The 60,948-nt window shown below is 39.1% G+C and overlaps 1 protein-coding gene across 1 annotated transcript; it reads right to left on the bottom strand.

Annotated features, from left to right (window-relative positions):
* Window positions 1-341: 341 nt before the first annotated feature.
* On the bottom strand, window positions 342-31,326 carry TSPAN13 (tetraspanin 13). The gene is made up of 6 exons (XM_002917402.4): window positions 31,073-31,326; window positions 9,150-9,317; window positions 8,402-8,482; window positions 7,647-7,760; window positions 6,245-6,358; window positions 342-1,419 (listed from the first exon to the last, which is right to left on the bottom strand). The coding sequence occupies exons 1-6, from the start codon at window positions 31,133-31,135 to the stop codon at window positions 1,345-1,347; spliced, it is 615 nt and encodes a 204-aa protein (XP_002917448.1). The 5' UTR covers window positions 31,136-31,326; the 3' UTR covers window positions 342-1,344.
* Window positions 31,327-60,948: the final 29,622 nt, after the last annotated feature.

Genomic DNA, 60,948 nt, shown 5'->3' with positions numbered 1-60,948 from the left:
TATTCTACATAGAATGCAAGACAAGAACTTAATAATTGTCAGTAACATGAAAGAACTTACATATTTTCCCCCAAATAAATACAAATGACTTCTCTTCTGAAAAATAGTTCTCACTATGGAGAAAATATTAAACACTGAAACATTTCAAGAATGAATTCGCAGAGGATGACCAGTAGACATTAGTGCTGGAAGCGCATCTCCGTGGCCGCATTATACACAGCAAGGGCAGCACTCAGCTCTAGGTCAAAGAAAAAGCAATAAAGGAAAAAATTCCACTTCACGTAATCCATTTAGCAATTCTTCCATTACTTTCTATTAATTGAAACATTCATACACAAGGAAAGGTTTCCATTCTTTAATTTTTTAACATAATATACAGAACCACAATACTATTTCAATTTCAAATTATGGGAGCTCACATTCAAATATGCTTGGATTTGACAAGTTGCTGTTACGATACTGAGAAAATTCATGAAAAAGGTATTTAACAATTTGTAAGATAATCAAATATCTTTTTGCTATGTGGGCCAATGCATTAACAGTAACTTGTTTAAAAATGCAGTCTTTTGGACTTCAAATTATTATAAAAGAATATGAATATTATATAGCTATACTTTCTGAATTTCTCAGACCCATTCCATTTCAAAAGCTGAAGGCAAATATTACAGATCAGAACATTCATGAGATCATATCTCCTCTGTACTTACCTATAAAAATAAAAAACTAGACCACACATTCCTAAAGGCATAGCTATTTCTATGCTACATTAGTGTAATCAGAAAGGACTACGAGAACTAAATTATCACTTTTATGTTAACAATTTTCACCACAATACACCTTTCCTAAAAAGACAAAAAAAAAAAAATGCAGGATTTTGGATTTCCCTAACTGAATTTAACATAATACAATCTCATACTTTCTGGCTTTAATAAACTTCAACTCTTTTTTCCAGTAGGAACTATCTACACAGCACAGTGCTACATACAATTAATTATTCCGGTGAGATGTAGATTTAGATTTACAATATGATCAACACAATAGTGCCATACAAAGTTTTCTGCAGGTAAAAATGCTAAGAAAGGCCACAGTGGACAGTGCCAGACACTGTGAATACAGTAGATTACAGGTACCACTGAGGGTCAGAGGAGATCACAAGTTTCTAATTTTTTCAGCAATGGGAAAAGAAAAACATTTAGAGAAACGTAAGAGTAAAAATATATAATTCCACGGTCAATAATAATGTAATTTCTCAGATACTGCTTCCTTAAACAGGCAAATTAGTTGAACTTTAAGTTAGAGAAAGTGAACAAGATCCAAATATGAAAGATGTTCCTTGTTTTCTCATCAAAGGAATGCACTAGGATTAGCACGAGGGTCTTTCTGGTTCCTGTATCTGTAGGTCAGCCAAACACCCAGGATCTGGAATGAAAGAAAAAAAAAGAAGAAGAAAGAGAAAGTAACAGTTGTATCTGTTTCTTCGGTTTATCAATAAATACTTTGGAAACCTCGGAAGTTCTTGGCATTATTTGTCCAAAGAGGAAGAGATTTCTTTTTCCCTTTCAAGTCTTGGAAGTAGCCCAAATTAGAAGCCCTAACTACAAGTAATAGGAACACTGGCCCTCCAGAGATGTCTGCATCATGAGCCCCGGCACCTGAGAACAGGTGACCTTACATGGTAACAGGGACTTGGCAGAAGTGATGGGGTGAAAGCTGCTGAGACAGGGAGATTATGTGCGCGGGCTCGCTGATGTAGTCACAAGGGTCCTTATGAAAGAGAGGCAGGCAACACAAAATCAGAGACATCGAGAAAAGGCGCTGTGATGTCAGAAGCAGCAGGAAGCAGAGTCAGAGAGAAGATGCTGTGTGGCTGCCTTGAAGATGGAGGACAAGGCTGCGAGCCAGAGCGCAGGCAGCCTCTAGAAGCTGCGAAAGGAAGGACACAGCTTCTCCCACAGAGCCTCTGGGAGGAGCCTGCATTTCAGGCTTCTGACCTCTAGCAGTAGGAGATAATATATTTGGGCTGCTTTAGGCAACTCCATTTGTGATTATTTGTTAGAGCAGCAATAGGAGCTTAATACAAGCACTGAATTGTCTGCGTAGCTAAAATATCACATTATCTTGATAATTGAGAAATAAACTGGGTTGAGGAAAAATTCAGCAATAACAAAAACCCCACAATAACAAATTTTCCTAACACATATCTTTAAAAAATATAATTCCTGTCTCTCTCAAGGCACAGGGATCTCTAATTTTAGAAAAGTACTAAGCTATTACTATGTCGTTTCCCACAACAGGTTCACCAAAGCATTAACCAATATAATTTTTTTTTAATTAAGAAATGTGCTCATTCTGTTTCTGCTACCTCAAAGTTGATTTACTTAACAATCAAAAAATTCTTAGACTGAAAAAGGTACAAAATTTTAATGGAACAAAATGAATTTCAAATTATATTTTCCACTTTAGATCTGTGCCAACCTTTCATCTAAATTTTATTTGACTTCATAACTACTCATTAGCCCTTTAAACTGCTTCTAGAGAACTATGACCAATCCAAAATTTTCTCCATTACAACAGTAAGAATCCCTGTGTTACTGTAAAATTCACGACTGGCAGTGATTTCAATTATAACATGTAAGAGGTGATGGAACTGTAATTTGTGAGTTGAATCAAGGAAAGTTAAGTCTAATTTAAGGAAGTGGGAAGTTTGGGTTGCCATATATATAACAGGGGGAAAAGGGAATTTACTTAATAAACACAAGAGGAGTACTTTGTGACAGGCTCTGTTCTTCACACTTCACAAATTCAAACAATCCTCCCAGACACCCTACCTGATGGAATATTATCCTCATTTTACCAGCAAGGGAACTGAGGCAAAGAGGTTAAATGACAGGGTAGCAGTCACACAGGTCATGAGGCCTAGAACCGTGGTTCAAACCTGGAATCCATGCCCTCAATCACATTCGGGGTTGTATGGGAAATCTGATGTACCAAAGGCCATTCTCAGGCTAACATTCTACCTACCGTCTCAGTCAGGCTGGTTTTTACAGTGTGGAAATACTTACACACCTGTTGTGGACAGCAACTCCTCTGACACCCCCCAACCTGCCCAAGCATCATTTCCTTTCCCCTGTCTCAGAAACACTGACACATAGGGAGAGAGCTTTGGGTGAGAATTTTTGAGGTTTTAAATAGTTTGGTTACCAGCCTTGGATATAGGCCGATAGTGTAAGTTACAGGGAAAACAAAGCAAATGGGTACATTAGACACTCATAATTGGAAGCCACATTTTCCCAAAAGTTCATACCTCCGTTTCAGTGGTAAATGACAAAATGGGAGGATCTTTTCCTTTGCCCCATTGTTGAACCATGATCTCATCCCTCCCTCCCTGGGAGAGTCTGGAAGGGACACCACACCCGAAATGCAAAAAGATCAAAGTTAGATAACTAATGGATTTTAAGTTTACAAAGCTGCTTAAAATGATTTAAAGATTCTCAAGGGTAATTTTGACTAGAACTGATCATGAACTCCACTGACCCTAGAACCTAGGCCTAGTACGCAGGACACTAAATTATATAGCTCATTACATAGAAATATGTGCCTACACATTATTTTTATGTTTATTTATTAAATATAGAAAGGCAGGAGGTAATATGCCAAAATATGAACATTGATTATTTGCCATTTTAGTTAGTAAATACATGTAATTTTTCACGTTCGAAGTTTTCTGTATTTTCTAAAGTTTCTACAAAGAACAAGTGCTAATTTTAACATGTTAAAAGTTAACATGTCTCAGCTATTTTTCAGATTCTAAATCAAAGTTTCTTTTGTGGTTTAAATTTATTTTCGGCTATTGTAAATAGCTCAAAATCAAGTCTGTCTCACCAATGAAAGGAAATCATTAGTTAGCTTCATTCCTTTGATTCTGTAAAATATTGAATAAAAAATTAAAAAGTTAGTATACCTATAAAATAATCACTATCCAGAAAATATCAGGTTGGATAAATTATTATTAAAATCTCTAGACAGGTTTCAAAGGATATGGTATATAAAATATTAAAATATAGAGCAGGATTCCATGAAAGAACACCAAGTCTTCTTAGCTCTTAAGATACCTAAGACTCATGATTTTATATTCTTTGTTTTTAAAGATTTTATTTATTAGAGAGAAAGAGAAAGAGAGAGAGTGCATGAGTGGGGGAGGGCAGAGGGAGAGAATCTTCAAGCAAACTCCTCACTAAGCGCAGAGCCAGACATGGGGCTCGATCCCACGACCCATGAGATCACAACCTAAGCTCCAACCAAGAGTCAGACGTTCAACTGACTGAACCACCCAGGAGTGTCCCCATGAGTTTATATTCTCAAAAGAATTAATACTTTAAAAAAACAGTAGGGGGAGGGATGAATAGGCAGAACAGAGAAGATTTTTAGGGCAGTGAAAATATTCTATATTATATTTTAATGATGGATACATATACACATGTCCAAATCCATAAAATGTACAAAAGTAAATCCTAATGTAAACTGCGGACCTTGAGTGATTATGATATGTCAATGGAGGTTCATCAGTTGTAAAAAACATCCCACTCTGGTGAGTAATGGTGATAATGGGGGAAACTATGCCTACGTAAGGACAAAGGATATATGGGAAATCTCTGTACCTTTCTTTCAATTTTGCTATGGACCAAAAACTGCTCTTAAAAAAGAAAAGTCCTTAAAAAAAAAAAAATAAAAGCCATAACTGAAGGTAATGTAACCTGATGAGAAGAAAATGGAGCTGCTCAAAAGAATTAAATTCTCAAAATAAATTCAAAATATAAAAAGGAAACCATGTGGCAAAAATCTGACTAATGGGCTATATGGAGATTGCTCATCCTGGTTTTTCTCCTATCTATATTTTTAAGTTTTCATGGAAAAAATCTTACTTTTAAAAGGAAACAAAGGAATAATGCACAGAATTGTTTTTAAACAGTGCATCAATTTTCTTGAATCAATGTCACAACCAACCCACAAGTAAGACAGCTCTTTCATGAGAAAGAGTGAAGTGAAAAAAAATGCTCAGAATAGGAAAAGATGTCAGGGGAGACTTCTTTTAAAAAATGAATATTAACCTTGGTCTTTATCTCCATTTTTTTAATAACAGCCAGGTGTAAATTTTTCATTCTCAAGAAAAGGAAACTGAATAGAATAAAAAATATATCCACATACACACATATATATAATGTGCTATATATTGACCCTCCATCATATACATATAGTGTATGCATTATATACACAAATGCAGTATATGCATTATATATACAATATTAAATTTAATTTTCTCCTGTTAATCTGTCTCTTGTCAGTCTGACTCTTAGTCTAGCTAAAGGAACTTGAAGGGCAGAGAAAACTGTCCCTTCCCACCCACTCTAATTTAACAAGCTCATTATCAAAGAACAAAAGCTGGCCAAAGGTTTGTGTTATAAACAATGAACATTCTTTTCTATTCATTTTATATACTCATATGATTATCTCCATGAAGTAAAGTGCTGTAAGTAGAATGTATGAATTAAAAAAAAATTAATTTAGATACATATTGTCAACTCAGCCATATCAAAAAATGTCCACAGATATTGAGAGTTTAATAAAGACACTGCAAAAGGAATCAGCATTCCTCCAAAATTATCCAACAATACGAGTATGGTTTTACTTACAGACACATATATTATACATAAGTGTATTAATCAATATGATAAATATTGATTGGTAAATTAATAAGAAATTAATAATAGTGTTTACCTGTAGGTTTTGGAAGGCTAGAAATAATGGGGGATGGGCTTGGAGGCAATTTTTCAAAGCATATCTTCATATGTATGTATATGTGTGTGTTATATACTATACATATTAAACAGTGTGAATACCCTACCTATGCCAAAATTAAATTTAAAATTATCATTTATCATACAACTCTACAAATAGAAGAGACTCTAGAAATAACCCAGCCTAAACTCATTTCATTTGTTCATTAAATTTTACATAATTTAATAATCAAGCATCTCACTCTGTATAAAATTAATACTAGGTCTGTGAGGTCTTCTGATTTCAAGCCAGAGCTCCTCTGATTACAATACTGGTTCTCAGTGAGGATACTTATAGATACATTCCATAAGTTAGAGGCCATGCTAAGGTAAAATGCCATGCCCTCTTGTCATATAAAACAGAGATCCTTATGACAAAAGTCGAAAGAGAGTGAGTTATTTGTACATACCTCTGTAAAGCTGAAGAAGAGGCCAATGCCACCAACAAATCTCAAAACTTCTCCGGCATATTTTCCTATTATTGGAGCACACAGTGAGCATGGGTGGCTGCTTTTGACACAGCTCTGTATCAATTAAAAAAAAAAAAGAATTTTTATATCAAAGTACAATTATAAAAAGCAGATAAACACTAAACCCTCCTAAAAATGAGTGGATGGAGTATTATACCCAATTTGGGCCTTGGCTGTTTAGTAGTGTCCTAAATTCTTAAATGGCTCCCAAGGATCCCGAGCCCACTATACACACCTTGAGTAATTGCCTCCCCACTTTGAGTGTGGATGGGATTTGTGGATACCATAAACAGTCACTCCCATGCTTACAGTGTGGTTACATAAGACATCATCTTAACAGAATGGAGAGATTAGCATGCTGACTCGGATGCCACCATGTTGTGAGATGGCTGTATAGTTAGAACCTGAGAGCAGCCCCTAGGAACTGAGGAACCCCCAGCAAGAAAATGGGACTTCAGCACTACAACCACCAGAAGCCAAATTTTGCCCACACCCACTGAGCTTGGCAGAACATCCCAGGCCTCAGATGAGACGGCAGCCCTGGCCAACACTTTGATTTCACCCAGGTGAGCTCCTCAGTGGAGGACCCAACTAAGCCATTCTCACACTCCTGATCCACGGAAACTGAGATAATACACGAGTGGCGTTCGTGAGTCACATAGCACTAGAAAACTAATACAAGAGGCCTCATTGAAGGAAAATTCAGCTCAGGGCTTAGAGAGGTGGTAATAGGAGTTTCCCTGGATAAACACACATGAACTTCCTAGCAGAGTCAAGCTCCAAGTCTATCCTCACAGCGGGGTCTGGCCTGGGGCAACGGTATGGCTCTAATTTGTCTATCGCAAGCTCAGCTCCCACAGAAAGAGCACGAAGCTGTAACGGGGAAGAAGGGAGGGAGGAAAGAAGGTTAGTTCCATGGATCCTCCTCTCTGGGGATGTTTTACTGGTTAAAGAGCCCCCCAGTTTAGGATAGACCACTGCCCTCCTACTACCCTGATATGCTTCAAAACCAAGATTCTTCTCCAGCTCTTCTGTACCTCTAAGGCTGATCTGCTCTTATTTTTCTTTCACAACTGTTCTAAGAGGAATTGAATGGGAAGAAATTAGGGGCAAAGAACCACAAGCATCTGGGTCTGGCAGGGCTCTGGGATATTTAGTACCCTCAGGAGTGGATACTTGAGAAGAGACAAATGATACAACACTGTACAGGGAATATAATATGGGTATATGTAAAGCATTTTAAAAATACAATTCAGCATTAGAAATTCCATTTCCTTCATGTTAATCATTATTCATCTGTATGTAATACATCTCCAAAAAATATTTTATACTTTGCACTTACAGCCAGACAGGTGTCATTTGGGTTAAAACTTCGAAACCCACAGCAGTTTAAATTTCTCTGGATATCATTTCGAGCACTTGCTGTATTGTTCCAACCAACTTCCAGAAGCTGGCCCTAGAAAACGCATTTAATATATACATTGAAATGTGTTATCCCTGCACAAAATGTATAAAGCTAGAGCCTGCAACTTTTAATACTGAGTGTACATAAAATAAATATTTTTTGTAAGACAATTAAAAGTTTTCAAAGGGCAATACCTAAATCTGCAACAAAAATTAAAGCACTGCTTCTATCCCAAGAATGAAAAGTCTTAATTTTCATATGCACTTTAAAAGAAACACTTAGTTCAAAAGATTCTTAGACTGAAGCAAGACAAATTTTCCATTGCCCTAAACAGAGATGCATATTGTTTTACAAATTAAGAGTGTAGAAACTGTAATTGCTAGAATGGTATCACAAATGTTTCACTGCATAACGGTGGGAAAAGACTGGGTGACCATCTTTCAGTAGCAGCACTTTTTACCCAGGGAAGGGAAAATTCCACTTCAAGGATGGGAAAAATAGCAACACCTGATGGCGCTTCCGGGGTCCAGTCAGCCCCACTAATGCAATCAGGAACAAAATATTTTAGCTGCCTACAGTGAAATGCCATTCTGAGCAAAGAGCAGTAATCTTATATTCCAATCATTTCTCCCCCTTTTTTCCTACACATACTATGAGGTGTAATAAAGTAAAAGAAAAAAGTCTTTGCTTACCTGTTGCTCCTGGTTCAGGGCTAAGCAAGCACATGATACAGAAAACTGAACAATAAATACAAGTAAGAGAATGATCATGTACTGAGAATTCAAGTTAAGGTATTTCTCGATACTCTTAAAATAACATAAAATAGAGGTATTGACAACTTCAGAATGTACTAGAAGGAATTCAACCAGAAAACAGAATGGCCTAGAGAAAGTTTACAAAGAATATATACAATTTTTATTTTTATTAATGCACTGTAGATATTTCATAAAAAATACTAATATTTAACTAAAAGCTGATCTATTAGATTTTCATTTAGATTAAAATAAAAACTCTTGCATATATAAAACAAGAAATAAGTACAGATAAATGTATTTAAGGTTTCTTAGCATTAAAATCTAAAAAACAATCACTGAAATGCTCAACTACATATTAACCTTTGGGAAGGGGTCTAGAGGTCACTGAATCAGTTCAATGTAACTGAATTTGCAAGATATAAATAGGACTGTAATTTGTAGAATACATTCTTCATGATGTGAAAAGGAGAAAGTGGGAACATACAAATATACAATAATTTTACCCTAAGAAACATGCCTAATGTTGGTGGAACAAATACACATAGGGAGGGCATGCTAGGAGTTGCCCCCTGGTAATTCATTTCCTAATGATAATTTCCAATCAGTTGTAGTTATCAAAACAGTAATCAATAAAGGTAAGAGCAAACTCAATTGGGGTAAAAATTCTGCTTTTAAAAAAGGATACAAAAAAAAGCAACACCTGATGGTGTTTTACGGCTCCAATCAGCCCTACCAATGCAATCAGGAACAGGAAGATGCCCACTGCAATGACCACACCGACCACCCGGAGGCTGGAAATCAGCCCGAAACCAATGCCCCACGCAGCGATTCCAATGAGCAACAGACTAACCAACTGCAAAAACAACCAAAAGGGCCAGGGATGGGGCAGGGGGGCAGCGGGAAGAGAGGGGGGAAGGAATACATCAATTTATATAATAATGTCAAGAACAGTTTTCAGTATCTTACAAATGACTGCTCAAACTCAATACTAGTATATACACAAGATCTTAGGAGATAGTAATGTTTTAACAAATCAAATTCATCCTCAGGTATGCTTTAAAAAAGCCCTAATAATAATCTATGAAATTATTATGAAGCCTCCGAGGTCATCTGGTTTACCAAGCCTAAATGATTTCTACCTAAAATTTTGAAATCATGGCATGTGTGAGACTCCTAGATGCCAGTACATCTCAGTCCAACGTATTGATTTCTTCATGTGGAAATCACTTTTCCATGTTTCCTTTAAAGCCAGTTGGACTGTAATCTCTGTGATGCCTTCCTCATCCTCTATAAACTGTTCTTGGAAGATGGTTCTACTGTTCCCCTCATCACATCCTCATTCTGTTGCCAAGCCTGTCTCTCCTAGGACACTGGGAGCACCTAGAGAGGGAAGGCCCATCTTCTCATCTGTCTATATCCCCAGAGCCTATCACAGAACTCAGGTCTTGCGAACAATCAAAAATTTCTCAAAGAATTATTGAAAAAAATTGCTCTAGATGCCATCATGTATCCTATTAGAATTCAGAGAGAAAGGTCATTAAAACTCCTAGGACAAAAACAACGCAGGAGACTTTAGCTATTTTAAGTGAAGTGGTATTCTGAGCAGGACGAAATTACTTTATACTCCATCTACTTATATACTTATAAAATAAAACCCAGTGAAGAGGTAGAATGCATGCCTCAAAATCAGTCAATACTTGTAAGACACAAAGTTACAATTATTTCTTTAAAATAGCAAATAAAGAGCGTGCCATGTAAATACGATGTTGAACTGATAGAAGATAAAGCTGAAACAGGTATGTGGGAGGGTTGGGGGCTGGGGTTGTGGGGCAGGAAAGAGGCAGTATCTTCACTGAGTGTCAGCCATTTCCTGGAGCAGGTGACTGTATAATACATAGTTGGGAGGAATCAAAATACATAAAATATACTTTCTAGCACCATTTCAAGACCCAATAAACTTTGTTTTGAAATATAAAATAAATCACCACTCACTCAAAAGGATTTTTACTCAAATATTTTATTTTTTATACGTGTAATCATAGTTTAGTAACACAAATTTTAAATATCTTGGTACCTAAAACCTCCTATGTGTACAGATACAAGTAAAACCGCTAAATATTGACAAAGAACACCTATTTGTATCCTTTAAAAGATTTTATTTATTTTAGACAGAGAGAGAGAGAGCATGAGAGAGCACAAGCAGGGGGAGTGGGAGAGGGAGAAGCAGACTCCCCACTGAGCAGGGAGCCCGACCTGGGGCTCGATCCCAGGACCTTGGGATCATGACCTGAGCCGAAGGCAGACGCTTAACTGACGGAGCCACCCAGGTGCCCTCCTATTTTACTTTTGTCTATTTACTACAAAGCAGATCTTGAGAAGGAAAGAAACTGCTTGTAGCATGATAGAACCAAGTTAAGGAGTTACACGGACTTGCTGTTATCCACGGTGGTTAGTACACAGAAAGATTTTGTTTTCAGAGGCAGAAGGAGAGGGAAGAAATTCTCACAACCTTTGCCACCCAGAAATTGTTTGGCCACTCTCATTTTCTCAAGTGCTCCTTATCAGCAGGTCCATTTGCTTCTGTCTTGTTTTTATCTTCTCACTCACCATCTTCTCATGACTTCCAGCTACCTGTGATGGAGAAAAAGTCCTCTGCTCCGCCACCAGCGAGCTTACTCCTGACTCTGTGGTATCCAAATAAAGCATGTTTCCTTCCACAACGGGTGAAAGAAGAAGGTGAGAGGATGCGGGGACAGGCTTTCGCCTGGGCTGTGCTCAGCATCTGCCACTGTGTCGTGGGACCAAAGGCTGAAGGGGCTCCGCGTTTGCAACACATCAGAGGGACTCGCTCTATCAGTCAGGTTCTCCAGAGAAAGAGAACTAACAGGATATATATTTAGAAATAGAGATTTATTTTAAGGAATTGGCTCATGCAATTGTGGGGCCAGCACGTCCAAAATTTGTAGGAGGACAGCAGCTTGACAATTCAGGCAGGTTTTCTATGATACAGTCTTGAGGCAGAATTCTGTCTTCCTTAAGTAATCTCCAGTCTTAGGATGCCTGGGTGGCTCAGATAGTTAAGCGTCTGCCATCGGCTCAGGTCATGATCTCAGCGTCCTAGGATCGAGCCCCACACAGGGCTCCTTGCTCAGCGGGGAGCCTGCTTCTCCCTCTCCTTCTGCCCCTCCCCCTGCTCATGTGCATGGTCTAATAAATAAAATCTTTTTTAAGAAAAGAAAAAAAAAGGAAACCTCAGTCTTTGTTCTTAAGGTTTTCAACGGATCGGATGAGGCCTACCACAACGGGAGTAATCTGCTTTACTTAAAGTCAATTGAGTGTAAATGCTAAGTCTAAAAAATGCCTTCAAATCAATAGCTACACTAGCATTCAACCAAACATTTGGGCACCATGGCCTTGCCAATTTGACACATAAAGTTAAGCAGCACACCTGCCAACTTCAATTCCTGGGTTTGACGCCTATTTCCTAATTCAACTAAATTTTGGGAGCAGCATTACCACTATTTCTCTATTTGAGTCTTAGAGCCAAAAAGATCAGAAGCATGAATAATATGATATTACAATTCTTCTAACCCTATTGCTTTAAGGAATCCTTTTGGGAATCCTACCAAATCCTTAGTATATTAACAAAATTCTCACAAGTCAAATAGCCAACAACAACTGACTAGTGCCCACTGTACACTCCAGAGATGAGATATCCCTACTAGAGCAAAGGTTGGCAAACTTGCCAGCTATTTATCACCTGGCCTCATGCATCACACAGTCTCTGCCCCAACTATTCGACTCTGCTCCTGTAACACAAAAGCAGTGGTAAATGAATGAGCAGAGCTGTGTCCAGTGTCACTTCATTTCTGGATACCGAAATTTAAATTCATGGAATTTTCATGTGCACCAAAATATTATTCTTCCTATGATTTTTTAAAATACATTAAAAATATAAAGCCATCCTTTGTTGGCAGGCTATACAGTAATAGGCAGTGGAATGGATGTGACCCATGAGCCATAGTTTGCTGACCGTTGCTCTAGAAGTCAGGGTAGCAGAGACTAAAAAATTACAATGAGACTAATAATTGCTTTACCAGATATTTTTACAAGATGGGTCAGAACAATAATCAAAAAAATCCAGATAAGGGGCGCCTGGGTGGCACAGCGGTTAAGCGTCTGCCTTCGGCTCAGGGCGTGATCCCGGCGTTATGGGATCGAGCCCCACGTCAGGCTCCTCTGCTGTGAGCCTGCTTCTTCCTCTCCCACTCCCCCTGCTTGTGTTCCCTCTCTCGCTGGCTGTCTCTATCTCTGTCAAATAAATAAATAAAATCTTTAAAAAAANNAAAAAAAAAAAAAAATCCAGATAAATAGAAGAGGCCAATGGCTGCAAAGAAATCCTAAAGGAGCGGGTTATGGGCTGAAAAAATGACCATACTGTGAATATTACTTTATATAACAAAAGAACAGAATATAAATATTCTAGGGGTGCCTGGGTGGCTTAGCCATTAAGCGTCTGCCTTCGGCTCAGGTCATGATCCCAGGGTCCTGGGATCAAGACCTACATCAGGCTCCCTGCTCAGTGGGAAGCCTGCTTCTCCCTCTTATACTCTCCTTGCTTGTGTTCCCTCTCTCGCTGTCTCTATCAAATAAATAAATAAAATCTTAAAAAAATATAAATATTCTATTATGTGTAATAAATATATATTTATTAAGTATTTTATAAATATTATTTTATATGGCAAAAGATATGACTAAATTAAAAATCTTAAAAGGAGGAGCTTACCCTGGATTATCAGGTAGACCCTAAATGTCATCACAAGTACCCTTATAAGAGAGAAGCAGAGGGAGACACAGAGAGAGGAGATGGCCCCGTAATGACAGAGACAGAGGGTGGTGTGGCTCCCAGCCAAGGAATGTCAGCAGTCACCCGAAGACAGAAAAGGCTCTCAGAGAGAGTGCAACCCTGATGATACGTTTGTGTTGGACTTCTGGTCTCCAAAACTGTGGGAATAAATTTCTATTGTGTTTAAGTTGCCATGTTTGTGGTAATTCATCCAGGAAACCCTAGGAAACTACTACAGAACAATTCGCACAGTGGGCACTGGACAAGTCAGGAACCATAACTATTACAGAAAGCTGCCTGATATTTTACCACTAATGGAATCCTACCATGAGGCTGGAGTAAAGTAGTCAGGTATCCTTGTTGGCACCCTCCTAGAAGACCAAATCCTTTATTTACAGCAGCAACATCTCAGCAAAATGTGAAAACTGTCTTCTGCTCTCACAGTTACCAACTTACAGGCTTGTTAATAATGAGAATCTTTTCTCTTTTGAAAAATAACATCTACAACTAAAAGAGAGGGATACTTTATCACAGCAATAAGAACTTCCGGGTCTCAGACTAGGCATTATGCTATTATTGAGAACAGTATCTAGAACATTCACAAGTACCTCTGCTCTGATTTTTTTTTTTTTTTCCTGAGTAGGGGAAGAAAGAGACTACTCCCGTCAATAGACCTCTCTGTCAAAAGTATTTTTCACCAAGCTCACTCTGCTGTGTCTCTATAGGTGTCCGTCTATCCCTATTGCCAATACAAAGCACTCCTCCCTTAAAAACAGTGGAGAGAGTTTATCAGTTTCCTCTTGTCACTTTAACAAATTACCACCAGTTTAGTGGCTTCAAAGAACACAAATTTATTCTGCTGCAATTCTGGAGGTCAGAAGTCCAACACAGGTCTTACTAAGCTAATCACAATGTCAATAAGGTTGCATTCCTTCTGGAACCTCTGGGGATGAATTCCTTTCTTTGCCTTTTCCACCCTCTAGAAGACACTTGCATTCCTTTGCCTGTAACCACTTTCTCCACCTTCAAAGCCAGCATCTTAGCATATTCAAATCTCTTAGTCTACACCCTGTTTCCCTAAGCACATCTCTTTCTTTGAGTCTAGCTCTCCTGCATCCCACTTATACTGACCTTTGTGATTACACAGGGCTTTCCCAGATAATTCAGGATAATTGTCCCATTGCAAAATGCTTAATTTAATCACATTTCAAAGTTTCTTTTGCAATGTAAGGTCACATAACAATCCATATCCAAAGATTAGGATGTGCACCTTTGGGGGCAAAGGGATATTATTCAGCCTACCATAGAGGGTTCTGGGATCATTGGCAACTGACCTACCATAGAATCGTTCTTGCTCCAAATACTTTAAAATATTGTAAAAGGTTGTAATATTTTATTTAACTATATACCTGAGCACCAAGAAACTATGGGAAAGTCCCACAGGCTGGAAAGGAAGGGAAAATGCAAAGTCAAAAGTGTAAGCATACAATGGGTGGGGGTGGGCGGGAGTTCTGGGTGGGAAGGGTAGGAAGGAATTCCTAGATCAGAACAATCCCTAAAGAGGAGGGACTTGGGTTTCAAACCAGGCAGGGCTGGGAAGGAGAACTAGGACCATTTATGAGTATTTCTAGAAAGCTATATTTTCAGTGTAAGGCGTTATAGAAAAACAACACCACCACACCAAGGGTGATAGCAAAGATTTCTCAGTCCCTTCAAAAAGCTTTTTGCAAGAAAGAGAAACTCTAAGCCTAGAATCTGGAGTCTAAATGTCTGCAGTCTAAATGTCACTACCCAGGCATGCAGGAAGCTGATTCTGATAAATCAGCCAAGCAATTCAGATAAAAGCTGATCACAGGCAGTAACAGGATTTAGGGAAGGAAAACTCACAGGAGCAAACCCAAAATGATTCAGGAGGGACATTTGGAAATCCTGGCCCTCACACCATTCCCAAAGAAAAAAGGAAAAACTTTGCTGTCAGTCAAAAATCACAAAATATATAAGAAGAGGGAAAAAAATCTGCCACTAGAGAGATACAACAGAAGCAGCAAAAGAAAAATTAGAGCCCCCAAGAGGGTGAGTTAATAGAACTAACCAAACGAGACTAAAAGTATTATGTTTAAAGTGGCTAAAAAGATAAAAGAAATTAAAACAATATGGACAAAACCATATTTAAAAATAGAGACTTGAAAAAGAGCCAACAGAGCAAAGCCAAAGAAAGTAGAAAGAAGATAAATAAAGCTTCCTTTAAAAAGAGAATGACAGGCCTTCAGCAAAATTATTTTTTAAGGAAAAGAACAAGGCTAAATTCCCCAAAATGTCCTTAACTGATGAAGAATAGCTATCAAAAACTCAAAACAAAAATCATACTCAATAATAAAACCTGAGAAACATTTCCTTCAAAATTCAAGAATAAGACTAGGAGCTATCACCCCTTCTAGTCTGCATTGTAGTGGAGATCTTAGACAACGGAATAAGAGTGAACATCGAGGGGCGCCTGGGTGGCACAGCGGTTAAGCATCTGCCTTCAGCTCAGGGCGTGATCCCAGTGTTCTGGGATCGAGTCCCACATCAGGCTCCTCCGCTGTGAGCCTGCTTCTTCCTCTCCCACTCCCCCTGCTTGTGTTCCCTCTCTCGCTGGCTGTCTCTATCTCTGTCGAATAAATAAATAAAATCTTTAAAAAAAAAAAAAAGAGTGAACATCGAACAACGATGAGGAGAAAACACAGCTGTTCTTATTCATATTAATAGGAGTAGCCACATGGGAAATCCAAGAGACTGAAAAATATTAAAATTGGTAAGAATGAGAAAAGTTGTTATAAATAGGAACAATGAACAAACGTCAACAGCATGCTAATATACCCCCCAAAAAATTTTTAATGTATTTTTTTAGGATGTGATTTGTAATAGGCCCCACAAATATCAGGTACATATAAGTAAATCTAAGAAAAGTATTGTAAGACCTTCATGGAGAAAATTGTGAAATTAATTGACGAACATGAAAAACTGCTTTAAATGAAGAGATCTAACAAGTTCATGGGTGGGAACACTATTTATAATAAAGCATCAATTCACCTCCAATTTAGTCTACATATTCAATGGATTTCTAGCCAAAGTCTCAATAAGGTTTTTTAGGGTGGAACTCGATACAATGATCCATTAATTTCCATGGAAGAATGAATGTCACCTGTTGCCAAAGGGCTAGGAACATTTTTAAGATTAAATAGAAAGGCTGTGTCTGCTCCACTCTTTCTCAGCCCAGCTGTACTCTCACCAGCACCATATGTAAGAAACGCTCCTAGTAGCAAATCAACCTTTGTCAGTGCCTTCAACTAACCGTTCCAGACCTCTCTTTCTCATGCTTTCACCATGCTTTGCAAAACCTGGGCCTGACTCTACATCTTTTAGACAGGTTTTATCTTTTTTTTTTAATTATTAAAATTAAACATACAAATAAAACTAAAAAGCTAAGGAAGTTAAAAATCGAAACAAATATCATAACTTGTTGTAATGACTCAAAAGTTAAAACCAAGTACCTGACACAGATCTAAATAAGCCACCAGTGTAGGCTTGGAGGGAGATGGAATTCCAAATCAGTAGGAAGAGTGGAGGCTTTAATCAATAGCCCTGTGATAATTACCTGTGTGTTTTGAAAAAGAATAGTAGCAGTCCCTACCTCACAGCATAGATTTAAACCCTAAATATAAAAGCAAAACTTAAATATTTAGGAAAAAAAAATAGAGGAAAATGTTTTGACTTTGTAGTTAAAGAAAAGCTTTTTAAACAAAACCCCGCAAAATCAAGTATCATACTGATGTAGGGCTTACTATGTGTAAAGAAGTATTCTAAGTGCTTTCCATTCACTAACTAATTTCATCTTCACAATAATCCTTAGAGTTAGGTAGTACTACTGCCTCATTTTCCAGTTGGGGAAAGTCATGCACAGAGATGTTAAGTAACTTGCCCAAGATTACACAGCAAGGAGGGGACAGAACTGGGATACGAACCCAGGCTTTACGGCTGCAGATTCTGTGTTCTTACCTATCACACTATACACCACATTAAAATTTTAAAATTCTACACAATAAAAATCATCAAACGAATGTAGGATAAGCCTAGAACTAGAAGGTATTTGCAGCACACACACACACACACACACACACACACACACACACACATATATATATCAAAGAACACCTACAAATCAATTTAAAAGGACAAAAAGCACACAGTAAAGCAGCCAAAGGTAGTAAGAGGCAATTCGCCAAAGAAGAATCCAAAAGGCAATCAATACCTGAAAGATGTTAAATCTCATTATATATCAGGAAAACAAAAACCACAACAATGGGATATCCTCTCACATGCACCAGACTGGCACAAATTAAGCCTGATGACACGAAGGAGGTGGAGAATCTAGAACTCATTCAAGACAAATTGTAAATTTTTGCAGCCATCTTTTAAGAGAGAGTTTCTCAAGCAGGCTCCACACCCAGCACAGAACCTGACACAGGGCTCCATCTCACGAATCTGAGATCAGAGTCGGACGCGTAACTGACTCAGCCATCCAGGTGCCCCACAAAAAGTCACCTTATATTCTTTGTGGTTGACTAATAGGTCAAATAGTCATAAGTGTATACACATGGCTGGAAATAACAGATGTTGATTTTAGGACAGTGACGACTTTTGAGTGGGGATAAATGGAAACGGGGATGGAATGGGCCTTTAGCTGTATAACACCTAACTTCTAAAAAACAGGCAGATGTGGCAAAAACACTGGCATCTATGGAATCACCCTGTTGGGTTCCCAAGAGTCTACCATAGTATCTTCTCTGCACATGAAATATTTCCTAATTAAAACCAGCCTTGAAAATTTAACAGCCCCTTTCTTACCATGGCACCAATTCTAAATTCTCCTGCTTTGCTTTCCTCTGTCAACTGGTCCAACTTTCCTCATCTAGCCTTTGCTTCCACTATTCCCCAAACACAGCCACATAAATCAAGATATTCTCATTCATCTCTCTAATATTTCAAATTAATTTTCATCTGTGCATCTTCAAGGACTGTCCACATTCTCTCCTGGGATGGGCTCCCAGTTAGAAAAATGGAAGGCTTTCGAATGAAGGGAGTATACACCTGAGGGCAGTAGCCAACGATTTGTTGTCTCTCCACTTGTTTACAGCAGAAAACAAAGCCCTGGATTGATCACACTTGGATGGCCTCATGTGTGAAAAAGACACCACCCTGTCTCTCCTTCTTGTACCCAACTCCCAAGCGCAGGCATGTTGGCACACCCACAAATACACATTCTCATTTGTAAGGTGGAAGAGAACATAGAGTTAACTATCCAATCCCACACAAATTCTGCAGTTATAACTACAACAGTAAAAGTGTCCAAACATCAACTTATTTGGGCTAGTCAATTTTCTGATAAACTCCCAAAATATGTTAGGTTTTTTAAACAAAATAATCGAAAACAACATAAATGTTATGTTCTGTGTGGCAAATGCTTCTAACACGTTGTGACACAAAGCCCTCAAGTATTCATAATTTTTAAAATTAGAAATAGCACCCAAAGGTTTATGATATGCCTCTAATTATATTTGCCCATCAGAGTTGAACTTTTACTGTAAAGAAGCCCTTTAAAGATAGTAATGAAACTATTTATTTCTGAGTAGTGGTAATTATATGTTATGGTTGGTTTGTAACTTTGAAGAGAATGGGGCTATAGGAAGTCTTCCAAACTAGTGATCTAAAAATTATTGATTCCAATAAAATTAATTCTAACTTTATAATTAAAAAGCCTATATTTGTCACTAGAACTTGGTAGACAAAGGAACTGCAAGAATCCTTTGTTCAATAATAACAACAGTTTCCTATGAGACCAATTGTAATAGAAAGTAAATTTAGACCTATGACAAATAGTTTCCTTCCCTTAGGAGACAGAATACTGATAAAAACAGATTATGGATCTGTTAACTCATTGATAGCAATGTTTTTATGAGCAGGAAGCACCAACCTTTCCTGTTTTCTCTTTAAAACAAAGAGAAGTGTATCGCATTAAGAGAGCTTCTAAAAAGAGAGATTAGAAGAGCTATAATGGAAAAGACACACCAAAGCAAGATTAGAAAAGCCTCTACGTAGACTTACGTAGAGTTAATTCCCCAAGTTCTGAAAGGGGAGGTGCTGGGAGAAGCCACAGTTCACACAGCGATGGACCCTGAGGAAGACGCTAGTGGAAGGGACACGGCAATTCTCAACTAGGGCTCACAAGAGAGTGCAAATTCACAGAACACCAAGGCACAATGCTACCTGGCCAGTGATCTATTCCCTTCCATCTTATAGGTGAAAGAGTCACAAAACTACCTGCCCAAGGACAGAGAGGGAGAACTGTGGCAAACTTTCTGCTTAGTGCGTTTTTTTTTTTCCTCCCTGTGGAGCCATATCATAGTGCATAGGATTATATTTAAATAATTTTTAACACTGAGATATAATACTAGCAACATTATAATGCATAAGATAGCATTCTTGCTTTGTCACTGGATCCTTATGGGTTTGCATAGCATCTCTTTAACTTACTCCCTAGGAGACCTGGCTGCATCACAGCCATGCATAAAAAGAACAGTGAAGTCTTCTACTCGTACGACTTTTCCATTTGTCAACTACCGAATTCATTTTGTGCTTTTCACTTTCCTTTAACCCAACCAGGGATGTTGTCACATACACTTACATTCACACAAAAGTGCCCAGTGCACTGCCCAGAATAAGGGAGCAAGAATGAAAAGTGTTTATCTTCAACATCACTCTAGCACACAAAATTGTTCAAAACTAATAAGCATGCGCGCACTTGTACACTTGTGGATACTTGTAACGCCATTACAGAACAAAAGAAAAAATACATTGTGCATAACGATCTTTATAATCTAGCTTAAGTGTGTGTTGAAATATTAAACTACTACACTAAGCTTTTCAAATGATGAAGTTGCTAGGACATTCTAGAATGAGGAATAGAAGAATCAAATTCCTGCCCAGGAGAGGAATGACTTCTATTATAGACGTATTTTGCCTTTACCACCCAGCACATTCATCTCTTGTAAACCTCTGAATCACGGTGTTTCACAAGTCCCATCTGACCACTACCACCAGTAGAGACACACAACATAGGCCTATCAACCACAGGTGCTCATCCTCCTATCCACAGTGATTGGTCCATGGGATGGGTCCATAAACCAATGGTGTCAATCAGTTCTTCCATTCCATAATAAAAGGATATTGAAAGAAAAACAAATGGGTTCCTCTGGCACACCAAGCTATAAGAACAATTAACATTGATTCTGCCAAGGGCCGCACATGGAAAGATCTATCTTCAAAAAGAAACTAAGCAGTGTCAAGCTGAGCTGAGAAGTAGATAAAAGGAGCAAGAGAGCTCTGACCTTTTCCGAGCCCCTTGATCCAGCCATACTTGACAATCCAACTATTTGGATGTCCCAATTCTACCTATGCTTTCGAGAGTTTGTGCTCTCTCAAAAACATATTCTTTTAAGCTCATCTATAACCCATAAAGAATTGTGGTTAATACAAGCTTCATCTTCCAAGTGTTTATCATAAATCTTTTAATACCTTCCAACGTGCAGAGACTTTGTCTACCTTCACAATTGAGACCACTTTCCCTACCTAGACTAACGCTAAGTCCTTCACCTTGAAGGTAAGCTTTTAAAAAATATGAGCACTCCTTTTTAGCTGAAAAGACCTCCTGGAAACTTCACTGTGAGGATAAACCGAGAAGGGAAATCAATGACCCAGACAAATGCCCTACATGATCTACTGTCTGCAAACACCCTGTCTAGACTTAGCAAATTTAACTCCAGCCTACACTGCACCACAGATCAAGTCAATGGTTGCCTGCAGATTGGGAGCAAGGGTTGTGCAGCAGGAGGGAGGGATTACAAGGATAAGCAAACTGTGGGGGGGCAATAGATATGTTCAAGGTCTTGAATGTGGCAATGGGGCTAGGGGTTTATGCATATATCAAAACTTACTAAATTTCTACTGTAAATATGTGCAGCTTATGGTATGTAAATAATAACTCAATAAAACTATTTCAACAAAAGACACATCTTACCAAGGAAAAGCATTTTACAGTCTCCTCCTCCTTCAGGAATGGAACAAATCATAATGCCTAGAGTTGCCAATGCAATTTGGTGAAAAGAAAGAAAGTTATGTGCCAAGAATGATAGAGCAGGAAAACAATGATGACTGGGACATTGATAAGATCCTTGAATCATGCCCGTGCTCTGGACTGCCTACTTCTGGACATTTACCTACATGAAAACAATAAAGCTTACTATTTTAAGCAGCAGTAGCTGGGTTTCTATTACCTAGGGCTGGACTCTACTCCTAATATGGTGGTCTTTGGTCTTTTTCTAAAGCCAGGAAGATCTGGTCATTCCCAGGCTGGTGATCTGTTGTCTCTAATCTTAGAATAAAGCCCAAATCCCAGGTTAACAAATCCAAGGATGTGAGGAGCCTGGATTACTGCTGGAGGTAATTCATTAGCCACTATTCCCCACCTCCAGCCATACTTCAAATTCTTCTAACGAACCCTCTATACTTTAAGTGCCATATAAGCAAGGCGCATGCTTCTCTGATATTCCTAGCACCTGGCTAAGTGCCTGGTACAGAAGAGATACTCAAAATACACTGCTGAATGAAAGAGCTCATGAAATTGCTCATTATGCTTTAAGGACAGGGAAATGCTTCTTCCCTAACTAATATAATATTTGGGGAAAAGAAATTCAGCCCAATGATGTTCCAGATTATTCTTTCTCTATATAACCTTTAAAAACGATTTTCATTCTTTCATCAAATATCCACCACATTTCAAAATAAGATGCAAAGAGAAACTTGAATTATTCCTAAAATATTTCTCATTACTTCAACATTTTTTTTTAGCATCTGAATTCTACCAGGGTAAGTGAATTGTTTTGAGGATGAAAGAGGAATATAGAACGTTTAAAAAAAAACTGGACTTGATTTTGTATTAAATTATTCAAAAATATTTTGTCAGCACTAAAATAAGAAAGAAGTTGTGCTAATAGTGGAGGATAAGAAATTAAAAACAGGAATAAGATTCAGAGGGACTATACCACCAAAATGTAGCCCAGCATCCACAGACACATAAAGAAAGCAAAGGCTTCCCTGTACCTGCTTCAATGTTCATCATGAGCAATCACACTTGAGCACTCAACTCTCTCTCTGAACTTCTGCCTACTGTGGAAAACCGAAGAACAACTCAGCGATGATCAAGCACGTGTTTCTATGATGTCAAATATCTGGATAGAAATTTGAAAACTCTACAAATAATCTAGATATTGCCAAATATCTAGATGTTTAATGTTGAAACCAGGACCTCAATTCTTTGTTTCGTTTTCATTCTTCAAAGGATACAAAGAAGCCTCACATGACTTTGTCACATATTTTCCTTCCTCATGTTCTCCGTGGTGCCGAGCAGATTTTATAATTACCAGGCACAAAACACATATACGTGTTACATAATATCTGCTAAGAAGAAGTTATATAAAAGGATTCAAAAGTAAGGGATCCTGACTTGTCATGTTCCAAGGATAACAGTTCGAGGTGGCACTCACAGCTGCCAACCAAGTGCCAAGTGCACCCCTACCCCTGCCCGCTGTGGGGAGTTCTGGGAGACCAGAAGTGGGGCTACGGGCACAACAGCCCTGCACTGATTTTGTCATTCAATCAACTAAATGTCAACCATATGCCAGGGTTGTGCTGGACCGTTGGGAGAGGAAAGTGATGAGGACTCTGTCCATACTGTTGAGGGCCACAGAGCTTGTCCTGTGAAAAGCAGAAGGATAACTGCTCTTTCCAATGACGTCTTTGATCAATTCGAAGACCAAGTCTTAGTTCTCATCTCACTTAGCAGCATTTGAGACAGATGTTCAATTCTGCCTCCTTCAAATGACTTGCACTTGGCTTCTAGGACACCAACCTCTACCAGGTTTTCCTCTTACCTTCTCAGGCTCCTTTCCTGGTTCTTCATTGTCTCCTAAAGCTCTTACTGTAAAGGGGCCTTTGGTTCATTCCACAGATGACTGCACTTCTCCATCTATCTTCAATAACTTGTGGATCTAATGCAGTATCAACCCTAAATCCCATTCTCTATGTTGATGGTTCCCAGGATTTAAACTTCCAGGCTACTCCTTTCCCCTGAACTCCATTATTGTCAGTCTAACTGCTGTGTGATATCTCCATTTGGGTATCTCATTGGCATCCCATCTAATATTGAACCCTTTATCTTCCTCCCAAAGCCTTTTCCACCCGCAGTCTCCCCATTCCTATTAATAGAAGATCCATCCTGCCAGTTGCTTAGGCCATAAACCATGAGTAACCCATGGCTCCTCTCTTTTTCTCATGCCCCTCTCTTTTTCTCATGCCCCATTCCAACCCATCAGAAAATTATGTTGGCTCCCCTTTCAAAATACACCCCAAATCGGACTATTTCCCTTACATTGATATCACACTGGTCCAAGCCCTCCATACCTCTTGCCTAAATTACTGCAATAGCCTTACATGTGATCTCACTGCTTCCACTGTGGCTGTCTATAATCCATTCACAATTCAGTCGCCAATCTTTCAAATGAAAAATCAGGCCCAAAGCCACCAACGGCTACCATTTCACTCTGTATAAAAGCTCTAATCCTTCTAGTGGTCCCAAGGCCCTTCATCATCTGCATCTCCCAACTTCTCTGACTCACATCTTACACCACTCCATCCCCTGCTCACTCTGTCCCAGTCAAATGGACTCATCTCTGTCGCTTGCATAAACCAGGAATGCTCCTCTTCCTCAATCTTTTCAAAGTTCCATCTACCTGAAACACTCTTCCCAGATATGTCTTTCATTGCCTTCAAATCTTTGTCCCCATCTTGTCTTCCCAAGCAGCTTAATCCTGGCCATATATTAAATATGGACTTCTCTTCCTCTACCCACCCACAACTTTACCACTCTTCATTCTTCTTGCTCCATTTTTCTCCATTTTCATTTTGCTCACTTTCTTGCCTTTTCATATGATGTATCATTTTTTTTACTTATCTGCTTACCATCCACTTCATCCCATAAATGTAAGACCCATGAAAGCAGCACATTTTGGTTTGGTTTGTTTGCTGCTCTTGATGTTCAATTAATATTTATTATTGGAATGAATAAAAGAAAACATTATTCAGGTTCATCTTATATAAGACTAAAAATATATTAGGCCAATAACGTAAAAAGGAGAGAGGGTCTTACATTTATGGGATGAAGTTGATGGTAAGTAAATAAGTAAATAAATGATACATCATATGAAAAGGCAAGAAAGTGAGCAAAATGAAAATGGAGAAAAATGAAGCAAGAAGAATGAAGAGTGGTGAAGTTGTGGGTGGGTAGAGGAAGAGAAGTCCATATTTAAATATGGCCAGGATTAGCCTGCTTGGGAAGACAAGCCCTGAGCCAAAATCAAAAGTCGAGTGCTCAACTGACTGAACCACCCAGGCACCCCTAATATTTAATCATTTTTGCGATTAAATATTATAATCATTTTATCATTTTTATGAAGTTTTCATTAGGTGTGTTTTGCCTGTGGTAAAAAGGGGGCAACCTATTCTGTAAAGTAAATTCAAGGAGTATTTAGAGAGTATAGCCTTTGTGTGTGTGTGTGTGTGGTGTGTGTGTGCGCTGGTTTTTTTGTTTTGTTTTGTTTTGTTTGTTTGTTTGTTTTAAAGAAAATGCTACACACTGAAGGATCTAACAAAGAGAAAGCTAGGATCTCTGCCAACAACAAGAACAAAATGGTTAATGGTCTAGCTGGAGTGAAAAAGCAAACTTACAAAGATACCTATGATATGGAGAGTCGGGATGGTCAATGGCAAAGACAAAGTAAAACAAAATCTTACAATACTGACTCTCAGCCCTCATTGTAATTTAGAATTAGGTAGGAAAAAAATAATCACATGCCTTCCCTTTCTCCCCGGATCTGCCTGAATTAGTCTGGAGTGGCACTCAAGTATTAAGATTTCCAAGTAAAAATGTAGGGGCGCCTGGGTGGCACAGCGGTTAAGCCTCTGCCTTCAGCTCAGGGCGTGATCCCGGAGTTATGGGATCGAGCCCCACATCAGGCTCTTCTGCTATGAGCCTGCTTCTTCCTCTCCCACTCCCCCTGCTTGTGTTCCCTCTCTCGCTGGCTGTCTCTCTCTCTGTCGAATAAATAAAAATAAAATCTTTAAAAAAAAAAAAAAAAAAAGATTTCCAAGTAAAAATGTAAGCAAACAATGCCTTTTGACTAAAGAAATAAGAGACTGTATTTGAGTAATTTTACAAAGACAGAGCAAGGTATTCTAGGTTGAGGGCAGAAGATCAGCAAAAACAGAAAGACAACAAAGGGCATTTTGTGTGGGGAATTCTCTGTGGCTAAAAGATGTCAAGGGCTGCAGATGGGAGGGGCAGATGGTGAAAGATCTCGAAGGGCATGCTAAAGAATTTGGATGGATTCTCTAAGAGTTTTCATCTATTATCACAAATGGGTTTGGATCACTCATTTTACAGTGGCAAAATAATTTGGAGTATAAATTCAGATGAAATGTGACAGGAACAAAGAGGATCTAAACCTAACTTGCCTTCACCAGTCCTTCAAATGTGTTTGAAGTGATAATGGCCCATTTTTAAACCACTTAAAACTGTATATAAATCAAGCCACTGAAATATTCAAATCTCACTTTTCGAATATGGGCTGAAATACAATTTTTCCCAAAATGAATTCTTTCTTTGTAATGCATCTTATGTCGTTAAACTTTATGAAAGTCAATAACCTCACTTCAAGTGAGAAATGGCAATAAATAGCACATTTTTGTTACCATTTTTACATCAAAAGCCGGAAAATTTTACAAACACACTTGGCAAAAAAGGCAGACTATAAATACCAGCACAACAGCATCACATGAAAATCTCAGGTTCTGTAAACAGTGAATCATTTTAAAATCAAAATTCAAGAAAATAACCAAGAACCACTTAAATATTTTAAATTTATTCAGTAGTTTGAACGAGAACACAGAGAGAAATAACACAAACCCAACCACACATGAAAATGTTAAACAAGAATAATCTGAAAAATGATTATTGGAATTTTGAAAAATGACATCAGTGCAATCATTTGAAAGTAACAGGAATGAGTAGATTTTTCTTTGGCTGAAGTACTAGTGTTTCTCATTTATTTTGGAGTTAAGACTGAACAAAATCAAATTTTTCTAGCACTCTAATGACCAGAATGGGACTAAAAAAAAGGTACAGGTAAATCATTCCATATTTTTACTTACTGTACCTCAGTCATTTTTTTTTTACAACTAAAAGATTAATATTACTACTTTGAGGGCATGAACCCCTGCCTCCACAGGGCCTGCTTGAGTCAACACCAACTAGCGTTAAGTACTAGAAATCCCAATTACTTCAAAATCTTCATCATAACAAGCAGGTTTGTAATTCAGAAATTTAAAATAAACCTTTTACTCTTGAAGCTGTAACAACTTAATTTTTTTCCTTCTGTAGTGCATCCAAAGGATTTATCCACATTTTTCCATTTTATCCTACAAACTCATGAAGGAGAATGAAAAATATCACCAGTTTATAAATGGAAAAACTGAAGCTCGAATAAAGTAAGCTGTTTGCCCAAGGTTAAATTCCAAGCAAGTTGTAGAGTTGATATTCAAACTTAAGTTTTCTTCCTGACCCCAATTCTTTCTCTCCCTATAGACTGCAGAGATAAATTTTTTTACCTTTACATATGGTATGTTTTATCTATTTTAAGACAATCCAGTTTCAGAGATATTAAAATGTAAAGTATTGTCAATCAGGGTCTGAGAATGGATGTAAATCAGCATAATTTTTGATGCTGCATGGTGATTTTTCCCAAAGCAAGCAAAGGTATAGAGGAAAAAAATTGCAAAAAAACAAAAAATCAATAAAACAAACTTGGAAAGAATTTAGAAGAATGAATATAGAAAAGGAAACAAACTTCTGAAATGACCCTTCTCATTTTAAGATCACAGTCATGTATGTTCTTTACGTTCTCAATTAAAAACTATTCATATATATGAATATGTATTATATATAATATTTAATACATATATTAAAAATCAGTGCAACTCCTAGAAGTCTCTTCTCTGCTTAGGAAGCACAGGACATAAATTATTAACATATTTTAGAATAACATTTATTTCATATTCTTAAAATTCTCCACAAATTATAATTTTAAAAAGTTGTTTGTCACTATTTATCAAAGCATTTTCAATCAAAAGTATTCTAAAATAAACTATTAAACATAAAATAGACCATCTTCCCAAAGCAGTTTTCATTTGCATTTATATCCTAAGCAGTATGAAAAAGATTGACACTATTTCTACATTTTCCCCAGTTTCATTATACCTTCTTCACTCCCCCAACTTCTCTAACCCACAAAGATATCCCCTCATCCTAAATTTTAAGGCACTGAAAGTCAGTCATTCCCTTATATCACATTTTCCGACTCCATGAATCCCAACTAGATCCTGCTTTCACAGAGTTGGGAGGTATTTGCCTTTGTATGTGTTTATTACTTCCCACAGTTCTCAGCAGAGTATACACATTAGGCAAATATTTATTGACTGAATAAAGCTCCTGAGGTCATATGGAGAAAAGACAGTAAATTTAAAAAAAAGGCTTCATAAAGCCATATTGATTTTAAAGCCCAGTTTGTTTCACTGATGTCTTCCCAAACTGAGAACAGTGCCTGTCATAAATAAATAAATATTTTTTGAGTAAAGAAACATTCAGTCTCTTTAACTATACTGAAGTTCTGAAGCCAGTCTTTCTCTTTCTTATAATACCATGAAGGTGCGAGGAAGAGAATTCTCTTTCTCCTCTTTCTACCATATCTATAAACAATTTATGTTCACTACACTAATTTATTCAGTACTAGGGATTCTATTGATTAAAATGACCAAACCATAAATAACAACAAATCAACAGCACCTTTGGCTAGTGATCAGAAGTCCATGACAAGTTTGGGGGATGTTCCTTCCAAGCTATTTTAGGGACATGCTTTCTGGCCTGATCATGAATTTTGCTCTCATCTGAGGCTCATCCGCAGGCCACCTGAGCATGTGGACAGTCTGGCTCATAGAGTCCTAAGTTCCTCAAGAAAATGTTTCAACACAAAAGCAAGCCGTGGCCTTTAACCTGCCACTCCCATATACAATCCTGGCTTCACTAACACTTTTAGAAATGACCTCAGACTCAATCCTGCAACTCTGTGCACATTTTAGAGGTAGTTACCCTGGTGGCATTAGAACCTATGAAAGGTCCACCTATTTGTACCTTAGAAAGAAATGTCTCCCAAGTCCTCAACTTCAGCCCTGCCCCCAACTACTTCACATTTCTTATCTTAAATTGTTGAGGGAGAGACAAGGGAAGATATGGAATCTAGTGGCTCATTTTCAGCATCTATTTTAGACCTAGTCCAACTTTTACCCTCATTCACCTCCAATTTAAACTACTGACCTTATTTAAACTTATTCACAATACATAAGAAGTAGACATTAATTCATCTTAAGAAATATCCTTTTTATCTAAAAAGTCTAGGATTTAAAAGGATGCTAACCATTTTATAGCCTTGTGAATTTCTAATTAATTAAGGTTTACTGCATAGCTATTAAAATCAATAGAATACACTTTGAAGGTCAATAAGTTGGATTAGCTATAAAAATCTTAAAATGTTCCTTTAGAGTCACCTTTCTCCTTGCTTTCCTGATACACAGAAAATACAACTAGAAGGGACATATTTTGAAAATAACTACACCTAAAAATAACTTGCCTTTTAATATATATTGCACATTAATCTATATAATTAACTATATATATATCACATTATTTATTATATATATAATAATATATATATAATATATATATATATATATATCACATTAATTTATATAGACCTCTGAGTCAAGTAAGCCTGCAAAGTAGACCTTCTACTGTAAGCCCACAGTATAAGGCTAAGTGTCTGGTGAACAGAGGACTAAATCATGGGGTGGGGGCAAAAGTCAGGGCAAAAAATGGTGAATTTGAAGTTCTAAGCAGGCCATCCATGCTAATAAAAGAAAATACCTGGAGAATTGGTCAGCACCTACTTAATAAACAATCAATACCATCAACATGCTTCAGGTGACGCAAAGGTGGATTTTGCTCTGAAACTTGACATGGCTCTCCAATTCCAAGGAGCTGAATCACCAGGTGTTTTACAATTCCCCTCCCCCCCCGACATCTACTATCAGTGACCATGTTGATTAGATTCCTACTAACTGGCCAGAAAAGCATACTTTATTTCACTGACTTGCCTTCAAAGCTTTGCAAGCATGTTCATATACAAAGGAACAGTGATGGTAAACCGATCCAGCCTCGCTCTCCTGTTGGTGACCACAAGGCAGCCTCTCCATTCCAAGGATGTAACCTAAGCTTGCACAGATGGCCTAGCTCTCTGCTAATGCAGGGGAGCTGGGTTTGTTTTCAGGGTGGGTGCTGCAAACCGCCAGGTGTATTTATAGAAGGGAGCAAGACTAGGATGGAGGGATGATGACAGAAGAGGAAGTTTCTTCCACCTGGGAGAGAAGCCTATGGAAAGATTTGGATCCCACAGTCTAGGTTCTATTCCTGACTCGCCAACTACCAGCTATGTAAACTTATTTGAAAAACTCTTTTCGGTCTGTTATCTGACATATAAAATGTAGACAATGCCCCTTGCCTCGGATGGCTGTCAGAACGAGGAACGAAATCATGGATGTAAAACCTGGAATGTGGTAGGCAATCGATAAATGTCAACCTGCTCCCCCATTCTCCTGTTTGCCCAGAATTGTGCCTCAGAAATCATAGAAATAGACTGCCCCTTAAAACTAAAAGGCCCAAGCTTGTTGGCAAAGAAAGAAATGACTTGGGTGGAGGCTTGCTTATTTACTGGAGGATTTCGCTTAAAATGGAGTTAGGTTATTAATAACACGGGAGACCCCATGGAAAAAAAGCATCCAGTATGAGCAAAAGGACAAAAAAAGAAAAAAAAAAGAAAAAAGAAAAAGAAAGAGAAGAAGAAAGAAAAAAAGAAAAGGAAAAAGAAGAAGACAACCCTTTATGTAAGCACGAAACAAAGTTCGGAAGCTGCGGATATCCTGTGAACCTACTCGGTGACCTCAATTCAAATCACAAGAGCACGTAGAGCTCACCAAGATGCACACTGTCAAATATGCCGCCTTGTCAGTTTCAGACCACGCTATTTTTGCAAAACTGTCCTCAAACCTGAGGCGGTTCTCCCGCCTCCAAACTCGCCCCAGATGGGTTTGGAAGCCAGGAGGGAGTATCAGAAGGGATAGCGATGGGAAAGTGGGAAGGTCTGGTCAAATGACTGAAAAACAAGGCGGTGGGTGAGGGGGCGGGGTAGAGCAATGTGGCAGAGACGCGGCCAGTGAGCCAGAAAGACGACGGCTTCACAATGAGGGAAAGGAAGAGACTGCGACAAGCGCCGGCTCCACGTCTCGGGCGGGCACTGATAGGGAGGCCAGGGGCGCGCAGAGCGTGGGAAGACGGGAAAGGGGTGCGGAATGAAGTCAGAGTCGCTGGTCAGGCAGGAAAACCAAGGAGCAACCGAGCAGGTGCAAAGCCCCCGGGAAGGGAGGAACGGGCTCCGGGTACTCACTGTGTAGAGCAGGTTCAGTGCACACAGGCAGTTCTTGGAACACGCGAAGCCACCGCAAACCATCTTGGAGCCTGTGGTTCCCGCAAGCTCAGGTAAACGTGGCTCGGGCGGAGCCTCCGGGACAGCCTCTTTGTCCTTGCCTCTGGGGCCAGGCCGAAGCCGCGGTGGGGGGCCCTGGGCTGGGGCTGCAGTGCGCTGCGCGCCCGCCGCGACTCGAACCCGCTCTGGAACCTGCGGCCGCCGCAGCTGGAGCCTGAGCCAGGGGGAGGGGCGGGGGCCGTAGGGGACCTAGCTGGAGGCGAGAGCGTGTGACAGCGGCCTCGCTGTCGTTTCCTGGGGAGCAGGTGAGGAGAAGAGGGCGGGGCTCGACCGAGATCCACGCTGGCAGGGAGAAATATGACAGCACCTCTCGGTTCTTGGCCCTGGTGGATGACGTGGCACCATTTTGAATGAGATTTTAAAATTAAGCACCTGGCCTTGTTTGAATGAAGGAATTAGTGGAGAAATAAATTAATGAATGTGAAAGATTTAAAAGGGACAATGAAGTGGGGGAAAATGAAAGGAAGAAAATAAGTGACAGAATGAAAGGGGAATGAAATCTCTGCTACTCCTAGAAAATAGGTAAAGTACATGGCCTATAAATGTGACTCCTGTCAGGTCAAATTTATTCTACAGGGATTTGCAAAATACTAATAACTATGAATATGTGCATGCAAGAGAAAATCAGGAGAGAATTTTTGTCTTTCAATCTTGAATTTCAATAAGCTTCTTTTTTCACAAGTAAGGATTGTGAAAAATTTTTAAATGATACAGTCTTCACCTCAGTCCATTCACACTATTGAGTGTCTACTGTGGAAATACCATCTTGTATCCTCAGGTTCCTCACCCATAAATTGAGTTATTATGTTAAGTATTTTTTGCACAATGCCTGGCACAGAGTGCTCAATACATGTCAGCTAGTATTAGATCTAACAGTTTTTTAATACCTAATACTGTGTTCCATACAGTAAGCTAAGCCAATAAAGGCTTGGTTGTTTCTTAGTACCTTCTACCAAAAAAAGGTTCCTTTTATATAAAGAAATGTTCAGATACTTACGTGGAACCTAAGGGTTCATGTTGAGTAAATTGCATGATAGAAAATGCTAAATATATGTTAAATAGAATACTGCAGCTGATTGAAGTAGAGTTCGTGTAATTTTCTGCTCCCTCTTCTAAACTCTCCTTACCTCCCCAAACTCCACCACGCCAAGAAGGCTCCATTGAAGTAGTCCAAAAATTAATCGGAAAATGACCTTCCAACCCATGCAATCCAGTGTTGCTCAGCTTTCCATTTTAAAAGCCAGAGACTTACTAAAGAGGTAATAGCAGGGAGATCTATTTTTCCTCTACTCATTCCTGGATGCTGCCAACATTGCTACCACTTCATTGCTCCCCCAACCATGGCAACTCTTCTTTGTCTTCTTCATAATACCCTCTCCTCTCTCTGTGTGAGTTGAATCTCTTTGTCTCGGAGAAATGCCACCAATGTATTGGTCAGGGGTCCAGGAGGAAGGATATGGCTCATTCAAATAGCATAATTAAAAATAGTTTAATAGACTGTTTTTAGAAATGTGGACAAGTCTAAAGGAAACCAACAAAGGGTAGTGGAGCAGCTCAGATCTAACAAGAACAGGTAGTTACAGCTCCCTGTAAGTCTGAACAGCAATTTAGGGAAGAGTTACAAAAGTCAAGCAAGAGCTGTAGCTGTAGAAGCATTGTCTGGTAAGAGTTATGGGCTTTAGTAGAGAAAACTGAGAAACTACTGCAAATTAGAAAAAAAAATGAATATCTCTTTAGGATTTATAAAAGACCATTTAGTCCCATCCTAACAAGAATGAGCCAGAAACACTACAAATTTATAGTTAAAAAACAAAACAAAACAAAACAAAAAACTATTAGAGAACTGAAGACCTGAAGACACCTAAAAGAACCAAAATCCAGGAGAAATAAGACATTCTTAGGAAGAAGAGTTCACAGCTGCTTTTATCTCATATGGATTGGTTGTAGAAAGAAGACTGCATAGAATGAGAAACAAAGAGTAACCAGTTGATCATTTAACCATCTTCTAAAGCCCATATGTGAACTAGTATGACAGTTCCAGGAGGCCCCAGCCACAGAGTGAGTCTACAACTACTTGCCAGCTTTAACTCATGAACCTTACTTAGTACAAGGGTTACACATTTCAAAGTCTGTGGTCAGAGAAGAGTGCTCTTTCCCCAACTATCTCAAGGTTCACAGATCTTCCCCAAATGAGAAAGACCCCTACAGAGCAATCCAGGTCTTTAACTAATCCAGGGCATTGGCTGCTGAAGACGAAGGGAGTAGCAGAAGAGTAAAATCCTTCTACGGTATTCTGTAACAGCCCTCCAAACCTGAGATAGAATAGCAGGATAAGGAGAGATCTCACAGGGACATGAGTGAAAGTCAAGAACATGACTGGAGAACAGAGACCACTATCCAGCAAACAAAATGGTAACAGCTAGGTTGTAAAGCACGGAGACCTTCCAAGGCTCAGAAAGCTGGTGACTGGGCATAAGGTACAAGAGCTCTTTACACAAACCTCCTTCCTGTAGAAAAAAAGTCTTGATCATGCCCTCAAAAATATTTGAAGCCAATACTGATTGAATCTAATTAAACCTGTAACAAATTCTGACCCAGCTCAACTATAGTTAGACTGAGATAGGCACCCAGAGTAGCTACGTAATAGAATAAGGCATGTACCATTTTCTGGGAGTAAATATTCCTTAATTCATTCTCAATAGTTTTTTATATATACTATCTGACACATAATCCAAAATTATGAAAGGTTGGATGATCCAAAAATTTGGGCTTATGGTCAAAAGAAGAAATGGTCAATAGAATCAGACCCAGAGATGATCTTGATATTAGAATTATCAGACAGGTCCTGAAAACTCACCGCAGCAAACGTGTTAAAAGATTCAGTGAAAAACATGCAGGAACATATGGGGAATTTCAGCATAAAGATCAAGATTGTTGGAAAAAATTTAAATGAAATGAGAGATACATTCAGAAAATTTTTTAAATGTGATTTAAGCAAACTGGATAAAACAGAAGAAAAAAATCAGTTGAAAGTAGGCCAATAGGGGTGCCTGGGTGGCACAGCGGTTAAGCGTCTGCCTTTGGCTCAGGGCGTGATCCCGGCGTTGTGGGATCTAGCCCCACATCAGCCTCCTCCACTATGAGCCTGCTTCTTCCTCTCCCACTCCCCCTGCTTGTGTTCCCTCTCTCGCTGGCCTGTCTCTATCTCTGTCAAATAAATAAATAAAATCTTAAAAAAAAAAAAAAAAAAAAGAAAAAGAAAGTAGGCCGATAGAAATTACTCAAACTAAAATACAAAGAAAAAGAGTGAAAAAATGCATCCTGGATTCTGATATCTGTGGGACAAAATCGAGTATTGTGTGTGCAGAAGGAGAAGACAAAGAAAATGGAACAGAAGACATATATAAAGAGAATAATGGTTAGGAATCTTCCAAACTTAGTAAGAGATATCAACCCACAGATCCAAAAATGGTCATTTCCACCATTCCCTACTGAGCAAAGGAACGTAAGCCTGTCCAGATTCAACGTGAGGGGAACACAGAGTCCACCTATGATGGGAGGATTGCGAGGTCACATAACAGAGGAGCACATATATGGAAAACACTGCAGTGTATCTTTGGAAAATAAAATCTGCCACAAATTATGTCCTTTTTCCATATTATGCCTTCAAACTCCCCCTTTGTTGACAAATTGCCTCCCCCCCTTTCAGAAAGAAAGAGTGCAAGAGCAAGTGACGGGGGAGGGGCAGAGAGAGAGAATCAAGCAGGCTCCATGTCCAGCATGGATTCCAACACGGGGCTCAATCTCAAGACCCTAAGATCATGACCTGGGCCAAAACCAAGAGTCAGATGCTTAACTGACTGAGCCACCCTACAAATTGCCTTTGTTTATGTGAGAAAAAGAATAGGACATTGGACTGTAGTTCTCAGAGTTTCAATGGAGACTAAGCTAAGAGACTATATTTTATTAAGTGGAAGAGGAAGTTTTATGTTTATACAATAAATTTATCTTTGGCCATAAAATCAATAGAATGGGTAACCGAAATTTATTTTCTTTAAAAATTGGGTCTCCTAAGCAAACTGTTTTTAATAATTTTTAAATGGGAGTAATAAAAATAAGTTTATTTAATTAGTTTTACACGTAATGTCTTGGTCCTTAAATAAGTCTTTAATAATGAATTTTCAGCAATTCAGGAGATTGGTACACTCCTTTCTCCTTCCCCTACTCTTTATTTATTTTTTTGAGCCAGGGAAACAGCATTCTTATGCATTAGTCCAGATCCTCTGAGAAGCAGACAACAAGACTGGAAGAGATGTGCAAGAGATTTATTGAAAGACACACCTGTGAGGTTTCCTAGGAGCTACAGGAAGTTAGAAGTGCTAAGAGAACGTAATGGAGGACTGACCTCTGTAAAGTAGAGAAGGAAGCAAAGATAGAGAAGGAGGGAGAGAGGGAGGCAGAGGGGAAGAAGAAAGAAGAAAAAGGAGAGAGAGGGGAAGATGTTAGACTTCAGGGCAGTTTTAAGAAGATTTGGCAAGGCCAGAAGAGAGTCTTCGAACCAAGGTCAGATGTCCAAGAAATCTAGCACACTCCCCTATACTGCTTCAGTATTCCTACCACACTCAGTCATTGTCTGGAAACACCAGCACAAATGCAATGATGGATATCAGAGTATAACACTGAGACTAGCTTCAATAATGCTCTCCACAATAGATCTGAGAGGTGCATTTTCTTGAAAAATAATTCTAACTACATTTTCCCCTTATGTCCTAAAAATATTTCTGGGGGCGCCTGGGTGGCTCAGTCGTTTGGCTCAGGGCATGATCCTGGCATTCTGGGATCGAGCCCCATGTCAGGCTCCTCCACTGGGAGCCTGCTTCTTCCTCTCCCACTCTCCCTGCTTGTGTTCCCTCTCTCACTGGCTGTCTCTCTCTCTGTTGAATGAATACATAAAAAATCTTTAAAAAAATAAAAAAAATAATATTTCTGTAGTCGCATTTCAAACCATCTTTCAATTTTTCAGTCCTCATCATTTTATCAGGGAAGGAAATTCTCTAACTTCCTCTGGGTAATCCATTTCAGGTTTTAACAAACATTTAAAAACTCTTCATGGGGGTGCCTGGCTGGCTCTCTCAGTAGAGCATGTGACTCTTGATCCTAAGGTCATGAGTTTGAGCCCCATGTTGTGTGCAGAGTTTACCTAAAAAAAAAAAGGTTGTTAAAAAAAATTTTAGTAAAAACTTAAATAAATAAAAACTCTTCATGGTTTAGCTGGAACTTGACGTTATCTTAATATTTTAATATTTTTTTGCCATTCAAGTTTAAGGTCAACATTTTTTTTTAATAATTCAATACAAGGACTTCATTGTGTTCAATAAATCTTTTTTTAAGATTTATTTATTTATTTATTTGACACAGAGAGAGAGAAGGACAAGCAAGGGGAACTGTAGGCAGAGGGAGAGGGAGAAGCAGTCTCCCCACGGAGCAGAGGGCCGGATGCGAGACTCCATCCCAGGACCCTGGGATCGTGACCTGAGCTGAAGGCAGCCGCTAAACCACTGCCACCCAGGCGCCCTGTGTTCAATAAGTCTTAAGTGAAATGACTCCTAAACTTTTGTACAGAATTGTTAACTGCTCTACCAAAAGACTTCCTGGACTTCTCAGAAATATGAGCATGAAATTGGATAAACATGAAATTGTTCACGCACATTTTATAGTCCTGTAAAATATCTATGATACAGCAAATTTTAAATCACTTCAAATACAGTACACCTTGCTATGCTAAACCCCAGTGTGTTTCCTGAAATATTATTAAATAAATAAAATGCCAATTTTTAAAATATCTGTCAATGGTTTTAACTAAAATTGATCCAGCTAAATGGTTTCTAATGGCAAATAGATTTTTTATTACACATTTGTCTTTTGTCCATTATTCCTCTGATATTCTTCTGTCTCCAGGACAAACAAAGGAAAGAACTGTAGAATCTTTCCTTTGAAATGATTTGTAATCTTTTGGATTCAGTAAAGCATAAGAAGGGAGTTTCTTGGCCGAGAATAAAACAAAGAAGCTGATCAATAGCTGCTTCTCTCCTTCCAAGTCTATCTCTTCCGCTATGTTTCCTGTGTTATCCTTTTTGATGTTATGCCAGACTTTAGCAATTGAACGTGACATATTCTTCCATCCTACAATAATATTGTCTCCCTTTTGCTATGCAGGATGTTTCACTATTAATGCCAAAGGATTTCAAATAATAATTCGTTTACAGAAAATTTTTTTCTTCCAACCACAAATTAAACTTGAAGGTTTGGGGGTTTTTTGGGTTGGTTTTTTTGTTTGTTTGTTTGTTTGTTTTTTGGGGGGGGTTGGCTTTTACCAATTTCTTTTTTTTCCCTCCCATATGATGTCAATGGGACTAAAAGTATGCGTAAATAGGACCATCTTGTCATATGCTATGGCACTAAAATCTCAATTATGAATTTCTGTGACTATTTTTAGTGGCATATTCAGCTATTATAGCATTGCATACAATTCCAGGGCCTAATGGGCAAATCCAGATTGACGGCCAGACAAATCCAACCAGACCACTGATCAGCTGCCTCTAATGAGGGGGTACAATCAGCTTTCAGGATGGGATAATCCGCTTACTCTTTGCCTCTGTTTTCTCCACATCCTCCCTTCCAATTTTTTTTTTCATGTGCTATATTAATGATGTACCATTAGGAGTACAATGTGAAATGAATTGATATTTTTAAGGTTCCATCACACCTGAAAGAACTTCCTGGAAATCTACTCTATTGATTCTAAGGTTTGAATCTGTTTCCATTTTGAGTATCGTAAATCAGCACGTATTGTATTTATTTAGTCCAATGGCTACTTCAGTAAATACATAATTTTTATATCTGAAAGCTAATAATACTGCCTTAGTTAATGCATGTATATCAGAGAACAATAGGTAAAAATGAATAAGAAGAGGTGCAATTAAAGGGGACAACTGAATTTATTTAAATAAGCTGCCATTGTGTTTGAGAAAATGGAAGGAAACCTGACATTTATAAGGGTGACCAAATGTTAAATTTTTTAAAAAAATATCTTTCTGCCTCTTATCTATAAACAGCTTATGAATTCTAAAGGTAAGATTGATACAGTATAATGCAGCTCCTGGCATGGTAGAAATCATTCAAGCTGGAAACAACTCAGATATTCATCAATACTGGAAATGGATAATGAAATCATGCTACAATCACATAATGGAAACCTATCTCCAAACTGAAAGTAAACGAAATACAGCTACCTCAACAATATGGATACGTCTTACAAACACTGAGTTAAAAGAAACCAGAAATGCAAAATGTATATTGTATGATTCCATTTATATAAAACTCAAAAACGGCAATTTTAATGCAATATTTAGAGATGAGAGCTGAAGAGTCAAACTAGAAATAAAAGCAAGGGATTGATAACCATAAAGGTCAGGAGAGTCAAGCATTTGAGGAGGTATGTGTGGAAACAGTGATTGGAAAAAGGTAAAGGGGGACTTCTGGGGTGTCAATCATGGTCCAAGAGGATCCCTTTGTGATTACACTGTGAAAGAGTGGAGGAGGGGAGAAAAATTTACAACCTGAAGTAATCTCAGATTTTATATTATATAAACAATGTTCTTGTTATTCTAGAAAAAATAGTAAAATCATCTGTGTATTTTTCAAAATTGCTTTTTTGCACAATTTTTTCATTTGAATGGTAACTGTTTTTTAGGGAATGGAGCTGATAAATTGACCTTTGTCATTTCACATCAGAGGGTTTTGTATATTAGCCGTTATGGCCATAAAGTGCCAATTGTGTCTTCATGATATTTTTGGCAAAGTCTACCAGGTACAATTTAGGGCAAAGAGACCTGGTTTTAGGAATTTAAAGTGTGCCAGAGTTGGTCATTTCCTGTTTACACAAGTTAAATATACTGGCGTACGTTGTTTAAAACTTTCCTAAAATAGGGAGCATGGTATATTTTCTGAGACCATACACTGGTCAGAAAATAATCCTAACAATACAGACATTTATTCCTCACACACGCAAAATTCGAAGTCAGAACAGCTGTCTTCCATACAGTGATGCAAGAGCCCGTAGAACACATACCTGCCATGAAAGTCTCCATCAAAAGGGATCCATGCACCTTCTGCTCACTGTCCCTTGACTAGAATGAAACAAATAACTGGAATAATTGGTGAACACCACTAACCTGGTCACATTATTCATCAAAGCAACCCCCATCACAGCTTCTACCAGCCCCATCGCCATCTTTATCACACGTTCCCAAGTCTTTTCACTTATCTTCTTGTGAGAGAAGGAAGCATATTAGTATAGTTTTACATTTTGTCCTCTCCTAGTCTCAGCAAATTCTAGGCATTCAATTCATATTTATTGAATGAATAAACAAATGCACAAAATATTGACACTATCATGTGTTTATTACAAGATGTCTAGCCCCTACTTCCCATAATCACCTGAATAAAGTATAAATTATAAAACTTATTTATATCTATTTCTTCACTTGTTTTTTATTACACTCCATTGAGATCTTTATGATTTTTTATGTTATTTACTCCATTTTAAAGATCACAAAGTGGAGGTTTTAGGGATCATAAGGGATTCATTATTGGTCATACAGCAGAGTTGCTTTGTTCTAATTCCAGGTCCCATTCTATATCTAGGGACAAAAGGGTTCATTATTTTGTGCAGGCCTGAGTCACTCAAATCCTGCCTTCCAAAGAAAAGCCGGTTTCTCAGAGATGGCCTGAGCCCTTAGGAGAGCTCACCTGAGTGTGTTTGTGTGCCTGAGGCTGTGGGCTATGTTGTTTTGTTCTCACAGGGGATGGGGGGGGGGAGGGACTGGAGTCTGAGCTGTGGTCAGTCACACTGGGCTGCACATCTACGTGACCGACCGCAGTAAAAACACTGGACGTGGAGGCTTAGGTGAGCTTCCATGGTTTTCAACACTTGGCATGTGTCATCACACATCATTGTTGGGAGAATTAAGTGTGTCCCTGTGAGACACCCCTGGGAGGGGACTCCTGAAAACTTGTACCTAATTACTCCTGGACCTCTTTCCATATACCTTTCTCCTTTGCTGATTTAGCCTGTATCTTTTCACTGTAATAAACCACAACCAGGCATATAACAGCCTTCCTGAATCCTTCTAGTGACTCACAGAGCCTGAGGGTAGGCTTGAGGACCCCCCCGCCCCGCACAATATCTAATATACTATGCTAACTACCCTGCCAGGTCCTAAAGTATGTTCATTGTAAACGTAGATTTTCAGTTGGAAAAGAAATGCTTTTCATAATTAACATTTGTATAATAAAACGTTCTAATTCTAATTTTTAGAGATACATAGTTTTAGATTTGGAGTTTACTTACAAAATAGCACAAATAAGAGAGTTTTCAATCTTGTGTTTCTTGGCAAGCATAAACTTCCAGTTCTAACCAATTAGCTTAAGGCAAAATGCAGTAAATTAGTTTATGCTGCTAAAAGTAAGTCTAATTATTGCCTCATCTTTTTAGAAAAACATAGGAAATATGACTATTATATTTATTTAGAGAAGTGGTTTTGACATGTGGCATGATATAAATACCACTGATTTGGGAGTCTATAAATCTTGTTTTAGCCATGGATTAGACCTTGGTTAAGCCTGACCCTCAGTTTACTCATCCATAACCTGCAATTATACTCTTCTAATAATACCTCATTAAATCACAGTGAAGAGAAAATGAGATAAAACATACAGAAAAAAAATCTAAAAACATGAAAGCAGTATGTGAATATAAAACCTTCTTATATATTCTCAACTTCGTGGCAACAAAGCAGTATTTTCAGTGTAGCTCATTTGTTCTCTTAAGCGGACTTTTTAATAGTAGTTACTTGAATCCTTAACCATGAAACTCACACTTAAAAGCTTAAGAATTTCAGTCATAAAAATAACATATACTTTTGTTATTAACTATAGACCCAGTGGCAAGGCTGGGTAAGGAAAGGATGTTTTATATATTAATTTGTAGCTCTAAAAAAGACAAAGATTGGACCATAAAGAGAAAATGTTTCAATACACCAGCAATCGACATCCACCAATATAAATATTGCATGCTAAATGGGAGATAAAAACACTTGAAAGTTGTAATAATGCTCAGATAATCCCATATATGATGTAATAATGACATAATATCAAATCAGGATAGGCTAGGTTATGATGTGGTAACATTAACCTGGAAATCTCACAGATTAATGAAACCGAAGTTTATTTCTTGCTTATGCTCTCCTATCAGAGACAGAAGAGGCTTCTGCTCTGTATTGTCTCCCGATTTGGGTTCATGGAGGCTCTATCCTCTAGTGATGGGAGTATCCCAATATGAGGCTTCTAAGGTTCTCATAGCACAGGAAGAGGGAGCATGGCAAACTTACACCCATTTTTAAATGCCCCAGCCACTTCTTATAGCTCATTTTCTAAAGTAACGACTGCAAGGGACCATGAAGTTGCCCAGAAAACCAAATGTAGTCAGCACTGTTCCTGTCACCCACAGGTATGTCACGTGGTAGTGATGCATTGCTAGTATGATAATACTGGTATGAGAAGGTACCCAAAGCAGGCATACCCTGAGTCTTCTCCAGAATCTAGTACAGCAGGGGCACCTGGGTGGCTCTGTCGGTTAAGCCTCTGCCTTCAGCTCAGTTCATGATCCTAGGGCATCAGGCTCCCTGCTGAGCAGGGCATCTGCTTTTCCCTCTGCCCTCTTCCTCCGCTCATTCTCTCTCTCTCTATCTCTCTCTCTCAAAAATAAATAAATAGGGGTGCCTGGGTGGCACAGCGGTTAAGCGTCTGCCTTCGGCTCAGGGTGTGATCCCGGCGTTATGGGATCGAGCCCCACATCAGGCTCCTCCCCTATGAGCCTGGTTCTTCCTCTCCCACTCCCCCTGCTTGTGTTCCCTCTCTCACTGGCTGTCTCTATCTCTGTCGAATAAATAAATAAAATCTTTAAAAATAAATAAAAAAATAAATAAATAAAATCTTTAAAAAAAAAAAAACCACCTTATAGAATCTAGTATAACAAACTCCTGGTTTCCTTGGTAGATTTTACGTTGTACACTTTTATGTAACAGACACGTGTTGGCCTATACTATGCATTAGGGGTTGGGTACCTCCCCAGTATCCATTTATTCCAACTACCTTCTCCCTTGATAAAAGTATACACTAATTTCCCAATCAGTACAGGTAATACAAAGGAAGGTAATCTCACTCTATCTACAAGGATGGGTCTTCAGTGGTTTAATAGCCTCCCTTGGCCAGCAGCTCTGGTTCAAATGTAGACATGTGAAAAAAGTGGTCTGATTAAGGAGAATCTCAGTAGTGTTGCTTGAAATAGTCGGACATAAGTTTCCTTTCATAGCAGGCAGATGTAAAGCATGGAACATGCTGTGATAAGTCTGAGGATGATGATAACACAAAGAAGTCACAACCCAGACAATAAAAAAGACACAGAGTCTGAGTCACTGGGTTTAGTCGATCATGAAGCCCTGTCCTTCCTCTACACTTGCAGACAGACAGACTCATCTGCAAGTCTTCACAAGGCCATTGAGTCAAGTACTCTCTGTGCAACCAAAGGTATTTTAACAGATTGAACACCTAAATTCTGAAAATACCTGCAGGTCTACAGCATTTCTATTAAGTTCAGATACATGCAGTGAGGTGACCAATAAAACTTCATTCAAAGGCCTGGGTAATACTAAGTTTACAATGAGAGTGCATGTGTTTGTGATCTTAATTGAATGAAAATTGGTAACTCTACAGGAACATTGCAATGAGGCTCATTGTATTTGTCAGAGTTGTCCAGAAAAAAACAGAACCAATAGCAGAGAGAGGGAGAGAGAAGAAGACTTATTTATAGGAATCGGCTTATACAATTATGGAGGTCAAAACGTCCCATGATTTGCTGTCTGAAAGCTGGAAAAGCAGGAAGAGCCCTAGTTTAATTCAGTTTGAGTCTCAAGGCTTGAGAACCAAGGGAGCCAATGGTATGTCTGAGTCCAAGGCCCCCAAATCAGAGAGGGTTCAATAGTTTAAATCTAGGTCTGAGTCTGAAAACCAGAGAACTAGAAGTGCTGAGGTTCAAGGGCCAGAGAAGAGGGATGTCTGACCTCCAGCAAAAGAAGTGAATTTGACCTTCCTCTGTCTTTTGGATCTATTCAGGCACTCAAACAATTGGATGACCCCCACCCGCCTTGGTGAGGTAGATCTTCTTTACTCTGTCTACCAATTCAAATGATAACCTCCTCTGAAAACACATTTGGGGACACACCAGAAAACAGGGTTTTACCAGCTCTCTGGGCATCACATAGTCCAGTCAAGTTGACACATAAAATTAACCGTCGCACTCATTAAATAACGTCTCAGACTAGCTCAGCCCTTATCCTTTCCTTTTCTCTCTTTACCTTTTATTACTGACTTTAGAAAATGTCCTTATCTTTTCTTTCATTTTACTCAAATATCATCCCTTACCCACTCCATCCCAGCAGTCTCTGACTTATGCAGCAATATTTAAGAGGTACACATATTATTTTTACAAGTGGCACCTACCAACTGTCCTTATGCTATGCAAGGAGGTTCTTAACTGAAATTAATCACTAGCAAGCAAAAATTTTGGTAGGAAGGAGTTAAAATTGGCTGAACATTCTCTTTATTTATTTTTTTTAAGTAGGCTCCACACCCATTGTGGAGCCCAATACAGGGCTTGAACTCACAACCCTGAGATCAAGACCAGAGCTGGTATCAAGAGTCAGAAGCCTGGGAGCGCCTGGGTGGCTCAGTTGTTAAGCATCTGCCTTCGGCTCAGGGTGTGATCCCGGTGTTCTGGGATCAAGCCCCGCATCGGGCTCCCTGCTCCTCTGGGAGCCTGCTTCTTCCTCTCCCACTCTCCCTGCTTGTGTTCCCTCTCTCACTGGCTGTCTCTCTCTGTCAAATAAATAAATAAAATCTTTAAAAAAAAAAAAGAGTCAGAAGCTTAATCAACTGAGCCACCCAGGTGCCCCTCAACATTGTCTTTAAAATGTGGCTACTACATCATTGTATAAATTGTTGGGGAAACAGAATAACAAACAAAATCTTTCAACCCAGAAATCCTCTCCATAAAGGTAGTAGAGACACGCCTTTTTTTTTTAATGAATAAACATTAAACCAGGATGTGAAACATGTCATAGGCAGCCCTCTGACTGCAAGAACAGAATGGACTCACACACCTTTATGTAGCTAAGCAGATACAACCCATCATATACATATTACAAGAAAAATAACAACCAGTCCTCAACTAAGAAGATGTGACCTCACCATCGGTCACAACGAGTTCATCCTAACTTTCCCTGGCAATTGGGTGACCATCTATCTTAGCTAATTGGCTTTATCAAGAAGAAAAACATATATCTTCAAGACAGAAAGTAGGTTTGCAACTTGGAGCAAGGTCCCCACCTAAGTTAGGCTTCCATCACCCCACGGAAAATGGGAGAGAGGGTCCTGTCCCTCTTGATGTTTACATTTCAAAGAGGTGGCTCCCAGGTCCTTGAAAAACATATTCTCTGTCATACGTCTGACCAACCGCCAATCTAGTCTTCAAAAGAATTTATATGCATTTCAAAGAGAGGAGAAAGTACTTCTGATTACAACATTTCTGGAAAAAGAAAGGGAGGAAAATCTCTTCTTTTCAACAGGAAGAATCAAGCCTCTTATTTTTAATTGATATTTATCCTTACAGGATGCACATATATTATTTTAGTGTCCAAGAAAAAAAAGTGGATGAAATTTCATTCAACACATATTTCTAGGGATGTCTACTATGGGCAGGCATGTGCTGGGCGAATCCAAAGTCCTTCATCCTTATTCTAAAATTAAAAGGCTCTGAAAATTATAAAGTTTTTCTAAGTCTGGTGCAGAGATTCTTTCTGTAGCAACACATAACCTAAAATGACATAAGACTAAGTGCAGTTCTTTATTTATTTCACTTAATGTGAATAATTTTAATACATTTTACTGAGAATTATTAATGTGCTTGAATACCAGACAATATTCCAGACTCTGCTCAGTTAGCTTTAGTGATTGTTTTAATTTTTGAAGGAAAAAAAGCCTTACAACATGGCACAGTGAAAGGGAGGAGATTAGATTCAATACACATAAATTGCATCTCTAAAGAATTTAATGCCACATTACAGCCAGTTAATGTAGATGTAAGAAGTTAAAAAACAAAAGTCCAACTGAGGACATTTTAAAGATCTAATTGGCTTTATTAATTGATTCATGAATCAGGCAGCATCCCTTTTAGTAAGTAGAGGGCAGCTTCCAAGGACTACAAAAAAGGAAAGGTTTTTGAAGGTAGAGGCGGCATGAAAAAAAGGAAATTATTAGCGAAGATTCCATTGTTTCAGGCAAGGTTGCCCTCCTAAGGGAAACAGAAGGGAACTATCAGTACATTTCCTAGTGCTGACCTGGAAATTCCCACATTTGCAGGTTAAAGGTTACCTTTCTGGGGGGTTGAAACTGCAGAGAAGTTAGGTATTAAGTCTTGGTTTACTGACTTGGGGCCTTAATCTGAGTGATGCTATTTTGAGCCTGTGGTTTTCTTTTTCACAAAGTAGAAAGAAAAAGTAGACGGACTGAAGGAAAGGGAAAATTCAAACATGATATATACATACGTGGGCAAGGCTCATATTTGCTTTATTTTTTGTTAAATATCCAGAATTTAGCACAGAGCCTGAAACAAAGTAGATACTCAATAAATACTTGTGTCCTGAAAGGCACAGGAGGAAGGACAGCTGGACAAGAACAGAAAATAGAAAAAAGCATTCATAGAAAAACCACAAAGGAAAAGGAACAACCAACACATTCCTTAAACTGGAGGGTGCCTGGCGGGGGTGGGGGTGGGGGGGCACACACTGAGCCAAGGGACAGGAAGGAAGGAGACAGGAGTGTCTAAACTATTAGCCTGGTGACAGCTCTACAGAGCACAGAGAGACTTCAAGGTCTATTATCTTTGATCTTTGAAGTGCTAATTTGAGGATTAAAGACTTTCTGACATTTGTTATTTATACTTAAATTTTCAAGCCACAGCAGCTCACCAGGCAGGAAATTATTCTTTTAGTTGCACTGACAGTGACTGACGAGCTGAGGTGATAGGGTGAAGTCCTGCCAAGGTCTAAGGCTGTCCACCTTTCTTTAGAATGAGTAAAAGAGACGCCCCCCCCCCCACCATCTGAGATGTCTGCATTTGAAAAGAGATGTTACACAGCGTGGCAAAAGCATTGTTCTTTCCCCCATGATTCTTTGTGCTTGGTCATGTCATCCACAGGCATTCGTTTTCTAAGAAGACCTCTGAAGAGTCATTATTCAGAAGAACCTTAAACCTTCAAATTGTTCCATGGATGATGCCCCGATTTTGATTTTTTCCATTGTAAAATGTGGTTGTTCTTGTTAGACCCCAGATTTAACCCAGGCGCTAGGGAAGAGCAAGAACCCAGGTACAGGGATAATGGAGACAAAAGAAACTGTCTGTGAGGAAATGAAGTTATCATCAGTTTGGTGATGTTACCACTAAGACTCACGAGATTATGAGAAAATCTGAACCTAAGGTGAAAAACAACTTAATTTTAGCTTTTTGCTCATCTTAGACCTGAGGAAGCTTTTATACATTTTTTTTAAGATTTTATTTATTTATTTGAGAGAGCGAGAGAGAACATGAGCAGGCAGTGGGGGGAAGAGAGGGTCAGAAGGAGAAGCGGGCTTCTCGCTGAGCAGGGAGTCCAACGGGGCTCAATCCTAGGACCCTGAGATCATGACCTGAGCCAAAGGCAGATGCTTAACCAACTGAGCCACCCAGGCGCCCCAAAACTTTTAAATATACTGGTTTCTTGGTTTCACTTTACACTTCAACATATTTTGAGCCAATTGCTTCAGGCTGGCTCTCGGACATCCATATTAAATACGTACAGACACGCACAGACACACACACACACACCCCTCCAGGTGATTTTAATGAAAATCCAGAACGGAGTACCTCTGCCCTAGGTGCTCAGCTAGTCCCCTGTTATATTAAACATTGTCTACACGACCACAGTTCTCTTCTGACTTACACACTTTTAACTACATGTGTTGTTTTACTTCAAAACCAACTCTTGATTTTTATACCTCCCCAAAATTCAACTTCATTATTCTCAGGTCTGCCGTCTCCTCCAAGGTACCTTCATCACTGCAAACAAACATCATCACCTCTGACTCACCGGAAAAACCTCCTGACATCTTGCTGTACCTCACACTACTCCCACATTCAATCATCAAGTCCTGTTGGTTTTACTTTTGGGAAATCTGTCTCCTTCCCCAGGTCCCTTTTGTCTTTACAGTGTTCCAGTCCCCCCTCGTATGCACTTGGGTTGCTAGGATGGTCTTTGGACCAGCTTCTCTTTTTCTTTTTTTTTCTTTTTTCTTTTTTTTTTTTTTTTAAAGATTTTATTTATTTATCTGACAGAGATAGAGACAGCCAGTGAGAGAGGGAACACAAGCAGGGGGAGTGGGAGAGGAAGAAGCAGGCTCACAGGGGAGGAGCCCGATGTGGGGCTCGATCCCATAACGCCGGGATCACGCCCTGAGCCGAAGGCAGACGCCCAACCGCTGTGCCACCCAGGCGCCCCCAGCTTCTCTTTTTCTGCTCTTCTTTTCCTACAATTCATCCTCCACATAAATTTGGTTAGGACTCACTCTTGCTCAAGAGCTTTCAAGATCTCTCTTAGACTTGATGGTTACTAGGATTAGAATGGAGGAAATGGGGAGGTATTGGTCAAACGGTGCAAACTTGCAGTTGTAACATTAACAAGTTCTGGGGATCTTTGTGCAGCATGGTGATTATAGCTAATAATACTGTACTATACACTTACAAGTTGCTACGAGAGTAGCCCTTATATGTTCCCACCACAAAAACAGAATGGTGATTATGTGATAGGTGGAGGTGTTCACTCCACCACAGAGTTATGGTGGTATCATTTTGCAATATACAAATGTATCATATCAGCATGTTATACACTTTAAATCTACACAATGTTCTATGCCAATTATATCTCAATAAAGCTAGAAAAAAAAGATGATTCTTTAGTTCTAAGAATAAAATCCAAACTGTTTCATTTGGCCCAGTCCACTTTTACAGGCTCATTTCCCAACCTCCTCCCCTAATTCACCCTGTTTCTGTGTATTCACTGACCTCTTTTCTTTTTCTTTTTCTGGGCTACATCAAATCTGGTCTCCTGTGTGGCTTTCATGCAGGATCATTATTCATTCTGTCAGAACCATCCATCCTCTCATCTTTTCTCTCCCAACCCCAAGTCCCTGTTCCCCACAACACTTCCCTGTCATGCTGGCATGACTAAATTCCATGCACGCTTTTTGCTTCTCAAGCTCAATGTTACCTTCATTCTAAATCAGGTCCCTCTAATAAATGCTCTAACACCTTACATTCTTCCTTCAAAGCATTTCCAATAATTGTAATTAAGTATTTATTTTTGTATTTGCATATTTTTCTTTCCCAGTAAAACTTGAGTTCCACAAAGTCACAGACTAGGTCTGTCCCGTTAGTGCTGAGTGCCCACCATGGATCACAGTATGGGTCTCTCCTAGTCCTCAAACACTAGAAGTTTGTTAAACAAATGATTAAAATTAGAGCTTCCTCTTTTCATGGTATCAGTATCCATGGGATTCTCTTGACTGGAAGATTGACAAGTACTCATGATTCTCAATTTGGGTCTCATAGGGAGGAGGTGAGGATGAGGACATCATGAGTGTAAGAAACTTCAGACATGATTCTAAGAGGGTAGGTGTAGCACTGAGGTTCCCTAGTACTGCATGCTCTTTTACCTAGTCTGTTTTTTATAGATCATCTTCCTCAATAAAAGCATGTGCTTGTTTGCCCAGAGGGTCCTGGTGGATTACTGTTGAGTGTTATTCTAAAGCAGAGATCTGTCACGCAAGATGTGATGTAGCTCATGGAACATGAGCTGAGGGGGAAGTATGACAGCTAAGAATACCACTGGAGTCATCCACTGACACCAGGGGGAACAGATTTCAAATCACTAACATACTTCAGTGATTCCATCCCCTGGTCCAGCAACATCAATCCATCTCTTCTTGAGAAGCTATACAATCTAGAATCATCCTTACCTTCTACCACATGGACATGTCTACAGTTCCTCCAGTACTATATTAGCTATTTAACTAGAGTTTCTATTCAATTAGAATAGTTGAATCATTTCTGTTTCACAGACTACTCACAGAAACAGAAAATGCTTTTGCCACTTTTATTCTGGCCCGAAGATAATAAAATAATCAAAAAGGAATCTATTCTTTCTTGGGCAATCATCTAATAGTCTAATCACCAAAGAAAAAACAATCTACTTTTTTTATGGCAAATAGTAAGTGTAAAAAAAAAAGGGGGGGGTAAGAACATAATATCTAGAATTATGTAGAAGATAGCATAGGCAAAATTTCTAACCTATCCGGCTTTAGCCACTTGGCACCGACACAGTTAACAAGGCTCTAAAACTTACCAAGGAAACTGCTGGGACTTCTGAAAGCATAACCCAGCAGAAGAATGGATCACGTTCATCCTTCCAGGCACCTGCTGTCATGAGCTCAGTCATCTGCATGAGGAGCTGCATATTTCAATATGTGGAGCACCTCCAGACAGCAAGCAATGCACAGGAAGCAGTCTCGGGACACTCAACTGTCAGAGGCATTCACAGCTTGGAAACCTATTTTCTAGTCTCAGGGGAGCCCTGGAGAATGAGACACATCATGAAACACCTGTAGACACCAAATCCAACAGCAGTCTAGACCCGCATGAGCAATCTGGGTCTCTCTGCTTAACTTTCTGGGTTATCCCTACTGATACACGGGTAAAAGTACAAAGGTGTACAGGTATAAAGAAAAAGAAAAAATTATACATTTTTAAATTTATTGAGCATAGGCCAAAGATCTATTTCCCATTCTCTTATTAACTATTACCGGTGTGTACCTAATAATGATTATTATAACATAAATCTCTTTATCCATTATTAAAAGAATCTTGTTGCTATTATTAGCAACAAATATGTGCTCAGTGCTTACTGTGTGCCTGACAACTTGCTAAGCGTATTATATGCATTTTCTCATCTAATGGTGACCACAAGGCTGTAACAGGCTAAGCAATTTGCATAACTTTACATAGGAGATATTGTACTATGAAATAACTTTCACCTCATTCAATTGTGACCTTGTGGAAGTTAATGAACTTTTGTAATAGGGACCATAATGACATTAATAAAGGGAGGCTTGGGGGATCATTTGTGGGAAAGCAAAGTCAAGTCAAAGAAAGTAAAGTTAGATTTCCGTGACTTGTTTTCTGTAAAAATTTGGGTAACTCAGCTTTGCTAGGCTGGCTCATCAGCTGTAAAGTCAGATTAATAATCACTCTGCCCTCCGGTATTGCTTTGAAATTAAAAGATAACAATGATTTGGCCTGAGGAAATTAAGTATAATTACTGAAATGAAAATTCTATTTGCCTAGTCACATTTATAGAAACCTTATTTGATTACTATAGGTTTTAATTTAGCAAATGTTTAAATTAGTTCCAGGTGACAACATCCCAGTATTGAAGAATTTTAGAAAATGGTATGATACTGCATATTTAACAGTATTTGTTATATTCATCTGTTTCTAAAAGCGATTTTTTTTAAAGATTTTTTATTTATTTATTTGACAGAGAGAGACAGCCAGCGAGAGAGGGAACACAAGCAGGGGGAGTGGGAGAGGAAGAAGCAGGCTCCCAGCAGAGGAGCCTGATGTGGGGCTCGAACCCAGGACCCTGGGATCACGCCCTGAGCCGAAGGCAGACGCTTAAGGACTGCGCCACCCAGGCGCCCCACTAAAAGCGATTTTTGACCAATTTTAGGATGCCTGAAAATTTGACATTTCATCATAATTGTATCCAATACCTTAAAAGACCTTTTTCGGTAAACTAGGTTCCAGACTAAGCCAGCCGAGCTGGGCAGGGGGCTTCATCCTCAGAGTTCCACGCGGATTACCTATATTACTAGTATCTTAGCTCAGGCTGCTGTAACAAACTCCCATAGACTGGGCGGCTTACATAACAGATACTGATTTCTTGCAGATTTGAGGAAGTCCTCAATCGGGGTCCCAGCATGGTTGGGTTTTGGCGAGAGCTCTCTTCTCGGCTTGCAGATGGCCACCTTGTCAGTGTGTCTTCACAGGGCAGAGAGAGAGAGACACTGCAAGCTCTCTGATGTCTCTGTTTGTAAGAACACGAATCCAATTACGGGGGGCCCCACCCTTATGATCTCGTCTAAACCTAATTACCTCCCACAGGCCCCACTTCTAAATACCATCCCATTGGGCGTTAGGACTTTGATGTATGAATTTTGAGGGACACAAACATCCAGTCCATGACATTTGGCCAGGTTGCCATGACAAAGTGCCACAAACTGGGCGGCTTGAACAGTGAAATTTATTGTCTTTCCGGTGTAGAGGCTGGGAGTCTGAAATCAGTATGTCGTAGGGCTGCTTCCTGCTCAGACCTCGGCAGGAGAACCTATTCCATGCCACTCTCTCAGCTGCCGGTGGTTTGCAGGCAACCTTTGGCACTCTTTGGCTTCTACTAGATCACTCTGATCTCTGCCCTCATCTTTACACCGTGTTCTCCCTCTGTGTCTGTGTCCAAATTTTCCCTATGCCTTGAGGACACCAGTCATTGGACGAAGAGCCTACCCGGCTCCAGAATGATCTCATCTTAACTAATTACATCTGCAGTGATCCTATTTCTGGAGAAGGTCACATTCTAAAGTATTAGGAGCTAGGACACCAACATTTGGCGAGCACAGTTCAATCCAGAACACCTAGTTACCTTTAATATCTAGAACACTTAAGGATATGAAACATTGTTTAGTTCCCAGGTATTCACAGGCTATATTATTTTTTCACATTACTATAAAATATTATTTAATATATTATGTGGTCTGTTTTCTCCCTTGATCTCTTCTGTGAGAAGTATAGGCAATTGAAAAAAAAAAAAAAACCTGACTTTGTGAATGAAAGGCAACATTCATTTTTACAAAGAAATTGAATCCTAAGTGTCATATGAGAACACTTTGCCAAATCAAATTAGCAATTTGCTGAGTTTCCTGGTTGGGTACCTCCAGTGTTTAAAAGTGATGTCTAAATTAGCTATTAAAAAGCATTTAATTTTGCATAAAGGAGCTTTCACTCCAGACCCTTAATTAAAAGTCACTATTCAATTATTTATGTACCGCTCAGGGTATTCAAATGATTTAGAAGGAACTAGCAAGTCACATTTTACAGATTTGGGCCCACTGACACACAACAACCCATGGCAAATTCAACATACTACTATGACTTTCCTTCTCTGTGTTTGTATTTATTAGCCTTTGGACAAAGCTGCCAGCTAACACAGTCTCTAACGAGATCAAAGCCTAGAAGATGCTGGATGTATTCTGAATACTCAAAAGTCTAGACCAATTTGTTTTTGTTTTTGTTTTTTTTAAATTTTATTTATTTATTTGTCACAGAGAGAGAGAGCACACAAGCAGGGGGAGCAGCAGGCAGAGGGAGAAGCAGGCTACCCGCTGAGCGGGGAGCCTGATGTGGGACTTCATCCCAGGACACTGGGATCATGACCTGAGCTGAAGGCAGACGTTTAACGGACTGAGGCACCCAGGCATCCCAAAAGTCTAGACCAATTTGGATCTCAAAAGTTTCACCAGCTTGCAGGAGAACAATACCGTTGATAATACAAAGAAAGATTTTTTTGAGTAGGCTCCACACCCAACATGGGGCTTGAACTCAAGACCCTGAGACCAAGAGTTTCACCCTCTTCCGACTGAGCTAGCCAGGTGCTCCAATCCAAACACATTTTTAAGAGCTAAGTAATAATGACACCGACAGAAGGAAGAAGACTCTGTTATCTAATGCAACAGGGCATCTGCAGCTCCTTGGTGACCAGGGAGGCTCTGGCGCTGTTGGAGGCCAGTCTGGTGGTTCCAGCCCCGGTCAGTTGCCTCAGGGGCTCGTGAAGGGAGGAGAGTTTAAGGGTCTCCCTTGGTCTCCCAACACAAGAAGCAAAACGAATGCCGTGGGTACTCACCGCTCTTCTCTGGTACCTTGACGATGTCCAAGTTGTTCTGCCCCTGGACGTCTACTGCAGGAGAGCGCTACCGAGGGTGATGCCACCCGTGGGGGCAGGTAGCACAGGCCGGAGCTGTAGGTGTTATACTCCAGGCAGAAGCAAGGCAAGTAGTTCCAGGTGTGCTGCTTGGGGCCCGGAAGCCCGGAAGTGCAGTGGGCTACAGCTGCAAAGGGCAAGGCTGAATGTCTGTTTTCACGTACGCAGTATCCCGGAAGTCTTAGTTCAGTTTTAAGTTTAAATATCTTCAGTAGTATAGATATTACAAACTTACAAAATGGGTATCATTTGGTAGACTTCTCTAAACTTAGTTTTGAAATATTTGGAAAATGAATGGTTAATATTTCTCAGTCCCTCTAAAGATGGCAGACAATGACTAAAACAAAAGATTAAATTAAAAAATATATTATTTGGGGGGGTACCTGGGTGGCTCAGTCAGTTAAGCATCTGCCTTTGGCTCAGGTCATGATCGGGGTCCCGGGATCGAACCCCAAGTGGGGCTCCCTGTTCAGTGGAGAGCCTGCTTCTCCCCCTCCCTCTGTCCCTCCCCTGCTTGTGCTCTCTCTCTCATTCAAATAAATAAATAAATCTTAAATATTATATAACTTAAATAATATTATATATTATATTATTTATATTATATTTTATATATTATGTATACATAATATAATAAGATATTATTATATTAAATTATATTAAATATTACATATCTTAACTAAAATCTTAAATATATATATATATATTATTTGACCAAGACGCATATGAAAAGATGTTTAACATCATTAATCATTAGGAGGATGCAAATCAGAACCACAATGATTTATCACCTCACACCCCTTAGGATGGCTACTATAAAAACAACTGCAACAAAGAAAAACAAAAAATAACAAGTGTTGACAAGAATGCAGAGAAATTAGAGCCCTTGTGCGCTACTGGTGGGAATGCAAAATGATGCTGTCGCTATGGAAAGCAGAAGGGCAGTTCCTCAAAAAACTGAAGATGGAATTGCCCTTCTGGATACAAATGCAAAAGCACTGAGAGCTGGGTCCCGAGGAGATCCTGGCACACCGATGTTCACAGCAGCATTGTTCACCATAGCCCGGCGGTGGAAGCAACCTGAATGTCCATCAGGGAATGAAGGGATAAACAAACCCTGGAGTACATATACAGTGGAATATTGTTCCACCTTAAGAAGGAAGTTTTGACTCATGCTACAGTGTGGATGAACTTCAAGGACACGATGCTCCGTGAAATAAGCCAGTCCCCAAAAGACAAGTACCGCATGATTCCACTACTCTGACATATCTACAGCGGTCGAATTCATGGAAATAGAAAGTAGAAGGGTGATTGCCAGGGGCTGGGGAAAGGAAGAACTGGGGAGTTGCTGTTTATTGGGAATGGCATTTCAGTTGTGCAGCGTGAGCGTTCTGGTGATGGGTCGCACAACGCGAATACACGTAATGCTACCTCACTGGGCATTAATGCACAGTGAACATGGTACATTGTACGTTGTGAGTTTTTTACCATGACAAAAAATGCATCATCCATGGGGTAACGGAGTGGCACAGCAGTTAAGCATCTGCCTTCGGCTCAGGGCGTGATCTGGCGTTATGGGATCGAGCCCCACATCAGGCTCCTCTGCTATGAGCCTGCTTCTTCCTCTCCCACTCCCCCTGCTTGTGTTCCCTCTCTCCCTGGCTGTCTCTATCTCTGTCGAATAAATAAAATCTTTAAAAAGAAATGCATCATCCAAACTTTCTCAGTGCTGCAGGAAAGTGTGATAAATGTAAATGATTCCATTTTCAAATGACTGGGGTTTAAGATTTGGACGCCATTTGTACTTCTCAGATTATCCAAACTTAAATGTCGCTGACTTGAGCTACCCCGTGGTTTGGAGCTCCCTCCGTTAGTGGTTGATAGTGTGCACTGTGAGGTTTGGGTTAGCTGAAATGCCGCTGCTCTCACATCCATGTGGTAAAGAAAAACTTCAATGTGACTTTGAAGTACTTGATATTTTAGAAGTTTGTGTGGATTTAAAATGCACTTGCATTATCACAGAAATGTCAAAATTACGTTTGGCAGTACTTCCCAGTAGAGTCTAAAATAAAATTCTAAGTGTCTATTTTGGAATAGTTGTAAGAATAGTTTAATTTTTTCTCACTTTGAATTATGAAAAATTTCGAATATCTAAAAAAGGAAAAGAGATGCTGGGACAACTGGATATCCATATTTAAGATTCACTTGCACGCTATTGAAGGAGTTGATGGATCAGAAGATTTGCAAAAATACTGTGCTACTGAGGAATGAAGAATATTACGTTATGATTTGAAAACAACTGTTTTTAAAATCAACAAAGTATTTGCAAAATCAAATTTTACCAGTAAGAAGTCTATGGGACACTCTCCTCGTTTAAATGACTAACCTTTTATTTTTCTATTGGCTGAGTTGCTTCCAACAGATCAGTTACAGTTATCATGAGGGCCTGTGAGTCAATTCACCCTCTAAGACAAACATTGTTTACAACCTCAAGTGAGCAAACACAATTCTCCAAAACAAATATTTTCACATACACTGCTTTCCATAAAACAAAATAGTTCTAAGGTCAACAGTACCTAGAGCATATTTAATGAAACAATATTAAATATAAATGCAAAAAAACAAAAAATTGAAATATTAGGGGGAAATTCCCTTCTTTTAGTAAACAGACTAAGATATGATAAGGAACAGGCTGAATGTTGATTTAACTTACTTTTTATGGCAAATATGGGCTAACTATTCTTTATCTTTCTTCCTTATTTCTCTAAACAAATAGTAATGACTGACCTGGTGCTTTGAGTTTTCTTGGAGTTAATTTGTTTCAGTACTGTTTTATTATTCCTCTCAGGTTTCACTTTAGGAATCATTATGTACAGTAGCTTTTTTCCCTTTAACTTAATCAAGACTGAATTAAAGTACTTGGGGCTAATCATTTCTTTTTCCTGTTATAATGGTTCATTGTGAATGAGCATTATAACCAAACTTCTTTATATCCTGTTGGCATTTTGACAGTTGTATGTTGAATAATGCTACCCATCGTGCCCCCACCCCCGAAGATACCTATGTCCTAATCTCCAGAACCTGTGAATATGTTTCTTTACGGGGCAAAGGAGCTTTGCAGATGTGATTAAACTAGGGATTTTGATGGGAGAGTGTCCTGGATTATCCAGGTGTCATGGAGTTACCAGAGTCCTGTAAGAGAGAGAGCAGGGTGTGCAGAACAGAGGCTCTGCTGCTGGCTTTGAAAGGGGAGGAAGGGACCACAAGCCAAGGAAGACGGGCAGCTTCTAGAAGCTGATAAAGGCAAGGACCTGGACTCTTCTCTAGAGCCCACACAAGGAACACAGTTCTACTGACCCATTTTTATCCTTCTGACCACCGGAAGGGGAAGGTAGTAAATGCGTGTGGTTTAAGGCCCCTGTATGTGGTGATTTGTTACAGTGCCAGGGGGAAATTAATTCGAGAATGGTCTGCAAGTAGCTTTCACTCGTCTCCTTTGTGGGATCCCAATATGTTGCCTGTGGTGTTGCTTTTAGGTGTGTTTGTGAGGCCAGTACCACTCACACAACTGCCTCCTGTTAGTTGCCTAAAAGGGGGTTGAAACGCGAGGGCAATGGTGCCACGTCAGCTGCCTTCTAATAAACAGCCGGGTTCTCCCACGTGTGATGACCTCAGATACAGATTAGAAGGTGTTCACTGTAATAAATACACTCACAAATTAATTTTAAGACAGACATCCTAGAGGACAATTCAAGGAAACGGCAATACCTAAACCCAATTAGTGACTCCGATCAGTGAGTTTCAACGGCTCTTCATCACCGCTTATGTCATTTGAGTTTCCTATAAATTTGAGTAGAATATACTCATCTTGAACCTTTATTGTTTCGAGATAAGTCCGGAACAATTGGACCAAGTTTATATGAAAAATGTTTCCCGACTGCAATACTTTTATTCTCCTTAATTAAATATCGATCTTTGAGGTTCTCTCTGATTATCCTCCTTCCTATTTGGTCCAGAGCCCAGATTGTCTCTGGCTTACTTCTGCTTCCACGTGGAATTGAGACTATTATCCTGCTCCTTTTTGTCTTCTGAGCTGGATTCTGTGACTGTTTTTTCATCTCAGCCCTCATTTGCCTTCCAAGATAATAACCTCAGGGGCTGGTGCATATATGTGTGTGTGTGTGTGTGTGTGTGTGTGTGTGTGTGTGTGGCGCGCGTGTGGTTGTGCACGCGCACATGTGTGTGTGCATGTCCTCCAGTTTTTTTCTGCTAAAATCCTGCTGAAAGATGGCCTGTAAGAGAAGAGATTTTTAACAAGGCGAGGCATGAAGTTATACTTAGTTCACTCTGGACTTTACTATTCTAGACGTTAGCACCACCTCCAAACATCCCAATCAAGTTTCAAAAATTAGATCTTTAGCGCTGTGTGTTATAATTTAAAATTTTTTTTTCAGTGTTAATAAGGCAAAGAGAAAAAAAAAATCCGACTTACCCCAAACAGACACTAGCATGCCCAGCCTTGGTATAGTGGTGAGCAGAGCTGCCTTCCAAAACGGACACTAAGAGATTGTATTCCTTAGTTCCCTCTTGTTTGGAACAATTCAAGTTCATCACCCGAGTTTTTAAAGTCAAAAATGGACAGTGAGTTGACAAACTTACACCATATTTCTTAGAAAATGGGCTATAACTTTTTTTTGGAACAGTACCTGTCGTGTTCTGAGGGCAGCTCCTAACTGAGTGGATGAAAAGTTCATGTGTCTTTAGACCAGGACTTTCATTCCATCAGCCCCGATTCTTCCTTCGCCTGTCCCTTCAGTTCTCTGTACCTTGAGATCCCTTTGCTCTTCATTTTTCCCTTGTGAGAATATGTCAGGAGGAAGGAAGAACAGCACCCAGGACAAAAATGTGTTCAGCATGGGGGAGTTGACGATGCACACACATGTTGTACGGGAGTCAGGTGGTCCAGCTGTGACTCTGCCAGGAGGTAACTTGCTACCGCTATTTGGCAAGCCCTTGCCAGCTGGCTTTTTTTTTTTTTTTTTTTGAATCCTCATATGCTTGCATGAGTTCTATGTACTTTTCCTGAATACACACATTTCTAACATATTTTGCAGTCCAACCTTCAGAGGCATCTACTGTATTCATTTAGTTATTTGCAAATCTTTTAACTATTAGAATTGTTCTTTATTTTCAGCATGATTTGAAGAACCGGAATATTTTCCCCACATCTAAAACAATGCACAAATCATAAAAACCTCTGGGGAATTAATTTGTTTACTTGAAACTTTGTTGGTCATTGTCTATGGAAAATATTTTTTCTTTCATACACAAGGGGAAGAAACAAACAAACCTTTGGACTCTATCTAAAGCAACTTCAGGAATTAACATTTTACTTGACTATTTTTAACCACGGGTGGTGGAGGAACTGATCTGCGGCTTTTATGAATTTTATTGAGCATTTTTAAAAATTGTGATTTGTGGCATTAGTGAGTCTTTAAATTTTTCTATTATAGCATTCTTTTACAGTGTCCTGAGGACATAGAGATGGGGTTCAAAGGGGTCAGAAAGAAGTTCTGGAGAATCTCCAAGTCTCAGGTCTTAGTCTTGGAATTATGGAATCACACACACTTAGAAAGATATGTACTCTTAGAGCTCATCATGTCTAATCACTTAATTTCTCAAGTCAAGAGAAGAGAGCACATGCTCTCTTTTTTTAATTAAAAAAATTTGGGGGGGAGACCATAGTCTCTTAAATCACATATGATCTGCTTGTCCCAAAACGATATTACTTCACACTTTGAACATGGACACAGTCCTCCAAAGCTATTATAAAAATAAATGAATGATAGAGATCTATCATCTATCTATCTATCTGTCTATCTCATAGTGGTTTTATTCCTCTGGTAGAATTCTGACTAATACAGATGTTGGTATCCTTATATCTTGATATCATATTATAATAAAAACAATCGAGTCGTTGAATAAGTTCTATAATGTAATGAAACCCAGTCTATTTTTAAAGTTATCATCAGTCTATTTTTAAAGTATATCGGTCTATTTTTAAAGTTACCAGTCTTCCTGGTAAAACTACCAGGAAATAAGGCATCATTTATAATTTTGTGTTTTCCCTATCCGCTAGAACATAACAAGGTATAATAGCTTTTAAAGGTGCCTATCAGGATAGAAAACAATCAGAGGCCTGATAACTGCCCCCATCTCCAGTGGTGTGATACTGATGCTCATTCATGTGTGATATTAACTCCGTTATGTAAATCATGACCTAAAGGAATTCTCTCTTCTCCATAATAGCATAAATTCCCANTTTTTTTTTTTTTTTTTTTTTTTTTTTTTTGGGATAGTGGTGAGCATAGCTGCCTTCCTGGTTAAGTTTCAATAGAGATTTTTGTCCTACGGAATTTAAAAATTATTTTTATAAGACATATGCTTCTCTTGCTTCTGCTAAGTATCTAATGCCTGATGGAGATGATATTTAAAGTAAAAGGTTTTCTAGAACCTGAGCCTTCTCCTTGGAGCTGTGAGCAATCAAGTTGAACATAAGTTAGCTGACTTTCATACATGTCTCTGAATAGCATCTAGGCATGGAATAGAATGTGAATTATTGTTCAAGTTCAGGAAAGTCAGATGCCAAGTTCTTAGCAGACGTAGGCTCTTACTTGTTATCTCTTAGGTCTCTTGTGACTTTTGGGGTAAGCTGAATCCCACTTTAAGCCATTAACAATTAACATGATAAATTGTTTCTCACATTAGCTCTACAAATGTGGAAGCAACAGGTTGTTGTTGTTTTTGTTTTTGTTTTTTTGTTCCAGGTTTTTTAAGGAGACAAATGTAACAGAGTAGAAAAAAGCTTACATGTAGTAAATATAAACATGAATAAGGGTAGGTGTGGGTATTGTGTGTATATAGCTGTAAGCTGGAATGATGGGCTAGTCAATAAGATTCCTAAAAGAATTAATTGTTAAAGTTCCTGCTCTGGTAATGGCCAAGTAGTGTCTATAAGACCAAACTCCCCAGAGGTAACAGCTACAAACTCCAAACAAATAAGAAAAACAGTTATTTGAAGATACCAGAGAATGACAAAAAAAAATCCGGCAGATACTGGTGGGGAGCAATCAATAGAAGGAGTTGACACTTAGAGGAAGACAAGAGCACTGGGTGAGTGTGTCTCCTCCATCCTTTTAAAAAAGGGTGTGTGTGTGTGTGTGTGTGTGTGTGTGTGTGTGTGTGTGTATAAAACCTTTGAGCTTGGGGGCGGTTCCAAAACGCTGATTTGAATCTCCCTCCACCTCTCATCAAAAAAATGGAGGCCAGAATACAGTGAAGCAAGCTCTTTAAAGGGCTGAAAGATACAAATTGCAATCCCAGGACACCAGCCAGTGAAAAAGCAAAATAAAGACATTTTCAAGTAACAGTTAACTACGATGATTTGTCAGCAGGTCTATACTTCTAGCAATTCTCAAA

This window comes from Ailuropoda melanoleuca, chromosome 1 (assembly GCF_002007445.2).
Source record: "Ailuropoda melanoleuca isolate Jingjing chromosome 1, ASM200744v2, whole genome shotgun sequence".
NCBI classification, from domain to species: Eukaryota; Metazoa; Chordata; class Mammalia; order Carnivora; family Ursidae; genus Ailuropoda; species Ailuropoda melanoleuca.
This window is presented reverse-complemented; position numbering and strand designations above follow the sequence as displayed.

Bases quoted from the DNA above. Each gene is read 5' to 3' on its own strand.
- TSPAN13 (XM_002917402.4), bottom strand. From the start codon at position 31,135: ATGGTTTGCGGTGGCTTCGCGTGTTCCAAGAACTGCCTGTGTGCACTG. The intron at 9,318-31,072 runs GTGAGTACCCGG...TTGTTTTTGCAG, and splicing joins CACTGAACCTGCTCTACACA to TTGGTTAGTCTGTTGCTCAT. The intron at 8,483-9,149 runs GTATCCTTTTTT...TTGAATTCTCAG, and splicing joins ATCAGGTGTTGCTTTTTTTT to TACATGATCATTCTCTTACT.